Source organism: Gobio gobio (assembly GCF_949357685.1).
Source record: "Gobio gobio genome assembly, chromosome: 3".
Classification (NCBI taxonomy): domain Eukaryota; kingdom Metazoa; phylum Chordata; class Actinopteri; order Cypriniformes; family Gobionidae; genus Gobio; species Gobio gobio.
The window spans coordinates 35,567,938-35,640,026 of NC_137099.1; the positions used below are offsets into that span (position 1 = coordinate 35,567,938).

The following is a 72,089-nucleotide window of genomic DNA, read 5'->3' on the forward strand; positions in this document are numbered from 1 at the left end:
CGGCCGTTCTATGGCAGCCCTAGTGGCCACGGAGAGGCATTTATGGCTAAACCTTACAGATATTAAGGAAAGGGACAAGAGCTTTTTGCTTGATGCGCCGCTGTCTCCGGAGGGCCTGTTCGGTGACGCTGTCACCACGGTTACCGACAGGTTCCTGGAGGCGAAAAAACAGGCAGCGGCGCTCAAGCAGTTTCTTCCCCGTAAGCCCCAGGTCTCGTCTGCTGCTGGGCGGGAGCAGCAGATGCCGAGTACAAGCTCCTCGCACAGGGCGCAGCAAAAAGTGAGTGTCGCCACTCGTACACCCCCGCAGAAAGGGTCGTCGGGTGCGCGGCGCTCACAGGCGCAGCCTTCTAACCCCAGGGCTGATCTGAGGACAGTCATTGTGGCGAGGAAGGCTGCGTCAAAGAAGTCCTGACGCCTCTGGGCCCAGGACAGTGAGGGTGGTCCCCTCCGCGGGCGCACGGTGCTTACCGCTGTACACGGTACCCGTGCGTCCGCGGTACCCTCACGGGGTCAGTCCGCCAACCCCGCCCGAGTGCCGGGGCGCGGAGGGGCCCCGCGGGTCATTCGAGGATGGCCCGCACCCTCTTCGGAGGGAAATTATGCCGTCGAGTCAGTCGTTCCCTGCCGGTTCGCCGCTTCAGGGGCGCTGCACTCGCGGTGCAGAGTACATCAGAGACCAGCCTCGAGAGGCTGGTTCCCTTAGTAGATTTTGTGTCAGAGTGGGAAAATCTGCCTCACATATCTCGTTGGGTCCTGCGATGTGTAAAGTTGGGGTACGCGATTCAGTTCAGATGCCGTCCCCCCAACTTCAACGGGGTCCTCTCCACTGTGGTGGACCCGGTGCAGGCTCTGGTGATGACTCAAGAAGTACAGACTCTGCTGCAAAAGGGGGCTATAGAGAGGGTTCCCCCCCCGGACAGGGAGTCAGGCTTTTACAGCCGGTACTTCATAGTGCCAAAGAAGGATGGTGGGCTGCGCCCCATCTTGGATCTTCGCGTCCTGAACCGAGCCGTGGCAAAGCTCAAGTTCAGGATGCTGACACTCAAACAGATCGTGTCTCAGATCAGGTCCGAGGACTGGTTTGTCACGATAGATCTCAAAGATGCGTATTTCCATGTCTCCATTCTTCCGCAGCACAGGAAGTTCCTGAGGTTCGCTTTCAGGGGAGAAGCGTACCAATATCGGGTGCTTCCTTTCGGTTTAGCCCTTTCACCCGCACGTTCACGAAGTGTGTGGACGCTGCTCTGGTCCCCTTGCGTTTGCAGGGGATCCGCATCCTCAATTACATCGACGACTGGCTGATACTAGCACAGTCAGCGCGTCTCGCGGTTCAGCATCGAGATGTTGTTCTCGCGCATATGAGGAGGTTGGGGCTGAGGCTCAACTCCAAGAAGAGTGTTCTCTCTCCTGTGCAGAAGATCACTTATCTCGGGGTGAGTTGGGATTCGGTCGCTATGCAGGCTCGTCTGTCGGAGCCTCGCGTGGGGTCAATCCTCTCAGCCGTGAAAGGGGTGAAGCTAGACCAGCCGCTCACTGTAAAGCAGTTTCAGAGACTGTTGGGTCTGATGGCAGCCGCGTCCAATGTTATTCCTTCGGGCCTGCTGTTCATGAGGCCGCTACAGTGGTGGCTCAAGACCAGGGGTTTTTCCCCGAGGGGGGACCCCTTTCGCGTAATCAAGGCAACGCGGCGGTGTCTCCGCACCTTGGTTATGTGGAAGGACCCCAGGTTCCTGACCCAGGGCCCGTCGCTGGGGGCACCGTGTCAGCGTACTTCTCTGACCACGGATGCCTCCCTGACGGGCTGGGGGGCGACCATGAGTGGTCGCTCGGCCCAGGGTCTGTGGCAGGAGCACCAGCGTTCATGGCATATAAATTGCCTGGAAATGTTGGCGGTGTTTCAGGCTCTGAAGCACTTCCTGCCGCATCTCAGGGGCCATCATGTGCTTGTACGCACAGACAGCACATCGGTGGTCTCCTACATCAACCATCAGGGGGGCTTGAGGTCTCGTCGCTTATACAAGCTGGCGCGCCTTATCCTCCTCTGGGCTCAGGGAAAATTGCTGTCAGTCAGGGCTATGTACATTCCTGGGCGGTTGAACGTGGAAGCAGACATCCTGTCGAGGCAGGGGCCAAGGCCCGGGGAGTGGAGACTCCACACCGATGTGGTGGAGCTCCTTTGGGAGAAGTTTGGCAGGGCCCAAGTGGACCTGTTCGCCACTCCCGAGAACTCTCATTGTCATCTGTGGTTCTCCCTGTCGCCTCCAGCTCCTCTCGGACTGGATGCGATGGTACAGGAGTGGCCGAGGCTGCCCCTGTACGCTTTCCCCCCGATCGCTCTGCTTCCGGGAGTTCTAGAGAGAGTGCGCCGGGACGGGGCCCGTCTCCTTCTAGTAGCCCCGTTCTGGCCGGGCCGGGTATGGTTCTCGGATCTGGTGTCTCTCCTCGACGGCTCTCCCCTGGAGATTCCGTTCCGGAGGGACCTTCTCTCTCAGGCGGGCGGAGTTTTTGTTCACCCCCGCCCGGAGTTGTGGAAACTGTGGGCTTGGCCTCTGAGGGGGCCCAGCTCATAAGTTCCGGTCTCTCAACTGAGGTTGTTGAGACCATTCTACACTCCAGAGCTCCTTCTACGAGGAAACTTTACTACCTGAAGTGGAGACTCTTCACCTTATGGTGTCGAGATCGCCTGCGGGATCCAGTTAACTGCCCTGCGAGCGTGGTGCTGGAGTTCCTGCAGGAGAGATTCTCTGCTGGGTTAGCCCCCTCCACACTAAAGGTGTACGTGGCGGCCATAGCTGCTTACCACACTCCTTTGAGTGGTGTTTCATTAGGGCGACACCCTCTAGTAACTCGTTTCCTCCGTGGAACCTTGAGGCTGAGACCTGTGACACGCACCAGCGTGCCGGCCTGGGACTTATCCATCGTCCTTCGAGGCCTTTCCGAGGCTCCCTTCGAGCCGCTCGAGGAAGTTCCTGAGAAATTTCTCACTTTCAAAACTATTTTTCTTCTTGCTATTTCTTCTCTTAAAAGAATTGGGGACTTGCAAGCCCTCTCTGTCGCACCCTCGTGCTTGGAGTTTGCCCCGGGTATGGCTAAGGCCTTTCTCTCTCCGAGGCCCGGGTATATTCCTAAGGTCCTCACTAATCCTGTGAGACCTATTGTGCTCCAGGCCTTCTGTCCTCCTCCCTTTGTGACGTCAGACCAGGAAAAGTTAAATCTGCTTTGTCCAGTTCGCGCCTTAGACGCCTATATCCACAGAGCTGCCCTGTGGAGAAAAACTGATCAGTTGTTTGTTTGCTACGGACCTCCATCCCGTGGGGGTCCGGTGTCAAAGCAGAGGATGAGCAAGTGGGTAGTCGAGGCTATCTCACTGGCTTATGTGGCGGCCGGACAGCCCTCTCCTTTGGCTGTTCGGTCCCATTCCACTAGGACTATGGCTGCTTCTCAAGCTCTCTTGGCAGGGGCCTCCCTGCAGGAAGTGTGTGATGCGGCGGGGTGGTCCTCGCCGCATACATTTGTCAGGTTCTATGAACTAGATGTTTCTGCTACTCCGGGGTCTCGGGTGCTCGCCTCGTAGCTGTTACAGGCGGGCATCCAGACTCGCATGGGGACGTGGGTATTCTCGTTCCCAAAGCGGTGACGCAGCTCGAGTTCCCTTGAAGGGGAACGTCTCGGTTACGACTGTAACCTTAGTTCCCTGATGGGAACGAGACGCTGCGTCACCCGGCCATACTCCTCGCATGCCCGCAAGCGCCTTGTTTCAGGCCTTCTTCAGAAGCTAACGGCGTGTTTGCCGGTGTGCTTTATAGCTTCCGGGTCTATGACGTCACCCGCCTATGACGTTCCGTCTCTCTATTGGACTGATGACATACGTGCTTCACGACGCAATCACGCAGGGGCGTTCCCAAAGCGGTGACGCAGCGTCTCGTTCCCATCAGGGAACTAAGGTTACAGTCGTAACCGAGACGTTTTCCCAGTCCTGCCTGGAGTAATTCCAGCTCTTCAGATGGTGAGGAGTCAGTGATTTTGTTTAAACGATAAATATGTAAATGGCTTCCAAGATGTTACTTTGGATTGTATTTTTTTAAACGTGGAAACCCAGGAAATGCTCTATACAACAATGAAACGGTGTTACTTGTAATGTTAAACGTGCAAAAGATAGACCAATAGAAGAGTTTAATTGTTAGGAGAGGGTGCTGATAACCTGGTCATATCCTGCTCTATTCTTGGTGGACAAATAGCAGGAGAAGGCTGCTGCTGCTGACCCTGAGCTGTCTGAATCTGACCAAGGCTTTTGGTCAGAAGATTAATCAAATTCTGTGCCGCCGTAGCAACATCTGGGTTCTCTCTCTGCTAAAATGTGTACTAGCAAAATAATAATGAGATTACCAAAAAATAATCATACATTAACAGTGAGCATCGTATAAACTTAACCGCTGTCTAATGCAGAATTACAAAAAGAGGATATGTGCACGTTTGTTTAAATCAGTTTACTTTTTATTTATCGCTATAACATATATTTTGCATACTTTGTAGTGTAAGAGTATCATAATCAATAAAAGTAAACGAATAATTTATCAACCGTATAAAAGCATGCATATTGAGAGAACTGACTAGCAGATGCGAACTTTTTCCAACACGTTCACGTTCTTAAACTTTGGCAATCTGATAATATACATAAAATATACATTTACAATGGCATTGATGAATACAAATAAACAAGCCCTTACGAAAATCAACTATGGTTTTATTATAGTAAAAATGTAGTAACCATGGTTTTTTGGCTAATTGATTACCATTTATATAACCACAGTTTTACCACAAATACCATGGTTAAACTATGGTTAGAATAGCAAAATCATGGTTAATTTGTGGTTACCATGGTTTAACTATAACAATGTTTTTGTTTTTTTTTGTAGTAAAACCATGGTTCATTTTCGTAAGGCACGTACGTAGTAGTTAAATATACAAATAATAATAAAAGAAAATGACATGAAGGGGTCTCTTCTCTTCTAAGAGACCAAGGTCTCTTATTGTTTCAACAAAACATTTCTGGGCCTTTTTAATTTTCAAACAATCCAATGATGGAAAGTAATTACAAATAGCCTCTTTTGAATACAGAAAAACTTTTTCGTCTTTCAGTATTCGATTTCGGACGCAGCTGTACGCTCAGAAAGTAATCGGATCAGGTCGTTTACATGGTGGAATTTTTCGTTTGATCGGTTCATGAAAAGGTTTATCCCTTCCCTCTTAAACCGATAACAATTTCATTCAGTTTGGGCATTTTTATTCCAATTGAGATGTTTATATAGGGCATTTTCATTCGGATTGGACTTTTAAACCGATTACAGTGCTCCATGTAAACGCACATAGTGTGTGCATGTCACAAAATGATTCCAGTTGAAAGCGGCAGCACATGTAAACACCAGATCGGTTTAGATAACGTCTCATGTAAACAGTCCACTAAATCGGAATCTTTCAATCGGAATGACAAAAAAGTGTGCATGTAAACGTGGCTAATGATCAAATGCTTTCTTAACTGCTCTTTTCTGATTGCTGTGTGTTCATTTTGTTATTGAGAGGTAAGCTCACAGCACATATTAACATATCTAAAAGCCTCTCACAGTAGGACGGGTGGCATCGGGATGTTCGCTAACAGTGTATCTGCAAAGGTATTTCGAACATATTTTTTACCCCCGAGTGAAAAACAAAAAAGAAAGGAAAACTTTCATGCAGCCAAATTTTGTCTCACAAGATCTAAGGTCATTTGTGGCAAGAGTGTTGAGTGTGCAGCCAGATTCTCTGTCCTGAGTTCTGTATTCCTCCTAGTTTGGAGATGCATCATCCTGATTTAACAGTGTCAGGTCAAGGATTTTGTGAAGCTGTAATTACTACCTTTATGCTCGTAAGCTTTGATCTAGCCTGCAACCGGTAACGACTCAATACCATAATGCCTCTTACAGGCTTTGGGTTTTTGTAGTATTTTTGGTATCCAATATGTTTTGCTTATTTTTGTGACTAATCAGATTGCAATGGTTTGCCAGCCTTTAGAGGCTCTCCACGCGCTCAACATCATGTTCATTACACTAATCTCATCACATTTAAAAATGCGCTGGATCAGGAAATAAAAAAGTTGTTTTGCCTAATTTTTGAAGAGCCAGATGTGATATTTATTGAAATTAGGCTGTACTTCATAGCTCAATGTATTTATCATTGTTTCTGGAATATTTATCACGTTTGCTAATCAGATAATGATAGTCATTTAAACAAATCAACTCTATGATCTTTTGATCCGTAACTAATGTTTACCATTTTATACAGTATCACACATCATTTCATAACTTGCAGCATATCTACTAAACTGCATCACTTATATGTGAACAGATACAGCATTTTAAAGATATAGCCAAAAGAGCAGATGGCATTACCCAGGGGAGCCTTAAAAGCGATTGAAGCATGGGGCTCCTCAAACCGAAAAAGATTTAGGTCTATGTCAAAATAGACAAGTTCAATCATTCTGATTTTCCGGGTGCTTTTGCAAAGGGCAGAGATCAATCAATTGCATTATGGGAGGTCTGCTTGGCTTAAATGATCAAAGGCACAAGAAGAAAACACGAACTCTGCTTAAGGATAGGTTTCAAAAACCTATGGAACTTTATATGTAATGACTTTTTGGGAGTTGGAAAAACTCTGGCACTTTCAATATTGCTTTATTTGTTACAGCAGCTCACTCATTTAGTAAGTTTGGGTCGTGACTCACCTGAAACCTGTTTGAAAACAGGCAGACTGCAGATTTGTATTATATTTTCCTTGTGAAAAAGAATTCATTCTTTTAAAAAGAATCTGAAAATAATGTACTTTTTACATTATTTTTACATTTTTAAGAATATTCTTATGCAAACTGAATGTAATGTTTTTTTAACACAATTGCATATTATACTCAATCAAATAAAAATGTATCAAAGTGTTAATTTATTTGAAATGCAATTGTTTGAACTTAAAGCCCCCCTGAAATCAATTTTTTTTTTTTTTTTTAGTATGAATATGTTAGCCTTGATGGTTAGGTCATGAATAAGCTGGGGTGTTCCAAAACAATGACACAATTCGTATTTAGGAGATATAAGCATTCAAAACTTAGTCTCTCCCTTCAGCTAAAATGGATCACAGATTTTTATGACATCATCGACTTCAGCTTCTCATCACATCTTCTGTCCAATCAAATGCTCTCGAGAATCTGAAGCCCCACCCCCTAAATAGACGCTGCAGCTGAAATCGGTCAGTTGTTCACACATTTACTATTTTCTATTTACTATTTGCATATGTAAAATAACACGATCATCAACATTAAACAGCATTTAAATCAAAACTGCCTAATTTTACTGAATGAAATGTCAACCCAGGACGAGCTATAGGACTGTGCAAGTTTTGGGGGTGTTGATGGACTCAATCTACTCCATAAATGATTTGATCATTGTTCTGAATCCCATACAGACGTGGTCTTTAACAAAAACGTGATTTTCTCAGCTTTTTGCTCAAAATTGTGCTTTTTTTAATTAAACTTACTCTTATTCAAGTGTTGATAAAAAAAGAACACATGAAGCTAGAATAGAAAATTTTTATTAAGGCACAATATGTAAGATTTTTGGATTTAAAATATCTAAAAAACACTAGAACAATGTTATATATTTTGTTGACTTGTGTACTTACCCCAAAATATCCCTTTTATCAATCAATATCAATTTTAACGGACCGTGTCCATGCGAATATCAATGACATCATAAACCTCAATGTTACCCTCAATTTCTGGTTTTATTTTGTAGAAAACATGGAAACACCAAAGACGTTTTAATATATTATATGTTTTATTAGGCATGTGAGTAACTGTTTGGATACATTCATCAACAGAAAACGAATCATTGTTATATAGCTCAACACAGTTAATCTTATTGTTTAAATCTCATTTTCTTGATTTACTGCGAGTACCATGTTTTACCATGCCAAATATCGATCTAGCTCATTGCAGTGTGTAACAAGTGTCTCATAGTAGCTGCTGAGCGAACGCACAGAGTAGCATTCATAACTTTCACACTCAAAAAAAGAAAGTTAAGAGTGCTTGTTGACCCACTTAAGTAAGACATCTTTATTTGCAATTTTTATAATTACTTATATTGCCTATATTCTATTGCCTTTTATTGAATATAAATATATTCTTGTGCAAAGTGATTGAAATGTTTTTGAACATAATTGCATGTTATGTTCAATTAAATGAAAAATGTAGTATAGTTTAAATTTATATGAAATCCAATTACTGGAATTTCAGTGACCTCTCATTCCTTACAGTTGTGTTTCCGCTATACACTGCCAATGTTTATGACTCAGACAGCCAGATTAACTGTTTATCTGAGCAATGAAGCAGATATAATCAACTCTGTCCTCTGTTTTGACGTTAGCTGCTGTTAATTTGAGTCAGGGTTTGGCAAGGCTCCTATGTTTTTATGTGTTTTTCCTGTAACCACTTTCACCCTCTGGCAATTTAGCCAAAAATTATCATTAACGCGATGTTGCCTGACATGGCCAATCCCCATGTGGACCATAAAGAGTTGCCTTATTCACTGCATCTGGCACCACACAGCCTTTACCGTGCATTCTAGGGTACGTTGTTGTGACACGGGGCCACTGATATACAGACATTAGAAGAATGTTAATGAGGAAAAACAGGTAAAAGTATTGCTCATTGCAAGGTGACAGATGTAATACCATACTGGGTTTGACATTCACAGCAGAGCAGAATAAAATGTACAATCTTGAAACAGCCACATTTAAAACCTTAGTGAGGCCTTTAGACTTGAAAAAGCCCATATGCAAAGTAAATACAAAGTGTATTATTGGAGAGATATTAAAAAGGGAGAGTGTCTGGTATGGACTCATGTTTTAACAATAGATTCTTGTGACAGATTGCAGTTTTACTGTTTTGATTTCTGTTTTTGTCTCTCTGTCCAGCTGTCTGACTTGCTCTGATCATTTCTTTCAGCAGATGTGATTCAAATTGTAATTGAGCATAAACTTTGATCTAATTGGCCATCTTTAAGCACCAGTGTTCGGTGTTACTAGTAACTTAGTAATTAGTTACTGTAATTTAACTTTTCCCAGGAAAAAGTAAGTAAGGGATTACTCTTATTTTTTTCTGTAATTTTATTACAGTTACTTCTGTATGTAATTAACTAAATGTAATTGAACTAAATACTGTGTATAGACTGTAGGAACAATTATATATAATACAATAGTGGAATTAACATAAACAAGTCTAACTCACATTTGTAATACTTTGGTCAGTTAAAGCTGCACTATGTAACTTTCCCATCCACTAGAGGTCGCCTGTTCAAAACAAAGGCGTAGTTTGATGACGCCACGTTTGAGCGCAGAATCTTGGGACATGTGGTCTTCACCTCACAGCCGGTGGAAAAGAATCGGGATAGGACTCATACAGAGCAGAAATCATGTTCATGGATGCAATTATTACAGTTTTTCTCCATTGGTTTGGCTCATTTCTTGAAACAGAAATTACATTCTCAAAATTGTAAGATCATTTGGCAAAACAGTCTTACAGTTCAGCACAACACTATAAATCACTTGCAAAAGCTAACATCTCTCCCAAAACTGTTCACTCATGCTTCAGAACTAAATTCCTTTCCCATATAAATAGTCAGTGCCACGAAAATGGCTAAGATCCTTCTCAATCCTTCTCCTTGAAACAGACCGGACACTTTCTCAACACTCTTGGTGCTTTTGCCAAAATAATGTGGATGGTTCGGCACAACACCATGGTTCACCTGCAAAACCTCATACCTCTCCCAAAACGGTTCACCCATGTGTCAAAACTAAATTTCCTTCTCATTTAAACTGTCAGTGCCCCCAAAATGCTTCGTCCCTTTGGCATTGTGTAAGCACTGCAAGTCAAAATGTTTAGATGTTTTGTCACTATGGCAGAGGATCATTGAAATATCCCTCATGTCCACCTTTCAGTCTAAGCCCAGTCCTTCATTTTTGTCTAGCTAACAGAATACAATTGTTTATTAATCTGAAAAAAAGAAATAGGATTTTAGGGTAAGAGTAGCCTCCAAGGTTTGACATCACACATTGCACTCATACTGCCAAGGAAATTGTAACCATTATCATTCACACACATAAAGTAACTTCCATACATCAGAGTAAAAAGAAAATGTATACAGCATAATATACTGTAATATAGCACACAAACAAAAAAACAACGAAAATTACCGTCCTCACCCTCCTGGCCATCCACACGCTGCTGTTCTCAATCTTACTGTAAACACTTGTAAAATTTCTACTTTTCTAATGATATAATCTGGGTATGATTTTTTTTCAGAGATATTGTTAGAGTAAAGTATATGAATATATTGACCAAACAGAACACACAAGACCAGTACTGCATATTGATGAAAATATTTATTTCTCTCCACACTTGTAAAATCATTCGATTCATTCATGCATTTTCAAAGGTTTGTTTTTTATATCTGCTGAGGTTTGGGTGAAGTCTCTGTCCAGCCTCTCTCAATGACAACCCAAGGGTACTCAGTAGAATCGCATCTGATAAATTTGGTCCCCGTCTTCTTTGGCAACATCCTACCTCTTCCTACCCCCCTCTTCCCCTTCCCCTCTCCTCTCTTCCCCTCTCTCCTCCTCTCTACCCCTTCCCCTCTCTACCCCTCTCTCCTCCTCTCTACCCCTTCCCCTCTCTACCCCTCTCTACTCCTCTCTACCCATTCCCCTCTCTTCCTCCCTCTTCCCCTCTCTACTCCTCTACCCCTTCCCCTCTCTACTCCTCTCTACCTCTTCCCCTCTCTACTCCTTCCCCTCTCTTCCCCCCTCTACCCCTTCCCCTCTCTTCCCCTTCCCCTCTCTACCCCTCTCTCCTCCTCTCTACCCCTTCCCCTCTCTACTCCTCTCTACCCATTCCCCTCTCTTCCCCTCTCTACTCCTCTACCCCTTCCCCTCTCTACTCCTCTCTACCTCTTCCCCTCTCTACCCCTTCCCCTCTCTTCCCCCCTCTACCCCTTCCCCTCTCTTCCCCTTCCCCTCTCTACCCCTCTCTATTCCTCTCTACCCCTTCCCCTCTCTACCCCTCTCTACCCCCTTCTCTTCCCCTCTCATCCCCCCCTTCCCCTCTCTTCCCCTTCCCCTCTCTACCCCTCTCTATTCCTCTCTACCCCTTCCCCTCTCTCCTCCTCTCTACCCCTTCCCCTCTCTACCCCTCTCTCCTCCTCTCTACCCCTTCCCCTCTCTACCCCTCTCTCCTCCTCTCTACCCCTTCCCCTCTCTACCCCTCTCTACTCCTCTCTACCCATTCCCCTCTCTTCCCCCCTCTTCCCCTCTCTACTCCTCTACCCCTTCCCCTCTCTACTCCTCTCTACCTCTTCCCCTCTCTACCCCTTCCCCTCTCTTCCCCCCTCTACCCCTTCCCCTCTCTTCCCCTTCCCCTCTCTACCCCTCTCTATTCCTCTCTACCCCTTCCCCTCTCTACCCCTCTCTACCCCCTTCCCTTCTCTTCCCCTCTCATCCCCCCCTTCCCCTCTCTTCCACTCTCTACCCCTCATCCCCCCTTCCCCTCTCTACCCATCTTCCTCCACGGGCTCCCCCTCTCATCCTCACTCTTCCTCTTCCTCGAGCAGGCAGTTGCCCTTGTTCATTTACTTGGCCAGGTGCCTCCATGTTCAGAAATTGTACTGGTTCTGCATGGTCAAGCTCTTTACATATATGTTTGGCAGCATTCACAGTCATGGACAGCACCTGTCAGGTAACTAAACATACTGTTTGATTGGTCATCTGAGATGTGAGAAAGTCCTCCTTCATTAGTCAAGTTCTAGTTTCACTTGACTGTCAATTGCTGTAGTAAATTTATCAAATGTTCCAAGGGATTCATATATGGTATTCATGGTATTATGTCCTTGACTAATTTTGACAATTGAACAGACTATTGTGCATGTGATGACTTATACAATGAAATGACGCTGATATGTTTTGGAGCGAACGACCATTAGACTGAGAATAAAACAATCGGTTTAGATCAACAAGATCTATTCACTTGGAAATTGTGCTAAATATAGGCTACCTGTGCTTAATCATTTGCACAGATTTACTAAGACATTGAGACATGTACGTAGACATTTGCAATTTGATGAAATGAATGAGAAATGCTATTCTGTTGTGAACAATTGCCAAGTGGTTTGGAGATTTGTCCATGTTGTTTTGAGAATGTAATTTCAAACCAATGGAGAAAAACTGTAATGTTACTGTAGTATGAAGCAGAGCAGCACCGAGTGTTGTGGAGCTGAGCAAGGCCGCTGGAGCGATTGTTAATGAGAAGAGCGGCGAGACTTTTATTATGACAGTCTCCGGCGGGACTTTTATTACGACACAGTCGCCGGCGCCACTTCCGTTTTTCCGGTCATGAGTATGAGGTAACGCAGCTCTGTTTATCATATTAGATACATCTGAGTGCGTTGAAAATTATGTTATGACGTTACTCTGTGCGTTCGCTCGGCGGCTGCTGCTATGACACTTGTTGCACACCGCAGTAAGAGTAAAGCGTTTCTGCAAAATAAAACCGTAAACCGAGGGTAACGCATATATGACGCCATTGACAGGCAACTCCCTCACATGTCCCGTTTCCTTGGTTAAAATTGCAATTTTCTCACAATTTACAAATAGTTGGAAACATTTGGGATATTGTAAGTACTCAACTGAACAAAATATATAACACTGGCCAAGTGGTTTTTGGATATTTTACTCAAAAATGTTTACATAGTGCACCTTTAATAAGAATAATTGATGTAGTTTTATATTATTTATTTGAATGAATTAAAAGAGCCTTTTCATGTCTATCTTTGAATCACTTAACTAGTTGAGGTTGATATAGGATTAAGAAAGTAATACACTTCCGTCACAGGGCACTTTCGTCACAGAATCCCCAGGCTCGAATTGTCTGAAAGAAGCTGCGCAGGCATGCCTAAAGTGTGGCAAAGCAACACAGCGTCTTATTCCCCTCATAAGTAAAGACACCCTTTGAAAGCCCCAAAGAAAATCTGGCACACAATGTCGAGGTGTGCCCAGATGCCACCTGGAAGGGGATGTTCTTAGGGATTTTGGATAGTTTCTTGGAAGATGCTACACCCTGGGTGGAGTGAGCTCTTACACCTAGAGGTGAAGCCATTCTGCGTACCTTATAGGCCAGAGAAATTGCATTTGTTATCCAAGGCAAAATGCACTAATAGGTGACCACAAACCCTTTGCTGTGACCACCAAGCAGATCAATAGTTGAGAGGATTTACGTCAATGGCCTGAGCGGTGGACGTAAATCCTCAGAGTCAGAATAGGTGAAGCATTTCTTGCTCCGGTGATTCATGTGGTGGAGGAAAAAGGCCTGAAGTATGACCGGAGGAGAAGTTCGCAAAAGGCTGAAACCGCATCAGGTGTGACCAAGTCTAACTCCTCTGAGCCAGATGTGGACAGCTCTGGATCCTTGATAGGATTGGAAGAATTCACAGAGCGAGCTTCCAAATCCCAAAAGGGATCATTGTAGTTGATGGATGTAGCAAGAAAATGGGGGACACCCATCTGAAGCTGATCTAAGCCGTTGTGCTGCCTCAGCAGATGCGGAATCAGCAAAACGACTCCCATTCCTCAAGAAGAGAGCCAGGTGGGAACGGTTAGCCTTATGGAGAAATGGTCACAATAAACTCAGTCAGCCCCATTAAAGACTGACCAAGCATGTTTTTTTAATGTAGTCCGGTCTGGGGTGCAAAATCCAAGCAGGAGGCTATTCTGAAAGGGCCTGCTCTTTAAAACAAAGTCAATGCTAAATAGAAGACCCACTTAAATCTGAAGACAATAAACACACGACAGTGACAATATATAGTTTATTTACGTTCTTGAAGCAATCCCGGGTGTTTTATGTACGTATATACAGAATAATGTATATTTATTATGCAATGAAAAACATTTTTTATAATTTTTTATACAGCAGATTAGCTGTACACACGAAAACGCAAGGATGTTGTTTTCAGTTTTATCCACTCTGGGACCTGGTTTAAAAAAATAGCGATTTAAGGCTCCCAAAGCGCTGGATCCCCCTGGACGAAACACCTATATGATTTTTAACATTTTTACATTTATAGCTAAACACATTTGAATACGTTTATTGCAGATCTGTTTTTTATTGGTTGTTTCCCTCCCTCTTCCCACCCTCTACACTCCCACTTTTCCACAGCTTTACATGCCCATTTTTTGTCTTTTTCAAAGCTGAGGTGTGAACAACCAGGCTAAACCAGGGTGGTTTCATGACATTTACGGCTAGCAGGCACTCTAGGATGAACTCCAGCACTGTATCAACTGGGCAGTGGACATTTCCTAATGTAGCATTTTTGCTGCTCATATACTGTCTAAAACCAACACGATCACATGAGAATGCGTATCAATAGTACGAGTGTGCAATGTCGTGGAATGTATATGGATGCATATGGTACGCAGTTTTTCACGTGCATATGATACGCACTTTATGGTGTGTATGCTCTTGGGTAGGATGGGGGTGGGGGTTTGTGCGTATAATACGGCATAAAGTGTGTACCATATGCACGCCAAAACTCACTTTGGCATATACATTCCATGACATTGCACACTCTTATTATTTATATGCATTTTCGTGTGATCGGGCTCTCTAAACCACAGAGTGAGACAAAAATATGATGAACGATATCACACAAACAGAAACAAACAAGCGGTTTCCTGAAGACAAAGAAGCTGGGGTTTCGGTGACGTAGGTCCCCTTTTATTGTCTTGCTGATGCTATGCTACGTCACCTGAACTCATGTCAGCCAATCAAGATTGGTGTGTATTCACACGTGCTTCAGACACTGTTCACTCAGAAACGTTCCCATAGCATTAACACCCAAGACGCAGCGGCAAGTTCCATTCAAAAGGGAACTCATCTACTCACTTTCATAGCCACGTTGTTTATAATTGTGCTTTTTCAAACTATTATAGCTAAAAATTTGGAAAATGTTTTTGTAAGATGTAAGAATCATAAACTTTTGTGCACAGAACTGTGATTTCTCCAACCATGCTTCAATATAGCAATTTCATCAATATATTTCATCCAAATGCGCTGACGATACATAAACCAACTAAAACCGTTTAAATTATCCCTGAGTCAGGGGTTTCTCCTTAGAGGGTCTTAGTGAGGGGTTAGATTCACTTTGTAACAAATCTATGTGAAGGCATTCTAATTACATTATTAAAGCAGCCATTCAAAGACAGGTCCCGCAAGAGTTTAATTGGACAAATTAATTCACACACACTTAGACAAAGTGCATTGCGATGCCATATGATTTAACATAACTTTCATTTTACATTCACAACCATTCACTCTATTGATTAGTTCAAACATGCTGGTTCATATGGTTATATATGGTGGTCTTATTATAAACTTCACATGTTAAATAAAAAATAACAAAAATCTATAAATTAGCCTCATCCTTACTGTATATCTGCTTAAATAGAGAAGATAAAAACATTTCCTGTACATTTCTGCACTGTACAAAAGTACACCATACATGCGAGATATTTAAAATCACAGAGACAGTCTTTTCATAAGATTTGCCTGCTGTTCATAGATCAACCCATATGAACATGTGCATCATTTAAAGACTGATGTAAATGTCCCATGCTGCCACGGAGCTATACACTGAATAATAAATTTTTATCAAGCTAATGGTGCTCCACTTATAACATTCCTCTTGCTTCTAATGAAGACCAATTACTATTGATGTATTTTCACATAAGCGGTTCTTATCAATGTCAATAAAATTGCTGTTTAATTGCAAAAAATGACTATTTATTTCATATGATTTTATAACTCGCATGAGCAGTTTATTCAGTGTGTGAGCACCAGTTCTCTGTTTCTCTCTACCATAAATACCCACAAGCCTTTACTAATCCCCAAACCTTCCCCAGGGAGACTTTATTCTCACAGACAGAAAAATGATCATAACGCTCTCACAGAATCAAGTGCAAGTAAACCGATAGTTCTGAGAGGTGAGGAGAGTCATGGAGTTCAAACGATCTCTACTGTGGCTTTACTTCAAAGGCTTGCGTTCTCCATGGTTGTCCTCAAGGACCAACAGAAACGCTGCATTGATTTATGCAGCAAGTGTAGGCAAAAGGGTGACTTGTTGGTTTTGGGATTGACTGAGGATTTAAAGGCCATTATGAACAGATTCCAACAAGAGTTTCAGAAATATTTAAACAATTTAGTCCTTCTGTAGTGCCCTCATGGCTTTTTACTAAGAGTTGTTTTAAAGCTGTGCAATTGTCTTAAAAATAGTGTCAATATGCCACATTTTAGACATTCGAGGTGTTGAAGTGATTTTCTAGAAATGAGAAAATCAGTTATTGCATCCATCCATCTTTCTTTAAAAAGTGCACAGCATCCTGGTATCCCTCTTGGTCCAGTGCCTTGAGTCTGGGTAATGAGGGAGGAAACAGGGCTTGGTTCAGCCTTATGATGTTGTCCTTTGAGAACTAAGGGTGGAAACAGTTGACATTTCAAAACTCGTCAGGTTATGACACAACAGTTTGGAAGGAGATTTATATTTTAAATGTTTACTGAATTAAGTAGTACTGTACAACTATGAACTGAAAGTAATAAGTAAGGCTAATGCTAAACACTTACCACAACGCTCATGTTGGCCAATCTGAGGTGAAGCTTACTTATGCCCTTATGTGCTGGGGAAATATCCTGGGGGCCGCTAAATGGTGACACTGTTATTGTGCGTCCCACAGGAAGAAGAGGAAGACTGTCTGTGAATCCACCATCTATCCATTTCTGAGGAAATCAACATTCTTAAATAACACATACAGATAGTTGAAGACATTACATTTTTGTCATGCCTTTGAAATGAGCAAATCTCTGAATAGATATATTGCAAAAAATGGCTTTAGTAAATGGACTGCATTTATATGGCGCTTTCAACAGACCCATGGCCATCCAAAGCGTTTTACATATTGCCTCACATTCATACACCAACGAAGGTGTCAGCCATGCACACCGTATATAGTAGTATAATAGTATGAATATAGTAGTCTATATTTCTATTTCATTAAACATAAGACTATCAATGGTCATGAACCTTCAGTAATGAATTTTACAAATGATTTACTGAATTTTACAAATAATCTGCCATGTAGCTTTTATTACAGTATTTTATTTAATACGTTCATAACAATTGTAGGTTAATGGGTTTCATTAAATCCGTGTATCATTCTTTTTGAAATGTTGTTTGTAATAAATGGCACAATATATAGACTATTTTTATATATGTAACCGGGTAAGGTACAGCCCCGGTATGATTGGCTGATGTCCCTCAAGCCTGTGAACCAATCAGTGTTTTACTACACGTATTGGTTAGTCATGAACCTATGGGTGCCCATATTGGGAGTATAAAAGGGGAAGTGTTTGGTTGCTTGGGATGCATCATCCTTGGGACTGGCCCTTTTATTCACTTTCAGCATTATGAGAGAGGAATGGCGGTCGGAACATCCTTCCGTTCATTGTGTGCTGGCTGCTTGGCAGCTCTCAGTTATTGGCATGCAAGTAGCTGTAATCCTGCGTGGCGAGTGACCAGGTGTATTTTAGCATGATGACTCCCTCTTTGTCTCGGTTTAACTGAACGTCCAGGGGTTTCCAGTACTTTTAATTGGAGCCAAATGTACATCAAGTGACTTGACTGCACTGCTGTTTTGTTTTCTTGTCCTGTTCGTTTTAACTTCCAGTTTTGCCTGGATCTCACCTGGGCATGTTTGTGGTGTTAATCACTGACACAGCATTGTGCTAGTGAGTTAGCTCGGAGACTAACATTGAGTAATCTGGCCATTGTTGGCCATTTTGTTTCTTTCCCTCAGTGCCTGTGACTGTTTGTTTTGTTTCTTTGTTTTTTATTTTCCAAATGAATTGGTATTGAATCAGTTTTATTTGTATGGATCTTTACTTTTGTTTATTTTGATTGATTGTGTGATTTTGCTTTCTTTTAAGTAACAGTGTATTTTTCTTTTTGTTGGCATTCTTGAATAAGTGAATTTTTCTGAAACTTGTTAACTTGATTTGTTGTAATCTTGTTTTATCATCTTGTGTTAAAGCGGAGAAACCATAACGTGAGGGGAGGGCCGCAGTTAGTTGGTGTCCATATGGAGTGCTGTGTTTAACGTTTTGTATTGCTTTCACAAGTGTGCGTGGTGTAGGTATTGAGTGTGTGTGGTAAAGCTGAGGACCTCTGCTGGCCGTCCCCTCTCCTTATTTCTTCACTTTCTTTTTTTTTGTATTTTGATTTGAGTTTTATATTGATTGGATGTTTTTGTTTATTAATTTTTGTATGTTTAAATAAAGTGATTTGCCTTTTATACTCTGTCCACGTCTCCATGCTCATCCTGCCCTTAAGCAGCGAACCTGTGTGCCCTTGCGTAGGGGTGTTATTTCCTGGTGTAGTCCAGGTGGCGTAATCGATCATCAGTTAAAGTTGCCTTTGCTAACCTGCAGCTCTTTTGTAACCTGACCGCTCCGCCACATATAGGCTAGGCCTCTATGTATATTTTTACCTAGCTACTTATATTTTTCATTCTTGTTGTTTTCTGAATACCATTCATTTAAGGATTTATCATACAGTGAGGGGAAGTAAAATACACATAGCTTGTTAGTTTATCATTTTAATGTTGTATTTTATTTACTGGTATTTTACTTCTGAATGTAGGCTAATAATAAAATGCAGATTTTACTAGAATGCAATGTTCGCGTTGCGTGTTTCTCTCTCAACATGACCCTTCATGCGAATTACACTCGGTGCAACTTTTCTGGCAAATACGGTCAATTATAAAATGTGCTTTATTACAAAATGCATAGGATGCATTATAGGCTATACACTGTGTTAATTATTCCCACCCACATTAGGGCTTAATCATAATGTCCTGTTCGCATTTGCCCTTTTGTTTTTTTAAGTGGATGCAAACATGGCAAGTTATTACAGGCTTTAATGAAAATCTTTTGAGATCAATTTTAATAAAACACAAAGCATAAATCATAAAAAAAGAGCATGCATATGCATATCTCTGTTGTTCTCTGGTTTTCTGGTTGCAACGCATTATTCTTTCCTTTTTGTATTAGTGTTTTATATATATATACTTTTTAAAAATCTTTTTACTTAACCAAGGTAGGCTATGACAGCCGTCATATACTGCCAGCTGATGCAAAGAGGCCCTATAGGCTCTGATGAGAAAAATATGAAATGTAGTTGCAATGTAGTTAAGAATCGGTACAGCTGTACAGGACATTTATTCTGCTGTGCGGAACTGAGGAAGAATTGATGATGGAAAATAGTTTGATCTTCGGCTGACCAATCATCAGAAAGGGGCATATAATTCCCGCTCACGTGTAGAAATCGAATATTCAAACGGTTTATTCATTTTTCTACCTCTTATTTTTCTACTTTCAATATTAAATCAAATATCGAATGAACTAATGATACATGGATTTAATCAACACATTTATTAATTACACTGTAAATGTACATGTACAAATTGCCATTGCCTTACATTACAATCTTTAGTGTCCCCTTCAATGGACAGCTGTGTAACTTTCTAAATTCATGTTTTTTTTCTGAAGATAAAAATGCAAAAATAAATTAAAAATGGGAATGATTTCTTTAAAAACTTTGAATGCTTCAAAAATGAGTTCAATCTTACTAGACTTGTCGTAATCCTAGATAGATTTTATTAAAAATATATTACTAATGTATAATTATAAGTACATTTTCCCAAAATAATTAATGTAAATGGAGTAATTAGGACTAGCACTTAAATTGATTTTAAGTGTAGTCAGAAAAAGTAAACCAAATATAGGCAAGGCAAGGCAAGGCAAGGCAAGTTTATTTGTATAGCACATTTCATACACAGTGGCAATTCAAAGTGCTTTACACAGAAATGAAATAAAAATATTACAGTTATAATAGGAATTAAAAGAAATAAAAAATAAAGAAAATATTGAAAGATAAAAATAAAGAGTATAATTAAAAATAAAAATAAAAACAGGGTTAAATTTAAGCATATAAATTAAAATGCAAGCAGTTCGGACAAAGCACGTACAGTGGCACAGTGCTCATTCAGTAAATGCACAGCTAAACAGATGTGTTTTGAGTCTGGATTTGAAAGTGGCTACTGTTGGAGCACATCTGATCTGTTCAGGAAGCTGGTTCCAGCTACGGCTGGCATAATAGCTAAAAGCAGACTCTCCTTGCTTTGAGTGAACCCTTGGTATTTCTAATTGACTTGATCCTGATGATCTGAGTGATCTGTTGGGTTTGTATTTAATCAGCATATCTGCAATGTATTGAGGTCCTAGGTCATTGAGTGATTTATATACAAGTAATAGCACTTTAAAATCGATCCTAAATGTAACTGGAAGCCAGTGTAAAGATCTGAGGACTGGTGTGATATGGTCATATTTTCTGGTTCTGGTCAGGATCCTGGCAGCAGCGTTCTGTATGAGCTGCAGCTGTCTAATGGTCTTTTTGGGAAGGCCGGTGAGGAGACCATTACAATAGTCCACCCTACTGGTAATAAAAGCATGAACGAGTTTCTCTAAGTCTTGCCTGGAAACAAAGCATCTAATTCTTGAAATATTTTTGAGATGATAGTAAGCGGATTTAGTTATTGCTTTGACATGACTATTGAAACTCAGGTCTGACTCCAAAATCACACCAAGATTCCTGACTTGATTTTTTGATTTCAGGCCTTTAGCCTCAAGATATGCATTCACCTTGAGAATTTCATCTTTGTTTCCAAATGTAGTAATTTCAGTTTTGTCTTTGTTTAACTGAAGAAAGTTTTGGCACATCCAACTGTTAACTTCATCAATACATTTACATAGAGAGTCAATGGGGCTGTAGTCATTAGGTGATAGGGCTAAGTAGATCTGGGTGTCGTCAGCATAGCTGTGGTAAGCCATTTTGTTATTTTTCATTATTTGGCTCAGTGGCAGCATGTACAGGTTGAATAGGAGTGGTGCAAGAATTGACCCTTGTGGGACTCCGCATGTCATGGATGTCCACTCAGACTTATGGTCACCTATACTCACATAATAACCTCTCCCTTCTAAGTGTGACCTGAACCATTTGAGGACCATTCCAGAAAGCCCAACCCAATTTTCTAGCCTGTCAAGAAGTATTTTGTGGTCAACAGTGTCGAATGCAGCACTGAGGTCCAGTAGTACCAAAATTGATGTTTTGCCTGTATCTGTATTGAGGCGAATATCATTTATTATCTTAATGAGGGCCGTCTCTGTGCTGTGATGCGGTCAGAAACCAGATTGAAAATTGTCAAAGTATCCGTTTGAGCTTAAGAATTTGTTCAGCTGACTGAAAACAACTTTTTCAATGATCTTGCCTATGAGATTTGAGATTGGTCTGTAGTTGCTCAATATGGAGTTATCCAGATTTCTCTTTTTCAGGAGAGGCTTAACTACTGCGGTTTTTAGGGAGTTTGGAAAAGTCCCAAGATATACAGAAAAATATACAGAAATGTATTGTAAGCGCATTACTTAAAAGTGTGCTAAGAACGCTTTACATAAAATGTTAGTGAATCTTTATACTGTCACAGTCACGTTTGGTTTGTCTTAGTTTTCAAGGACTAGTTTGTTTTCATTCATAACGTGTTCCTTTGCTTAGATTCCTGCCACTCATCCATTACCATAGACACTAATCATCACAGCTGTATGTCTTTCAGTTCATCACCATTGTGTACTTAAGTCCCTCCTGTTCACTCAGTGAATATTAAACATTCTGACTCCCTCCAAACACCCCGCAACATATACTATCACAGTTCTATTTAATGGCTTTTCATGAAAAACACAGTAGAAAGGTATTAATTACAAGTAAAACAACATTAACATACTTAAAGCCACAATACAATTTTTTTTGCCGCTAGAGGTCACTTTCTCAAAACAAAGGCGTAGCTTGATGCTGCCTGGATTTCGCAGAGCTATGACTGTTTCCTGTCATGCATACTCAGCGCTGTTTTATCATATTAGATACATTATTTGAGTGTGTTGAAAGTTATGTTATAATACTTTTATGTGCGTTCACTCGGCGGATACTATGAGACACTTGTACTCGCGGTAAATCATGAAAATAAGACTCAAACAATAAGACTAACTGTGTTGAGCTATATAACAATTCATTTTCGGTTAATGAATGTATCCAAACAGTTGCTCACCTGTCTTATAAAACATAATATATTTAAGTGTGTTTGGTGTTGCATGGTTTCTACAAAATAAAACCAGAAATCGAGGATAACACGGGTATGATGTCAATGGTAGGCGACGCACGGACACGGTCCGTGTCCTGGTTAAAATTGCCTATTTCTCTGGATTTAAACATTCTTGGAAACATCTGGTATAATGTAAGTACACAAGTCAACAAAATATATAACATTGTTCTAGTGGTTTTTGGATATTTTAATCCAAAAATATTACATAATGTGCTTTTAACTACATAATTTAAAGGTTATAATAATAGTTAGACTACAATACATTTGAAATGAATTATTTAATGTATAAAAATATGTTAGCAATACATTATAAATACACTCTAAAAATGCTGGGTTAAAAAGAACCCAAGTTGGGTTGAATATGGACTAACCCAGCAATTGGGTTGTTTTAACCCAGTGAATGGGTTGTTGTAACCCAGCGTTTGGGTTGAATGTTTGCTTTAAACAACCAAACCGCTGGGTTAAAACAACCCAATCACCTGGCTAACACACTTTAAGCTTTGTTTAAATTGTACTAAACATGTTAAATCGCAGCATTACAAAACACCAATATACAATTTATGTGTGCCACTTCAAAGATTTGAATTTCTGTCTAGAGAGTAAGTTAACATATATAGTAATACAACTTAGTTGTAATAGTTTTCCCATGACTACACACTTGCACTTCACCAATGCAACTTCACAATTGCTTTGGCTAAAAATACCACATTTGGCTGCTAATGTAGTTTTATCAGACCTCTGTCAGAGTAGGGGGCAAGCAGAAGCAAAGATGCTCATTCATCTAAATGAATCCAAACAGCCCAAAACTAAACAGCATCTCTCAGCAGAGTCACAGACAGTACTGGAGCCAAGAGAGCTGGTCGTATACGACACCATTACCTGCCCTTGGAACTCCACTGGCTTCACTCCAGCATAGACAGGCACAAAGCAGCTGGCCAAGAGCACCTTTAAAAACAATACAGTCATAATACATCAGTACAATGGACAAAGGACTAGAAGGTTATAAGTGTAAATGATTTATAAGACTACCGTGATAAAGAAAAGAAAAATCGTTAGTTTCACATCCATGGGAATTACAATGTAATATTGACAATTTAATATTTTAAGTTAATATATTTTAAAGGTGGGGTAGGTAAGTATGATCTAAAACACTTTTGTCCAAATTTGTTTAAACTGTCTTTATATGTCAATACATAATTAAAATTTAAGTACTCTGAAAAAGAGAGTATAAAAATCGAGTGACTCTAGACTTTTTAATCTGCAATAAACACCGCTCATTATTTTCGTTCGGGCCAAATCAAGTGATTGGCTTGGGCGCCTGTCACTCTCTCTCGCTACCATGGCTACCACCGCTTTTGCTACAGGATCTGCCCACATGCGCACACCCCACTGTTGCCAAGTCGGGCTACTTCAAACACTGTTGCCGCGGCTGTTTTTCATGTCCGCGGGTTGAAGCGACCCCAATTATGTGATGTTTTTCCCCGGGATTTGCGAACTTTAGCAGGCAGCCCTGCCAAAAAGACACATATTTTACCCCCCAAACGCGATTTTTACCGGAGAAACACGATTGGGCTTGTTTTGGGCTAGTTTTGAGTAGCAATTGGGCGGATTTTGTTGTGAAAACCTGGCAACCCTGGCGCACCCGTTTGAGTTCAAGAGGCTGTATTTCTGCTGGACAGGTAATCTTTCATTTTGATTATACATTTTTTTGGTTTATGTTTTCATGAAGCATGTCTCACTAGCACACGTAGCTGCCTAATATAGCTAACATAACATTACTTAGCATAAAGTTACAATGTTATACACCGAGCGAGCCCTTAGTAGAGATGATAAATTCTCAATATGCTTAGCTCAAGTTGATCGCTGTCGTGTTGAATTTCGCAAAATGTAACTTTAGATAACAAAATGCATGTGTAAAAGCTAGTACACCACATCAGGGAACTTTTTTCAGAACTAAGTTAGCTTTAGCTACTACCCTCTGTCTAAACTCTTTTACCATGTTCACCGGGAACTTTACCTGCACGTTTATTTCGGCCCTTGGTTTGTTTTTATATACTCTACCAATGTTTTTATCTTGTATCTGTGTGTGTCGTAGACACTGTGTTGTGTGTGTATTTTGAACTTTACCAGTATCTTTATTCTAGCTTGAGAGTGAGTACTAAAAGACATCTTATTTGTTTATATTCATAATGATAAAGTTCCATTTTTTATTACATGTGATTCTGACATGATGTCACTACATGCACTCCGCTCCTTCTTCTCTGCTCGTCTCAGTTAAATAATGCGTCAGCTGAGCGGTTGGCGTGCCGCGTTCATGTGTTTTGGGGGCGTGGCTTTGGAAAGAGCCCAGAAGGGAGAAGGTGGAGTGAATGGAAACAATGAGCTGTCTTTAAAACAGTCGTGAGAGGTCTAAAGACACTGAATTTTCATACTTTCTTTTTCAGACTACTTACATGTTAATTATGTATTGATATATAAAGAAAGTTTAAACAAATTTGAAAAAAAAGTTTTTTAACCAAATCCTACCTACCCTACCTTTAATATAATTTATTCCTGTGATGTCAAAGCTGAATTTTCAGCAGCCATTTCCCCAATCTTTAGTCACATGATCCAACACAAATCTTTATATGCTGATTTATATTTATTAGGCCTATTATAAACAGCTGTGGTGCTTAATAGTTTTGTGAAAACCATGGTCAAATTTTTTTTTTCTTTAGAATTCATTGATGAATAGTTCAAATTCACCAGAATTAATAGATTTTTTTTTTTTTAACAAACACTCTACAACAATTCGTAAATATAGGGCAAAATCTACTGTATTAAAGGGATAGTTCACCCAAAAATGTAAATTAGCCCATGATTTACTCACCATTCTTCTTTCAGACGAATACAATCAGAGTTATATTAAAAAATGTCCTGGCTCTTCCAAGCTTTATAATGGCAGTGAATGGCTGTTTCTGTTTTGATGTCCATAAAAGTGCATCTATCCATCATAAAAGTACTCCACATGTCTCCGGGGGGTTAATAAAGGCCTTCTGAAGTGAAGCAATGTGTTTATGTGTAGCGAATTAGCTCAGAGGGGAAATATTAATAATTATTCATAACTCATTATGATTAATTATGAATATTTGAATCAGTTAATGAGATTAACTTGATATAGCTAATTAACATTACAATCAATCAATCAATCAATCAGTTCATCCTGTGAACGCTCAGTATTGATTATCAATTAATTCTAAGAAAAGGATATTTTTCATGGCCACAGAAAAATAATTCTTCCTTTGCATTTAAAGCACTTAGAGGGCATACGATCGATCATTTAAGTGACAATTTGTTTGCAGGCAGGGAGACAGGACCAAACATATATTGTGCACAAACTTTATTAACTAAATCACAAACACAACTACACTAATATAAACGCATACACACAAAATAAAAACATACATGGGTAATATGTAGAGGTAAAGTGGTTGAAGAACCGGGTCAGGACAGAGAAATGAAACTATGAAAACACCTGGGAGAACCCTCAGTGACTACAAGCTCCTTTGTCAGAAAAGTTTACAGCTTTTACTAACTACAGATTCAGATTATTTTATTTAATGCCATGTGAGCATTCAAAGCTATTTTCATGGCAACAATTCAACTACAAAAATTCAAATATCATATAAATGCAATAAAAAACAAAACAGCAAGTCATATTATACAAGATGTTTTAAATTAACATATGATAAAAAATCCAAAACCTTTTCAGGCATAATCTCATTAAATACGTCCTTAAGTGAAGTAACTTCATAAAAGAGCATTCTGCTTGTAATAATTCCAGGACAATCCAATAAAATATGTTTAACAGATAAAGGAATTTTACAAAACATGCATAAAATTGGGTCTTCATCCTTAAGCAAAAAAGCATGGGTCAAACTTGTGTGACCCATACGGCATCTGGTATAAACCACTTGATCAAGTCTAGTTTAAAAATTTTGAAAAAATCTGTTTGTAATTTCTGGATGAATTCCATACAATTTATTAGTCTTGTACATATTCCACTCTTCTTGCCACTTATTTAAAATATATCGATTAATAATCGGTCTGATGTCTGAAGGAGGAATTTGACATTCATTAACCTCCTGATTAAGAGCATCCTTAGCAGCTGCATCAGCTCGTTCATTTCCTGAAAGTCCCACATGTCCTGGAACCCAGCAAAAGATGATACTGAAGAACTGATTTAATAGATAATACACTTTTGTTAAGATGCAGTCCACTAAAGGATGATCAGTTTTTAAAGTGTCCAATGCTTGAAGACAAGATTTCGAGTCTGTAAAAATTATAGAATTTTTTTGTTGTGTATTTTCAATATGTTCCAAAGCCAAAAGTAAAGCACGTGCTTCAGCAGAAAAAATTGAGCATTGTTTTGGAATACGTATTCCATAGTGTTGATGTCCAGTCACCATTGCTGCTGTTACACTATTTTCCACCTTCGAACCATCTGTGAATATAGGTATATAAAAGGGGAATTGGTTTCTTATGTCCAAATATTGCTGTCTATATACATTTGGATGAGTCACTCCTTTCCTCTGATGAGCCAAATCCAAATTGATATTAGGCTTCTTTAATTTCCAGGGAGATATAGAATTAAATTGTATTTGACTTAAAATGTTCAAATTTGTATTCAAGTTCTCCAAGTGTGGTTTAATACGTATACCAAAGGATCTGATGCTTTTAGGTTTGCTCTCATACAAAGGAGTAAATTGTGGGTTGAAGACTGTAGAATAGGCAGGATTGGTTTTATTTGCCTTTATTTTGACAGCATATTGGAGTGAGAGCTTCAATCGTCTATTTTGAAGGGAAGGTTCATTGGCTTCAATGTACAAACTTTGCACTGGCGAAGTTCTAAATGCTCCCAAGGCAAGTCGTAAGCCCTGATGATGTACTGAATCAAGCATCTGCTTATATGATTTTCTGGCAGAGTCATATATTATGCTTCCATAGTCCAGACGGGAACGAATTAGTGTTCTATAGAGTCTCAAAAGAACAATGTAATCTGCTCCCCATTTTGTTTTTGCCAATACTTTCATTATATTCATAGCTTTAAGACACTTGTTTTTTAGTAATTTCAAATGAGGGATGAAAGTCATTTTGTTGTCAAATAGAAGACCCAAGTACTTGATTTCCTTAACAACATTAATCGGTTCTCTATTAATGAAGAGTTCTGGATCATGATGAAGGGATCGCTGGATACAGAAGTGGGTACAAACAGTTTTTGATTTAGAGAACTTGAATCCATTTTCAACTGACCACTGATATATTTTCTCGATACATAACTGCAGTTGCCTTTCAATTGTACTCATGTTCTTCCCTCTATAACAGATACAGAGATCATCCACATATAGGCTGCAGAATATATTAGATCCGATGATACTCTCAATGCTGTTTATTTTAATGCTAAAAAGAGTGACAGAGAGAATGCTTCCCTGAGGAACTCCAAGTTCTTGTTTGTGGATATCCGACAAGGTGTTTCCTACTTGGACTTTAAAATATCTGCTAGCCAAAAAATTTGAAATGAAGATGGGTAATCGTCCTCGAAAACCCATGTGGTAAAGATCTTTCAAGATTCCATATCTCCATGTTGTATCATATGCTTTTTCCAAGTCAAAAAAGACAGCGACAACATGTTCTTTTCTAATGAAACCATCTCTGATATAAGTTTCCAGTCGGATTAATTGATCCAAAGTGCACTTTCCACGTCTAAAGCCACATTAATAATCACTTATTTGTTTCTTCGATTCCAGTGTCCAAACAAGTCGATTATTTACCATTATCTCCATTGTTTTACAGAGGCAACTGGTAAGAGCAATTGGACGATAGTTATTTGGATCTGTATGGTCTTTTCCTGGTTTAGGTATTGGGATTACGGTTGCTTCTTTCCAAGAGGACGGTATTTGTCCAGAAGACCAGACAAGATTGAAGTTATCCAAAAGAAGAGATAATATACTTTGGGGTAAGTGCTTTAAAAATTGATAATGAATTTTGTCTGGACCAACAGCAGTGTCATGTGAGCATTTTAAGGAGTGTATTAATTCTTCTATCTTAAAAAGTTGATTATATACTTCTTTGTTATCTGAACAGAAGTTCAATTTTTTCCTTTCCTGCTGTGTTCGTATTAACTGGAATTCAGGGAGGCAGTTTTCTATTGACGAATTCTTTTCAAAAGATTCTGCTAATGTATTTGCTATATCCATTTCCTTTGTCTGAAGAATATCCCGTTTTTTTATATGTTGTATATGAGATCCATTTCCAATGCCCTTCATTTTGCGAATCATGTTCCAGATCCTCTTCATGGGAGTATAACATGTTAAACTTGATACAAATTGTCTCCAGCTTTGTTTTTTTGCTTCATTTATAGTTATGTGAGCTTGAGCTCTACAAATTTTAAAAAGTGTAAAATTAGTCGTTGATGGCTGTCTATTAAAAAATCTTTCCGCCTTTTTCCGTGCCCCGATAGCTTTTTTACACTGCTCATTAAACCAAGGGTTAGTCTTACAGTGTGATTTAGAGGACGTCTTTAGAATTGTTTCATTTGCAATATCAATTAACTGTTCAGCTAAAGTTTCTATAGAGTTCTGATTATCTTGAGTTGCTGAAATAAATTTTTCATAACACATGATTTAAAAAGAAGGCCAATCTGCTTTCTTAAGTAGCCATCTTGAAGGTCTTTGTTGGACATCCGATTTTGTAAATGAAGTAATAAGTGGAAAGTGGTCACTCCCACATAGATAATCCCAGACCCTCCATGTACAATCTAAAAACATTTCAGCACTGCAAATAGTCAAATCAATTGCAGAGTAAGTGCCATGACCTGGATGAAGGTAGGTTTTTGTTCCATCATTTAGTAAACACAAATCATTATTATGTATAAAATCTTCCACTCTCTTTCCTTTAACATCACATCGATCTTCTCCCCATAAAGGATTATGACTGTTAAAATCACCCATAAGTATAAATGGAGTCGGCAATTGTGCTACAAGTTTATCCAATTCTTGCGTTGTAATAGCTTTACTGGGAGGTATGTAGAGAGAGCATAATGTAATGACTCTATGAAGGGTGATTCGTACTGCTATTGCTTGTATTTGGGTATCCAGTACAATATGACTGTGGATTATATCCTTTTTAACCAAAACGGCTGATCCACCAGAAGGTCTTTGTACATTTGGTCCATATACACTAAACATCTTAAAATTTTTAACAGTCAAGGGATCATTTGGAGATAAATGTGTCTCTTGAATACAATAAGCAAGGGGATTTAAAGCAGCTGTTAAACGTTGTAACTCCGCAAAGTTAGCTTTTAAACCCTGACAATTCCATTGAATTATATGGTTACTTATCTTCAAGTGGGGAAGATAGGTACAGGTCCTTTATTCTTGCACTTTGGAGAAAGGCTACGACTTCGACTAGTCATAGGTTCTGACATTTCAACATCTTTTGGATTATCATGTTTTTTTGTTCTATTTTTGTCTTGATTTGATTGTCGAGTTACTGTGCTTTGAGATTTCTTTTTCTCTCTGGATTCTCTTTGTTCCAAATGGGTGTCTTGAGTCGGATTAGTTTGGATATATACATTTTTGCTTTTTTGTGAAGACAAGTTCTTATTACTGCTTACAACTTGAGGTTTGTCTGTAGATATCCAAGTCAGTTCTGTCTGAGTACTAATTTCCCGTATGTTTGGTTTAACCACATCAGAATAGGATTTATTCAATGTGAAGGCAGGGAAACCTTCAACAAGTTTGCGAGCTTCAGGATAGCTCACCTTCTTTGTGTGTTTAATTTTTTGTATTTCCTTTTCTTTAATCCAGGCAGGGCATTTCTTTGATGAAGCTGCATGATCACCAAGACAGTTTTTACATTTAGCGAGATTAGTACAGTTTGTTTCATGATCATCCTTACCACAATTGTGGCAAACAGCCTTATTTTTGCATCCAGCAGAACCATGTCCAAATTTCTGACATTTATAACATCTCAACGGGTTCGGTATGTAGATATCCACAGTGACACTTAGATATCCTATTTGAATTCTCTCTGGCGGATGAGGTCTGTTAAAAGTCAGAATGTATGTTCCTGTTGGAATTATTTGTCCATCTTTTTTGATGCTTATTCTTTTGACATCAATCACACCCATATGATTTAGTTCTGAGGTTATATCAGCTTCGTCCATGTCTTGCAATTCTCTGGTGCGGATCACTCCTTTGCTGTTATTCAGAGAAGGGTGACAGAATGCTTTCATAGTGACTCCTGCCAGATTTGTTGCTCGTAATAAGTTCTCTGAGTTTGCTTTCCGAACACATTCCACCAAAATTTGTCCCGATCGCAGCTTTTTGATATCTTTGACTGTTCCTGCTATTCCTGTGATTCCTTTCTGAATAGCAAAAGGAGACAGTTTAGTGAGGGGGCTATCAATTGATAGAGACTCAAGTAATATAAATCTTTGCCAATTTTCATTTTTTGAAGTAAAGATAAGATTAGTGGTTAGTTCAACTTCCAAGTCTTGATCCAGTATCCGTTTTTTGGTGTTTTGTTTATTTGCCATGTTAGAAAGAATTGGTTCATCATCTCTGCTCCTCACCCACCTCGGAGTCCTACAAGGGGATGTACAGTGCCGCGGAAATCCACCAGATGTACACCAAGGATACAGTAATGATATACTTGAGCATATAAACACAAGATTTATACTACTCAATTGACCCTACGCCAGTGCCTTCTGGAAGTGGTGATAACTACATAGTTGAGTGTGATTCAAAGCCAAATCCAGGGCAAATCCTGACATGCCGATTGGTTAGAATGGGCCATTCCAACCTCTCGTCTAAATGAAGCAGGAGCCAAAGTGATGTGTTGGAAATATGGCGGCCGCAGCAAGCCAAAATCCTCAAGCACCAGGATCTCTTCCTCCACTGACACGAGTCGCAACCCACGGCACACAAGCTGCCCCATTTGTCGCCTCTTACGATCAACAAGGGGGTGCTAGGGACCTATTCTACCCCGGGTCCCCACGGGGGTTTACTAACTACACAGCGATTTGTATATCGTACATTACTTGCATTTAGCCTGAGCTGTTGAAGAGCATCCGATGTAAAATCACAGGGGAAAGTCTTGATAGTTCTGTCCAATGGTGTTGAAGTTGCAATCGATTTCTTCTGTGTTGTCTGAAAAAGATATGATGCACTTGCAGTTATTTTGACCGTGTGGTTGGATTGGGCTTCTTGTCCCACACATGCACAGCAACCAGGAGAGGCAGGAAGAGCGCTGATGGTTTCTCAGTTCGGTGACGGCGAAGTTGCAATTTCCTTCCGAGTTGGAGTGAGGAAATTTCAGTCTGACTCTTTTGGAAGAGTCCTCTCTCCTGGGTGGAGAGTGAAGACATAACAGGCTGTGGTTGAGGCCTGCCGGTGCCCATGGGCCCCAGTGGGGTCCCCCCACGCCGATCAACCAGACAAGAGCAGCAGTAGAAAGAAGAAGAGAGAAAAGGCACATCTGTGGGTCTCTCTTGAAGGTCTGCGAGAAGCCACACCCCCTAGGGTCGACTTGACCAATGGGATTGTTGGATTTCCCAGTGTGAAATTTCTCTGTTGGAGATTTTATGGCTCTTTGTTTCAAGTATGATTAAACTGGGTCTGTGCCCATCATTTAATACAACAAACACACACTGCCTCCTCTGAGGAAGTGACATAAACAAAAGGGTAAGCCGTGAAACGAGCAGTAATTTGATAGGATACACAACATACAGTGAGGAAAATAAGTATTTGAACACCCTGCTATTTTGCAAGTTCTCCCACTTAGAAATCATAGAGGGGTCTGAAATTGTCATCGTAGGTGCATGTCCACTGTGAGAGACATAATCTAAAAAAAAAAATCCAGAAATCACAATGTATGATTTTTTAACTATTTATTTGTATGATACAGCTGCAAATAAGTATTTGAACACCTGTCTATCAGCTAGAATTCTGACCCTCAAATACCTGTTAGTCTGCCTTTAAAATGTCCACCTCCATCATAAATTAGATGCACCTGTTTGAGGTCGTTAGCTGCATAAAGACACCTGTCTACCCCATACAATCAGTAAGAATCCAACTACTAACATGGCCAAGACCAAAGAGCTGTCCAAAGACACTAGAGACAAAATTGTACACCTCCACAATGCTGGAAAGGGCTACGGGGAAATTGCCAAGCAGCTTCGTGAAAAAAGGTCCACTGTTGGAGCAATTATTAGAAAATGGAAGAAGCTAAACATGACTGTCAATCTCCCTCGGACTGGGGCTCCATGCAAGATCTCACCTCGTGGGGTCTCAATGATCCTAAGAAAGGTGAGAAATCAGCCCAGAACTACACGGGAGGAGCTGGTCAATGACCTGAAAAGAGCTGGGACCACCATTTCCAAGGTTACTGTTGGTAATACACTAAGACGTCATGGTTTGAAATCATGCATGGCACGGAAGGTTCCCCTGCTTAAACCAGCACATGTCCAGGCCCGTCTTAAGTTTGCCAATGACCATTTGGATGATCCAGAGGAGTCATGGGAGAAAGTCATGTGGTCAGATGTGAATTCCACTAAACATGTTTGGAGGAAGAAAAATGACGAGTCCCATCCCAAGAACACCATCCCTACTGTGAAGCATGGGGGTGGTAGCATCATGCTTTGGGGGTGTTTTTCTGCACATGGGACAGGGGCGACTGCACTGTATTAAAGAGAGGATGACCGGGGCCATGTATTGCGAGATTTTGGGGAACAACCTCCTTCCCTCAGTTAGAGCATTGAAGATGGGTCGAGGCTGGGTCTTCCAACATGATAATGACCCGAAGCACACAGCCAGGATAACCAAGGAGTGGCTCTGTAAGAAGCATATCAAGGTTCTGGCGTGGCCTAGCCAGTCTCCAGACCTAAACCCAATAGAGAATTTTTGGAGGGAGCTCAAACTCTGTGTTTCTCAGCGACCGGCCAGAAACCTGACTGATCTAGAGAAGATCTGTGTGGAGGAGTGGGCCAAAATCCCTCCTGCAGTGTGTGCAAACCTGGGTCCTCATTTATCAACAGTGCGTAGAAAAGGTTCTATATTTTGTCCTACGAATGAAATTTAGAATGTGCCTAAGTACAAGAAATTCCGTATTTATCAAATGTGCGTACACAGTTCATACGCACCTGAGTAAGCAATCATTGTTGATAAATACCACATATGCGCAAGTACCATGCTCGTTCACATTCATGGTCATTAGCATTCGGAAACGCCTCCAATTAACCATATATGGTGACAACACTTCCCTTTAAAAATTACGTGATTGTTTTTTTTCCTCACTGCAATAATGGCAAAGAGAGCAAAGAAGAGGAACTTCACAAACACAGAATTAGAGATACTTGTAAATGAAGTTGAATCCAACCAACAGATATTGTTTAGTTCATTCACTGCAGGAGGAATTACAAATAAAAGAAAAAATGCTGCATGGGAGAATGTCACCAATGCAGTTAATTCCGTTGGGTCTGAGGAGAGAACTGTCCCAGAAATAAAAAAAAAATGGTTTGATATTAAAGTATTGGCTAAAAAACGTGTCACAGCACACAGACGAGAAATGTCCGCAACTGGAGGAGGACAGACAACAACGGAACTTTCCCCATTGGACAACCGTGTCATCGGAGACACGGCTCTGTCCGGGATTATTAAGGACGGTGACACTGATGCTCTTGCGACAGAACAAACCGGGCCATCTAACACCCAAAGTGAAGGTAAAATAAACCAACTGGAATAGGATAGTGTTTGCATACATTTTATTTCAATTTGTAAACTTTTAATGAAATCATTCATAGGATAAACTCAATTAAATTAATGTGAACATGTGTTTCCTTAAAAGCGACACCCGTTGTGCCTGAGGAGCTTGAGGAGCCGGGCCCATCCATTGCCCCTTCCATGCGCCGTGCGCCAAGAGTGCTGAGTGAGGCGGTGCTACAAAATCAAGAGGAAACAACAAAATCCATTAATGACCTAAAGGATCAACTGAGCAACATAACGAATGTATTGATTCAAATCAACGAGTCTCTGAAACAGATTGCCTCTTGCGCAAATACAATTGCTAATAAACCATAAACCGCTGACTAATGTAATTTAAGTTATTTGTTTCCACGAAGCTGCAAAACACAAAATGAAATCGCTGTAATGTTTCTGCACTCGACCAATGGCCAGACTTGCCTAAAATGTCTGTATGATCCTCTGTCTTGTCTGAATGCCAGCGGCATTAGGAGGTGGCAGGGGCACTGCATCGAGCATAGGGCCGTCTGGTCTTGGGGATTCCTGCAGAGGGATGCCCTGTCTGATGGCCAAGTTGTGTAGCACACTGCAAGCCATGATGATTTTGCATGCTTTTTCTGGCTGATACTGCAGTGTCCCTCCCGTGCTTGACAGACACAGCCATCGTCCTTTCAGCAGGCCTATTGCGCGCTCAACTGTGCTCCTTGAGCGCGCATGGGCACGGTTGTACGCCTGTTCCTGCTCGGTCCTCGGGTTGGTTAGGGGGGTCATTAGCCATGGCTTTAGCGGGTAACCTTGATCACCTAATGATGAAATAGTTTAAGTAATTGTACATAGCCCTACAATAGCATTTTAAACATGTTGTAGCCTTAAATTCACCAATGAGCCAGCCATCCTCAACAGCGCCTTCTTGGAGACGCACACCCACAGAGCTATTCTGCAGAACGAACGAGTCGTGTGTTCCTCCAGGCCACCGCGCAACGACGTTTAATAACAACAAATTTGCATCACAAATTATTTGCACGTTAACAGAATGAAACCCTTTTCTATTTACATAATTAAATTCGTTGGTTGATGGTGCTTTTATGGCGATGTGGGTGCAGTCTATAGCTCCAATTATGTTTGGGAATCTAGCAATGGCATGAAAGTCCCGTTTTATTGCGGCTTGTTGAGGATTTCGATAAGGGAACTGGATGTAGGTTGGGGCCAAGGAAATAATTGCATCCAACACTGCCGGCATGATCCTACTCACTGATGGCTGGGATATACCACATATGGCTACAACCTCACGCTGAAATGTGCCAGTAGCTAAAAATCCAAGGGTGGACAGGAGTTGGGTGTGCACGGGAATGGCTTTCGTGCGATTTGTTTCTCTCTCCAACACTGGTCCTAAATCACGACACAAATCCAGCAGTACATTTTTGGGAAAGCGGTACCTACTTAGAAGCCACTCTGTGCTCTCGCCAAGCAGATCAGCGCGATCTTGGAAAACGCGCTCTCTGCGGAGCGCATTGTTTGCCAAGTCTTCCAATAACGCAAGATAAGCCATTGCACTGAGACAAATATATTTCACATCTGTCTTTTATAGGGTTTGACACCAATTAAGCATCGTGTTTAAAACTAGACAAATTATAAATTGAGTGTTTTAAAGGAAACACAGGACATATGTGGATTGCTTAATGCTTACTGTGACACTCTTAAATGCTTTTTATGTGTAGTGTCGCTATTCTACCACTAGATTATCTGCGTAAGCATGCTCAGAGGTGTGCTTATATTTACACACATTTCTACGTATAAGTACAACTTGGTGAATCCCACACTTTGCGTGAAATTGTTCTTACGCACTCACTACGCACAAATCTGTCCGTACGCACCATTGATAAATGAGGGCCCTGGTGAAAAACTACAGGAAACGTTTGACCTCTGTAATTGCAAACAAAGGTTACTGTACCAAATATTAACATTGATTTTCTCAGGTGTTCAAATTAGGGCTGCACGATTAATCGGAAAATAACCGAAACCGACATTCAGAACCACTAACCGACATATTTTTCCCATGTCGGTTATTTCGGTTTTCACGTGACTCCGCCCCGTCAGTCACATCAAGTGCAGTTTGCAGGCACACACAGAGATGCAGGAGCAGTTATCTGTGTTTATAGATGCCCAGAATCACTATAGTAGCTGCATGTTTTACACAGTTTATACAGGTCAGTTAATTGCTGTTCTTATAGCCTACGCGCTGACACACACACACACACACACACACAGAAGGCGCGCGCAAGCCCCGAAGCCGCTTTCACTTTCGTCCTCATAAAGTTTGTCAAGTATGCGTTTAAAGGCTTGCCAGTTTCAACATTTAAAGTGCACTATTCAAAAACAACAATACAGAAAACTTATCCGTTCAGTGCTCAGCTTTTTTCTGTGACACAGAGCCGTGCCGTGTCGCGTCTCTGACAGCGCGCGCCCTGAAGGCAGACCTCTTTCACCTCCGTCCTCACAAAGCTTTGTCATTTGTATGTGGTTTAAGCCCTGCCAGTTTGAACATTAAAGCGAGTTTCGACCATCAGATGTGTATTATGTTGAACTAATGCCTGATATATTGTGACAAACGAACACTCAGACAGAAGCTCACACATCACGTTAAGATCGCGCGCAGAAACGCAGTCTCAACGCTGTCCTGTGACTAAAGTAAAGTCACTAAAGTAGCTTAGAAACTCAACCGTTATATGCATACATTTTAATACCTTTGCAGTAAGTACAAACCACAGCTTCATAATGAATAGAGACGGTACGAGTAATACACACACACAATCACTCTCTCATTGATGCATTCAGATAAATGTTATGCAGGCCTATTTGTTAATTTATCTGTATCTGATGTACAACAAGCAGAAATCTGCCCCATAGACAATAACTGCTGAAAGTGAACCGTTTCCTTCAAGTATTTTAAAATCACAAAGAAATGCACTTTTTCATAAAAAAAAAAAAAATTCCACCTTTAATTGTAGAAAATATTTACAGTACAAACCTTATCAGTTAACAAAAAAAAAAAAAAAAAGAAAAAAGAAAAAAAGAAAAATAATCGTTCATTTATCGTAATCGAAGTCAAATGTTAAATTAATCGAGGTTTTTATTTTTGGTCAAATCGTTACAACCCTAGTTCAAATAATTATTTGCAGCTGTATCATACAAATAAATAGTTAAAAAATCATACATTGTGATTTCTGGATTTTTTTTTTAGATTATGTCTCTCACAGTGGACATGCACCTGCGATGACAATTTCAGACCCCTCCATGATTTCTAAGTGGGAGAACTTGCAAAATAGCAGGGTGTTCAAATACTTATTTTCCTCACTGTATATGAGGTTACATGAACTAGTAGTTTGCTCATAAGATATGCATAAAACGAAATACCATAGAAGAGACACTTTACAAGTTATATGTTTAAATACAATGTCCTTGGGTGCATGTTCATTTATAGAACAGTTTTTATATAAATTAATGCAGGAAAGTCTGTTTAAGGGCATTGGGTCTGTGTTGGTTGGCGTTGGTTGGGGATTGTTTTCTCCCAACTGAAAGTGTTCAATCTGCGTTTGTTGGGTCGTGAATGTCTGAGCTGTGTGGTATAATTTTCAAACAAACAACAACAAACTCTGATGTAATCTGACCTGGACACAAATCAGAAGACAGTTCTAGAGAAAGAGCAAGGAGATATTTGCGAGGGAACACTGGACAAAGTTTGAGCGCGCACACGTAAGATCTGAGCGAGAGCAGAGCCATTTGAAGGCGCACGTCCGGTCAAGTTTTGTGCTAGAGTGCAAGAAATCCGGCTGCGAGTGGAGAGATTCGTTGCATGGATGCACTCTCGCATTACAATAATGCGCTTTCGACATTTAACGCCATAGAAACGGCCTTAAATTAACTATAAAACGTGTCTGAAATCTTTTATTTTTATTGGTTAAAATGAATGGAGAATATCTTGTGTTTTTCCGTGGGTGCTGGAGTTTGTGGGTGTCTGTTGGGTCCACATTCGTCACCGGAACTTACACTACGCCTGCATCATACGCTGGAACGCCAGTCTCTCATGAACGCATGTGACAGTTAGATATTACAGTTTGTAAAGTTTTAAATATGGATATACAAACGCATCGCTTCGCTTCAGAAGGCCTTTATTAACCCCCCGGAGCCATGTGGAGCAGTTATATGATGGATAAATGCACTTTTATGGACTTCAAAAAAGCCATTCACAGCCATTATAAAGCTTGGATTAGCCAGGACACACACCTAGGATGACTTGAGGGCTAATTTTCATTTGAGCGAACTATCCCTTTAATTTGACGGAATTTTCTTCATTGCGATGTGTTTTAGGGTTAACGGAAATGTTCGTAAAATTACTGGACAATGTAATTGAAAAATTACTTGGTAATTTTCCACCAGTATATTTTTTTTTTTACAGTAAAGTTAAAGTCTTCATTGTCACTTATGAGCTATATATTGCACCTTGCTGAATAAAATTATAATAAAAAAAATGAAATTTCTAATAACTAATAAAGACACGCCTTACTGTATCACCTTGACATTTTTGACAATGCGCCCTAAAAAAGATCAAAATGAATTTGCTTCAGAAATAATAATAATTTAAAAATTAATCATAAAAGAGGTTTATTCAAGTAATTGTATTAATTCACTGCATTTTTTGTTTTGTTTTTCTAAATAAATTAATAGTGCCAAAAAAAAAATGAAAACAAAAAGGATGCCAAAAAGACAGTTTATATCATTATGTAAGATGGACTACAGAAGCACCAGCGCAATTTGTTTTTTATTTCAGATGGGAATGAATTAATGAACTCAGCAGCAATTTTCCACAGCAGTAACTCTGTCAAGTGATGGCACTTATGATGTGTCTAATTGAATAGGCGAGTTCCCTTTGGGTTATGGGTATCACTCGGGTAGTTGAAAAATAAATCATTGTCCATTGACCTCAGGCTTGAATACCTTAATGAGATCTTCCCTTGAGGTGAAGCTGGACACCATGCTGTTCTTGTATGTCTTTGAGTGTGTTATTGAAACATGGAGGCGTTCATTGGCTAACTGGTGGGCATTGGGTGGGAGAATCTCTTCAATGCCCTCCCTAGAGGAAAACCAAAGGACAGATGCTCGTTTGTTGTGTTTGCATAATTAACAACATCAGTGAAATCCATTTTTCCCTCAACATCATATCGTAATTACACAATCTGTTAGCCGAACCACTGAGGTAACGCAGGAGAAATAAGGAAAGAAAAATCCATTCAACGTTCCATTCCAAGGATATTTAATCAAAATGAAGCCTGCTATCCGCTCCAAGCAGTGTGTCAAGATTATCAGAAGCCCTCAGTTTTGTGCACATCACAGATATTATTTTCTTCAACAGAAAGAGAAAAAAAAAAAAATCCACCTTTTCATATGGCAGCAGTATCTGCGATTTCAAAAGTAGCACTGAGGTGACACTTTTTCTGAAGATCTCCAGAGCTGTGCGAGGCCGAAAAAAATAAAATAATTTCAAGTAAGTGTGAAACAAACGTGTTTTTGGAAAGCAAGGTCAAGGTGTTTCTTCAGCTCTCTCAGTGTCTATCACATGAATTTACACCTCCATACAAAAACACTTTTTCTCTTTGAAGAGCACTGTTAAGCTTATTGGAAATAATGTTTAATACTCACAGAGACCAATCAAACAAAAACGCAGCCACTTACATCTGAAACTCTTAAGAAAATTACTACAAACAAGGAAATTATCAATGGAGCTTGTGCTTCAAAGAATAGGCTTGTTAAAAAGAAATTGTACTCACTGATTATTGAACATTTTGTTCACAGTGGTCTTGGAACATGTTTAGGTTTGGCACCATCCTTTTTATTCGCAGTTTTCTGGAATGTATGTTAATTTCTAATTGTATTACCTGATTAAAATGGTCTGTGGTACAACATTCATGACTGCAACTTTTAAATGTTAAATGGTATTACTCTTTTCTCTCTAAACACTGGATGCTTTTTGCTGGTTGTCATGTAGTGAATTCCAATGTGAACATACTGGAAGCCCCACTGGAATGCGATTTCAGCCAAAATATTCCAGCTGAGAAATATAAATGCCCCAAGTCATATGTTCTGCTGCCAAGCCTGACCACATTTCATTCCAAACACATACTAATGCTTTCCTTCTGTAGAACATAAAAAGCCATGCAATTAATGGAGACTGGCCAGCAAGTGCCCCTCAAAGTGGACTTCACAGGGTATTCTGCTATCTTAAAGTGTCATGAACCCCCCCCCCCCCCTCCCACCCACACTTAATAAAATAAGTGCACATACACGGTGCTGGTTCATGTTTAGAGCACTAGAGTATATGAAATATGATCATATATGATTACTTAAAAAAAAAAAAATCCACTTATGAATAAACTTAATTCATGAGTTGCTTTAGTGTTTTCATGATGTGCAGTCTACTACACATCTCAAAAAATGTGTTTTGGGGTTTCATGACCTTTAAAGAGAGATACCACTCCGAAGGTTGCATATATACCCTATGGAAAAAAGTACTGGGACATGCCTCTTAATTATTGAATTCAGGTTTTTCAATCAGACCCATTGCCACCGGTGTATAAAGCACCTACCTATGCAGACTGCATTTACAAACATTTGTGAAAAACAAAAAGTCGTTCTGAAGAGCTCAGTAAATTCTAGCGTGGGACTGTGATAGGATAGCCTGACAAGCCAGACCCACATCAAGATGTTGGGTCTGAGAACTCACCATTGGCAGGGCTCAATCCGAGGGGCGGGATAAACGGTTGTCTTTCAAATTCCCTCTGCACGTAATAGGATAGCGCTACAACCAACCAGAGCAACGAAGAAGGTGAAGCGGAGCTAGTTGATAGATTGAACTTTCACTGTATCCGGTCGTCAAAACTCTGAAACACATCTTCCTTTCTTAAGAATGACTTCAGTGTTGTTCTTTGTTCTTTTCCCAAAGAAAAGCTTAACTCCAAGTCTTCCAGAGTCGCGGCCACAGCCGATTCGAAAGACAGCTGTTCGCCAGCTTCTTTGTTTACAAGTAGCACGCGGAAGTCATTATGTTAAGCCCGTCCACCGACTCTATACACGATGTGATTGGCCTGACCAGAGTTCGGTCTTTCCAGCTCCCAAGCCAATGGAGAGTTGCTAGACTACCTTGGCTGCAAATTCGATCTTCTGCCGCTAGGATGTGTCTAGATTTCTAAGCTAGTGATAGGATGCTACCTTTGCAATAAGTCAGTTTGTGAAATTTCATCCTTGCTAGGTATTCAAGTAGTGGAAAGTAGAAGCATTTAGGAACATCAGCAAATCAGCCATGAAGCGGAGGACAATGTAAAGTCACAGGGACTATTCCAGCATGATCGTGCCCCAGTACACAAAGCAAGGTCCATAAAGATAATAAAAATGAGTTTGTTGTCGAAGAACTTGACTGTCACTCACAAACTCAACCCCAAACACCTTTGGGATGAACTGGAATGGAGATTGCGAGCCATGCAAAGGTTTTCATCAGTGCCTGACCTCACAAATGATCTACAGGATGAGTGAGAAAAAAAAAATCCCACTGAAACACTCCAAAATCTTATGGAATGCCTTCCCAGAAAATTGGAAGCTGTTGTATATGTATTAAGAATGCAATGTTATTACAGATCCTGTTGGTGTAATGGTCAAGTGTCCCAATACTTTAGTCCAAATAGTGTATGTTTAGTTCGAAGGACACAGCAAACAGCAAAGGGAATCTCGCTGCAACACTTCATTGGAAGTGACAAGAGAAATTTACCAACCTGTCATCGTGCATCAGTACTGCAAGACATTTGACTAAAACAGGCTGCGTCTGAAATTGCATACTCTCCTCTACTTATTTTGAATAAGTAATTACTTCACGACTGCTAAAAAAAAAGGTGTATGTTCAATATAGTATGAATGTGTGTAGTATGAGTCTAATCTGGACGTACTACATTAGCCATGTTGTCATTATCACGTGACCTACCAGTGTAGGTTAGGTCGTGTCACTGCCATACATAAATCTCATGAATCTCGTGGCCTCATGGGATAGTATTATTGTCCATCGTATGCACACTTCAGAATGTTGCCGGAAGAAGTAGATCATCCGGGTACCTTTTGCCTACTCTTTTATGAGTGCTGTGAATTCGGACATACTTCTTTTGTCACATCCTGTTTTTCTATAAAAGTAGGGAAGTTTGCGATTTCGGATGCATATTAGTCCTAGGTGTGATTTGTATGTGGTTGTTTGTGGAAATAAAGATCAAGAGACAACAGATACAATGCTACAAAACTATCATTAATACGGTTAAATTTATTTTCATATTGAAACAGACATGTATCATTCAGTTTAGGGCTTTAAAATATGACAATTTATATTAATTAAATTAATTCATTTATATAAATACACATGAATATTAAATGAAAGTATGGTAATTTATACTTCATTTATTTACAGGAGGATTTTATATTATCATGTCTCAATTATCAAGTATCATAACAGTGTCCATATGTCTTCAGAGCTATAATCCAAGTCTTTGATATAGCTTTGTGTATGAAATAGACCATATTTTCTTTCTACACATTCTTAGTTATCTGTTTTTATATGAGATTGACATTTATCATTTACCGGCATTTATTAGATTAAATCAATGTCTATAATAATAAGACAAAAGAACATCCACTTTTTTCAGCAATAAAGGCTCTTGATTTGATCTGCTTCCATTATAAAAACAATATTTTCAGTTGATGTTTCACAGCAACTAAAAAAAGTCTCCACAATGTCAATTTGAAGAAATTGGACACCCTTTACAAATGCATTTTATTTAAAACACTGCAAAGGTATCAGAGAAAAGCATAAAAGCATATACAACAGTATCAAATAAAGGAGACCTTCAGCCATTTGCAAATAACTTCAGGATTAAAAAAAATAAAAATAAGGAGTTTCAGTGCAGGGTAATTTTGATCCAGCCTCAGTAATATCTATCGCAATATTCTAACACCATTTTGAAATTTAATTCAATTTGAAATGAGGTGAATATAAGTTGTGTGAAAGAAACAGCGGAGTAGGATATCTTACCAAGACAGCCTTTTTGATTAAAATTCTGCATGCAGGAAAAAAGGTTGCAAAAAAACCCTCTAGGGTTAATTTCAACCTAGTGAATCATTTTCATTCGATCAAAAAATGATGTCTGAGAGCGGCATTTACCTCAGTTCAAGCATGAAGTCATATCCTGGCGTCACAGCTCCAAATCTCTGACTTCTCACATTACTGGCAAACCTGTAGGTGAATTCCTTACAATGCTGTAAGAAAACACAAAGCCAGAACATATAGGTAAAGAACTCGTTCAGTTATATGCTTGAACCTTGGTGATGCAACTGTGAGAAATCTGTAGTTTCTATAGATCGGTTTGCTTGACAGGGAACACATCAATCTCTTTCAAGTCTAAACAGGTCAGTCTGTTTTCCCAAGCAAGCACAAAGAGGGACATTGCTGTCATGCAGTACCTTTTGAGCTCTGTAACTCAAAATAAAAAACAATGGATATGTCTTATAGCCCTATTCGGACGGGATTAGTTTTACAAGGGTAGATGGAGTAACGTAATTTTACCACAGGACGTCTGTAATATTACTGGCCAATTTGCACAGGATAAGAAATCTCAGTAAAACTAGCAGAAGTGGGAGGGGTAACTTGATTTACGCACCACCGTCACCTCCCTGTCATCACTTGAGTATAAAGTTGCTTCCTAATATCATGTGCGTAAACACATATAATCTGTATATAAATCTGTATATAACCTATAACAGATAGGTCCAGTCAAACAATTTATTAATTCAATTGTGATTGGATTCTGCTGGTAATAGGCACTTACCTAAAGCTAAAAGAAGTTTTGTGCCTCTGACAAGTGCTTTCAACCTTTTTTTTTTATCTGAATGTTAAGCAGAAAACATTTAAGGTTTGCCACCATATTTGAAGCACCTCCATATTTGAAAAACAGCAGAAAACTACTTTTAAACAGGAAATGGCGAATATTTATATTCTAGAATATTCTATTCGCACGGGATTAGTATTACCTGAGGTAATATTTCCGGACCTTTTTACAGAAGGTAAAAGTCACAGTAATCTTTACTGACATTGTACGTAATGATTACTGAGATGACGCATTCGGACGGGACTAAAATCACTGAGAAGCTCTGGTAATAATTACTTTACCCCAATAGGGTAAATAGTCTGAAAAGGGATAACGTTGTAGTTTCTTGAAAGGGTAGAGCAGACATTCAGAAATATACTTGAATATATCGTGTATTGAATATGCTTGAAATATATAGTGAAGCTCAGGCATTTAAACCTCATTAAATATAGCTTAATTATGGACCATGCTATGACATTTTTATCGTGATTGTAATTTTTATACAATTAATTAATAAAAATCTACTGCCATTACTTCTTTGTGCCATTGCTAATTTAAGTGTTTTTGTGTTCCTCGACTACAATAATGTCACTTCTGTTTTTTTGAATCTCAAAGTGATGGCACCCATTGACTTCCATTATATGAATCATAGAGGACGGTTTTAGCTAAAAAAAACTGTTTTACTGAAGAAAAACTGAAGTCCAACAACTTGGATGGACTGTGGGTGAGTAAATTAACAGCAAATTTTCATTTTTGGGTGAACTAACCATTTAAAGGGATAGTGGGCTATAAAAGGAAAGTAAGGGCACCTAACACAGAAAAAAAAAGTTTTAATTAATAATAAATTGAAATCAATAACAATTAAAACAACATAATATTATATATATATATATATATATATATATATATATATATATATATATATATATATATATATATATATATATATATATACAGACAAATAGGCAACATTTGAACGTTTAAATGGACGTTGGCACTTCATTTTTTAGAGCTTTTATTACTTTGGTTGACCAGAAAACCGTTAACATGTTCTGGGATGTAGCTGCATAGCTTTACCTGTAGTTTATCAGGAGCAGTGATCATCACAGTGGCCACTAAAGCACCAGCTGAAGCTCCAGCGCAGGCTTTTAAAGAGGACAGCAGCTTATCTCCGTGTCTCAGTAACGCCTCTGTTACCCCGAGATGATATGCTCCTAGAAACCCAGCCGCAGCAAATGATAAATTCACCATCGTCATACCCGTGTCCTGAAGACAGAGATATTATCATTTTAAAGATTAATATTCAAATCTGTGTGTTGTTTGGTTTGGAGAGTCCTGATAGAGATAACGTTACACATTTCAGTCCTTGTGTGCCCTTCATTTAGTTTGTGCAACAACCAACATAAGGCTACAGTTGTTTAAAACTACCTGTCAGATTAGATAAACTAAATTATTTCAGTAAGGTTTCAAAATACGCACGTAACAAATTCTCTGTCTACTTCAATCGTTCAACTTACTTTACGTATTGGACGGTAGTTTGTACTTTCAGAGGGTGGGTATTGTTTGACAACAACATGTGCACACAGCTTCCGCGTTTATACATTTCAAAATAAAAGCATTCGTTAAGTAACGTATAATGTACAGTCAGTCAGCCGGCATTTTAGTTATGAGTATGTTCGTACGAAGTTTCTTAGGCTTAATAAGGTTTAGTTAGTTTTTTATAAATTATTTGTATAAAAATATATAAAATAAATTGTAGCTTACTATATTAAATATATCTAAATAATACAGAAGGCAGGAACTTGTCTCTAAAATTACTCAAAATAAACATATGGGTCAATGACATGACATGTTTTTTTTGTGTCCAAATTCATTATTTTCCTAATATAGATATAGATATATAGATACATGTCACATATCAAATTGATCTACACTATTTCCTTTATAAGATACTCTTTTAATTTTTATGAAATTCAATTGACTTTTTGAGTTGTGGTGTTTCAAAGAACTAAAAAAAATGTCAGGTGGTGCAACCAGCAAATTTACATTTAAAAGTATAAATTCCCACTGTAAGAATTAAATAACAGTAAGAAATATGACTGTAAACTGTAATGTATACAAATAATAAAAAATAAAAACATAAAAACTCCTTATGGAAAATTGTGTTCTGAACACATAGAAAAGTGTCCGTTTTTATGAATTGGACTAAAAGGGCAATACATAGAAAAGGGAAAGGGAATTTACCATGTGATATGCATTTTTTTACAATGATTCATATGTATATTGTATTATTTTAAATGAATATATGGTCACACCACCTGACATTTTCTGAGTGGTAAAATCAGAAATCTTGTTTAATAATGAATTAATGCTGTCTTAAAAGCTGTAAATCCAATATGAATCAACACCATACATTGTTTGAACATAAGAATGCATTTTAAAGCACTTTTGCTTAAAATTATTGTTTGTTTATCTTACAAAAAATTATAATTTTTCTTATTTGTCATTGACCCATTTACAGATTTTTTTTTATTTAATTATGTTTTTTTGAAAGAAATCTCTTAAAGGGATAATTCACCCAAAAAAATTAATTCTGTCATCATTTACTCACCGTCAAGTTGTTCCAAACATGTATGAGTTTCTTTGTTCTGCTGAACACAAAAGATGATATTTTGAATAATTTTTGTAACAAAGCAGATAGAGCAACCATTGACTACCATAGTAGGGGGAAAATTATTCAATGGTTGCTGTCATGATTCCAGCCAGTGTTTCCCTGTCTTGTGTGGACTCTTTTGTTATTTCCTGTCTTGTGCTATGTTTTGTAGTCATTTGTAGTTTTTCATGTTGATTATTTCTCCCAGGTGTTTACCATTTAGCCCCGCCCTCTTGTTATCTTGTTAACCTTGTTTCCCTGTGTCCCTCCAGAAAAACGCGATTATGCGATCGCATGATTTAATGCATAATCAGCCAAAGTCTGCATATTTATGCGGGGGACGCATTTTTTCAAATATGCCGCACTTTCGCCGCATAAATTGCCTATTTCCGTGTGCAAAATATGCGGGGCTAGCATGATTTCATAATCCCCACATTTTCGTTGCAAAAAAGTCATAAATATTAGCAGAAAGTTGTAAAATGTTCGTTTACTTCACACAAGAGCCGCCATTTCCCCCTATTGCCATGGGAACATTTTGAAGTGACATAATTAGCCGACGCGAACGTCATCGAAAAGCTGCAAACCCTGTGGTGAAACCATAGATATCGGTGAAACCATGATGAAGCACGCAAATTCCCATTTGCCAACAAAAATAACAGCAAAAGACCGCGCAAAGCAGTTTCCCGGTGTGTTGACCGATTTCAAAACACTGCATCATGAAGCTTCGAAGCGTTATGAATCAGTGAGTCGATTCAGCGGTTTGGATCGCCAAAGTCACGTATTTCAGCAGTTTGACACGCGATCCAAATCATGATTCGACTCGCTGATTCATAACGCTTTGAAGCTTCATGTTTTGAAATCGGTCATCACTATATAAGTTGTTATTAAGGGGGTTTTTTGCGCACAAAAACTATTCTCGTGGCTTCATAGAGTTATTGTAGACCCACTGTAGTGAGATGGACTTTGTAACGACGTCTTTAGTGCCTTTTATGGGTCTTGAGAGTGTGCAGTGCATTGTGTCAATGGAGGCCTTTCTGAGCCATCGGATTTCAACTAAAATATCTTAATTTGTGTTCTGAAGATGAACGGAGGTCTTACGGGTGTCCAACGACATGAGGGGAAGTCCTTAATGACAGAATTTTCATTTTTGGCTCAACTAACCCTTTAAGAGATTGCACTTTGTGCATTGGACACACTCAAATGTCTGTTTTGTGTAGCTACCTCTGTAAAACAGGAAGTTATTTATTAATTTTTTCAGAAGTTGTAGCATATTCCTTTTGTTAAGCTTCAGAACTTGTTTGACTCAATGTTTTGTAAATTTGAGCCATGTGTTTATTAAGGTCTTCAATAAAACTAGAACTTAAATATTCCCAGCACTTTCTGTGACGTAGTGCTTTTTTTCTCTTTTTCATCAAACCACAGTTTTTGCAAGTTCCCGCAATTTCATCGCATAAAATTGCATAAATATCCCACATTTTCCATCGCATTTTTTAAGAAAACGTGCCGCATAATCAAGAATTTTTGCCCGCAACAATCACCAAAAAAGCCGCAATTTTTCTGGAAGGACTGATATACCCCAGTACTTCAGTTGTTGTTTGTCGGTCGTTGCTCCTGTATATGTGTTCCTGTCGTTGTGCTCCTACCTGTCCATTGTGGATTTACTTTCGTTTTTAGACTTTCCCTGTTTTTGTCTTCAATAAATGTTTTTGTTGCATTTAGATTCCAACTCAGCCTCATCCCTGCTCACACGTTACACTTGCTCTATCTGCCTGCGTTTACGTTGTGTTTTATGTACGTTTTGTTATGTGTGTGCACGGCAGTCGTCCGTGAGGGGCTGCTGTTTTTACTTTCATTTTGTATTTATTTTTTAAAGTCTTTAAATATAGAAAAAAAAAATCCTGGTCCGGTTACCTGACACCCTGCTGCTCGGTCCTCAGCCAGCCAAGAGGCTTTTCCTCGCGGTGCCATGCTATGGTACTGGACGCTCGGTGGACGGCTCGATCCTCCTCCGCCCCTGGCGGCCGGCGACGGCTCCTCCCCGTCATGGTGGATGGTAGCATGCTTCGGCCCACGGCAAACGCCGGCGACTCCTCCGCTCCCTCTAGGACGGCAGCCACCCCACCTCGACCCAGGGGCACGGCAGCGAGCTCTCCGTCCCACCGGGTCTTCACTCACTCCAGCACCACCTCCTCGGGCAGCCCTCCGACAGCATGTCTCTCCTTTCTCCCGGGCTTCAGCACCAATGTAATTAAGTTCATTGATATGGGAAGAAGGAGGCCGGAACCGGCGAACATTTTAAGACTTATATAAATAAGTCTCTAAATAAAAAAAGCGGTACAGACGACTGCCGCGTACACACATAACAAAATGTAAATAAAATACAACGTAAATCCAGGCCTGGTCCTCTCTCGTCCTTCACTGGTGTCGCCCCGTCCTTATATGCTTCCGGGTTTCCTCATGAGAGGACTCAATACCGGTGTGCCTCGCAGGCGACGCTCATTCTCAATCACGCACCGGTCTCGCTCGCTCCTCCCACGTCTCTCGCTCACCCACCTCGCCACATACATATCATTATATTAAAACCCCCCACTCCCCATTCCTGTCCCACCCACTTTTTAAAACTGGGGTCATGTCAACCTAGGACTATAATGGATAAGAAACATAATGGATAAAATGTCATGCAGACATGTGAGACCTAAACAGCATTCACCAACATTAGAGCAGAGGATGTTTAGACTGAGTGACTTGCATTAATTAATGACTTCAAATTACTCCAGTGTCTCTACCAGCCTTGCTTTAAACAGATGTAGTGGTGTATTATAGTGCCACCCCTGAGATAAAGACATATCATTAGTTATTAAGAAGTATAACCTTGGCTGGGATTGAGAGGGCCTTTGTGGTTTAATTGTTCTTGCCCTGACTTGATTACCTCTTCATTGCTCAAAATCACAAGCAAGCCAGGTGAGAGTGTGTGTGTTGGTACGTTCATTGTCAGCCCATGTTTGAAATATCCTATAGGCCTTGTCCCAAATGCCACACTTAATGTGGACAAGGCCACAGGGTGTCTCATCATTTTAGATCTTAGAATGCTGATCGTGGGCTGTGTTGGGGAAGCTGCTTTAAAAATGTAGCTTGCAAAGCTAAAGCTGTAATCAGAAAAGTAGTTAAAACAAGTTACTTAAGGGGGAAAATGTTTTAATAAAGAAAACGTATAGCCTATAACCTTCTAGTAGTATAATTTATCATTTAATTTAAGTAATATAATGCAATGGCACAAAACACAATGTTAGTGATCTTTTAGGTCCATTACAAAAGCGTGGCGGGAGAGATTAACCCATGCGGGTCAACATTTGAATAAGAAATAGACATTTGATATGGAGTGCAATAAAGCAGGACAATTAATCAGTTTTAAAAGGCTATTATTCACCTGAATGTGATTGAAGTCTTCGATGCAGACAGCGTTTTAATCTTTTTTTTTTCCTCACATAAATTACACACAAAATGTAACCTTACTTGTCGATTCATGTAAAATATCAATCCACACCTATACGTCCTTTACATAATCATTAGGCGATCTCTTCTCAGTGAACTGTAAAACCGCAAGATGTGTGATATAACCAGTGTTGGGGAAAGTTACTTTGAAAAGTAATGCATTACAATATTGCGTTACTCCCTTAAAAAGTAACTAATTGAGTTACTTAGTTACTTTTTAAGAAAAGTAATGCGTTACGTTACTTTTGCATTACTTTTTCTCACCTGGGCTGGGCTTGGTTTTTTTTGTTTTTTTTTGTTTTTTTTTATAACAAAAAAAGTTATATTTTTGTGCAACGGTAAAGACCTCTTCACACCACAATTGAAATAATAAGCCCCAGGCTGAGGTAAAAATGCGAATTCACGCATGAACAGTAGAGGGCGCAGCTCTGCTGTGCTGCCATTATGGATAATGGTAGAATAGGATGCAGGAGAAAAAATTTTTTTACCAATAAAAAAAAAAAAATCTAGTAATTTTCATCATCAAAGGTCAGCAGCAAGACATTGGTAAATTAAATATAAAGGTAGATTATGCATAAAAATAGTTGTTTTATTTAACATTTAATTATTGGAGGTTTGCATAGTATTCTGATTTTGCATTTGACTGATTTTATTCATTTTGAGGAGTACAGAATCTTTATTGTGCAAGTGAGATAAATAAATGCTCACATTTAGTCTAGAATTACAATAACCATCATGTTTACACACAACGCCTCTGCACTTATTTTTCTCAACATGGGGGCAGGAGAGCTGTCAGTCTAATTAATTTGAAAAAGTAACTCAGATATTTTGTTGTACATTTGAAAAGTAATGCGTTACTTTACTAGTTACTTGGAAAAAGTAATATTATTACGTAACTCAAGTTACTTGTAATGCGTTACCCCCAACACTGGATATAACAATGGGTTTAATGCACAAATTTAGTTTGTGATCTAATAAGAAGACGCTGCGCTGCTCAATGTATTGCAGGTTTGTCAAAACGTGCTACGCCACTTCTTGCTGGAAAAAGTATTTAGCTATAGTGGAAAAGCTACACTGTTTTAAAAGCAATTGAGCTACTGTCAAGATACTGAAAAATGTAATGTCGCTACTTGTAGTTAGCTACTCCCCAACACTATAAATACATTAATTTGTAGGGAGACAAACTAGTGAATCAGTTTTTGGAAATGAATTTACATGAACCATCCGTACGAGCCGATTTACTACTGAATAAGACTTTCATGAGGGAAACGACCACTTGGGTTGAATATCCGTCTTTCCAATGCTACATAATATAGGCCAAAGGACAATCTGATTTCTAATGAGTGAGAGGACCGTTTTAATTGAATCACTAGAATATATTGGATAACCCAATTATGCAGAGACCAGAGATGAAGTGATTCAATAGAATCAGAGGGGCTGTCAAAATACCCTCACTTGCGGTCTGGGCCACTTGAGACCACATACACGCAACAGGAAGTACATTTTTTTTTACATGACTGTCGAAATAGCTTTACGTTTTAGCAATTTGAGAGCATACCACTGGGAAACTGTTAGTTGCTATTTGATTGTTTGCTAAATATAGACACTATTACTACTATTGCTTTTCTTAGTCTGTTTCACAAATCTGTCTGTAATGATACCTTTCACATCTTTTAACACTATCTTTTTTTTCCATGTTCTTTCTTTCCTTTTTTTTTTTTTGATAAATGCTTATGGGCATTCCCCCATATGTAGTCAGATTTCTTTTTGTCTTTCATGTTGAATTCCTGGAGTGTAATTCCTCCAGTAGATTCTTAAGTCAGCACTTATTTCTCACATACCCAAAACAATGCTCATTCTGCTGTATCTGCTTATTGGGGTGTCAGCACAAATTTCTTGCACCTTTACTTCTCTTTATGGTTACATGTAATGTGCTGAAGACAAGTTATGGCTCAGGAGAGAACAATAAAACTAGCAAGTGTGTGTTTGTGTGTGCCTGTTAATAGGTCTCTGTGTATGTTTTCCAGGTATAAAGCACAGATGAGCATGGATGTTGTAAGAGGCGATCTCTGAACCCTCTGCCTGGCCTGCCACGGCCTACCCTGTCACTGCCACTAGAGCTGTCACTGAACTCTCTGTGCTCTCTCTTTCGGCTCCACCATGGTTTTCTGCTTGGCCGTGGTGGTCTCCTGCACCTTCTGCTCCCCCTTGGTGGAGTCATTCTCTCTCCTGCTTTGCCTGCTCCACCTTGGTTTTCGCATTCTATAACCAAACTCACCTGTACATTTTCAGGACTCACAACCGCATTCTTGAAAAACCTGTACTGTGTGTACTATATATACCGTATATATATATATATATATATATATATATATATATATATATATATATATATATATATATATATATATATATATATATATATATATATATATATATATATATATATATATATATATATATATTATTATTATTATTTTTTTTTTTTTTTTGGCAGAATCAAGTTAAGGACAAATTATTAATCATGAAAAGCTTCACACTTCACAGAGATATGTCTGCAGAAAATAAGCTGTCTCTGCCTGTGCCGAAATAAACATTGTAGTTTTTTAATACTCACTGTCGTGCTTAATCACAGCTAATTAAACTTTCCTAGCTAATACCTAGCATAGGGGGATTAATTATCATCAGCAGATGGATAAACTGGGCTTTAAGGTGCTTGTTTTCACACAATTACTGACAAAGTCAGGGCAAGGTCACATACTGTAGATAGTGAAAATCTGCCCCTAAGATCAAATGACCCCTTTAGATGGAGCCGAAAGCCTACTCAAGGGGCAGGGATGAAAGGAAATATGCAGGGGGGGGGGGGGGGGGGGGGTCTGATGGGCCTCCGCAGAGAAGAAAAAAGAAGAGATGACACTATATAACAGAAACACGATGATGAGAAGGTGATGCATTGAGTGTAATATTTGAAAAGTGTATGAACAGGGCTGATATACACTGATCTGTTCACAGTGAGCAGCAGAAAAGATGTAGGCGAGTACCTTATTAATTTCATGCATTTTGACACATTTTGGAATAAGCAGTGTCTTAATACACTTTTTTGACATTCTTAAGCAAATACAGTACTTTTGTAGCACAATTGTATTTTTACTTCTCACAACCAGTTCATGCATTTTCTGGAGAGACAAATTCAGAACTGAATTGAGAATTTAAATTCCAAATGCAATTCCTGAATTTGGAATGCATTTGAATTGAGATAGCAAACAGAGAAAATTATGGATGGATGGATGGATGGATGGATAGATAGATATGTCTTAAAAAATACCTGAAATACCACATATAGAAAATTGTATTTCAGTTGTATATTTCATCATATTTCATAAATTATCTTTAGTAGAGTTTATTTGTGCTAAGTGTAAATAGCAAAAAACAAAACAAACAAAAAAACAAAGAAGTGTGGAAGATATTTGCACCTTAGTGTATTGCAGTGTATTGTAAGTATCTTTCCAACCATATAAATATGATTCAGCACATAATTGCATCAATACCTAAGGGGGAATTTCATCCAAATGAAATTCAGATCAGTGACCGATCGATTGGTGAGCTTCTAATAGGTGTAATAATTAATCTCTACTTTTGAGCACTCAAAAATTCACCACATAGTACATACTCATAGAAATCATGTCCGCCTTCAGTCAGACAACACACAAGATTTAATTGATTTCTCTTTTGTAGCTTATTGCTTTAATAACTTACAACACAAACCATGCCATCTGTTGGACTGCATTCCAACAAGTTTCTCTCCACTGCTCTCTAATGTCAGTAATTTAATTCAGTCTTGCTCACTAAAAGTGACACCGATATAACTAATATTGCTAACTATAACTGATATAACTAGCTAAAATAATATCCTATACAATATAGCTAGATATTAAATTCCATTCAATTCAAATTTATTTGTATAGCGCTTTTCACAATAAATATCGTTTCAAAGCAGCTCATCTGGTCGAGCTGAAATATATAACTGAGTTAGCCTAGAAATCTAGACGCACCCTAGCGGCAGAACATTTTTCCGCGAGTGTAGTCTAGCAACTGTCGGTAGACCTGAGAGCTGGAAAAACCAAACTCTGGTCAGGCCAATCACAGCGTGTGTAGAGTCGGTGAGCGGGCTTAACATAATGACGGCACGTCACGGCAGAGTTGCAAAGGTTCCGCGTGCTACTCGTAAACAAAGAAGCTGACGAGCAGCGGTCTTTTGAATCGGCTTTGGCCGCGACTCTGGAAGACTCGGAGTTAAGCTTTTCTTTGAGAAAAGAACAAAGAACGGCACTGAAGTCATTCTTAAGAAAATGTATGTTCGAAGTTTTGCTTACCGGATACGGCGAAAGTCTATCAACTAACGTTAGCTCGGCTTCACCTTCTTCTTTGCTTTGGTTGGCTGTGGCGCTCATGGCACTATCCAATTGCGTGCAGAGGCAATTTGAAAGACAGCCCCTCGGATTGAGCCCTGTCAATGGTGAGTTTCCAGACCCAACGTCTTGATGTGGGTCTGGCTTGTCAGGCTATAACTGAGTATCATCAGCATAACAGTGGAAACTAATTCCATCTTTTCAAATAATATTACCAAGTGGCAGCATATACTGTATATTGAGAATAGCAGAGGGCCTAACACAGATCCTTGTGGCACTCCATAATTTACCGACGTTATCTTAGATTGTTCCCTGTTTAAATAGACAAATTGGTAACGCTCTGATAGATAAGATCTAAACCACTTTAATGCCTGTCCCTGAATACCAGTATAATTTTGTAGACGATCTAAGAGTATTTTATGATCTATGGTGTCGAATGCAGCACTAAGATCAAGTAAAACTAGAATTGAGATCATTGAAGTCATTTGTGATTTTAACGTGCGCAGTTTCTGTGCTATGATGGGCTCTGAATCCAGACTGATATTTTCATAGATATCGTTTTCTTGTAAGTAAGAGCATAATTGAGCAGACATCATTTTTTCTAGTATTTTAGACAGAAATGGAAGTTTTGAAATAGGTCTGTAATTTGCTAGTTCATTTGGATCTAATTGTGGTTTCTTAATGAGAGGTTTAATAACTGCCATCTTGAATGGTCTTGGGACATGACCTAGAGTTAAAGATTAATTCATAATATTGAGAAGAGGCTCTTCTGCTACAGGTAACAACTCTTTCAGTAGTTTAGTGGGTATTGGATCTAATAAAAATGTTGTTGGTTTAGAAGCAATGATAAGTTTATTTAGCTCTTCCTGTCCTATAGTTGTAAAGCACTGCAGTTGTTCTTCAGGGGTGATAATTGAAGCTGAATCGTAAAACGCTTTCAAAGGTTGTATATTTATAATTGTATTTCTGATGTTTTCAATTTTTTTAGTGAAGAAATTCATGAAGTCATTACTACTCAACTGTACTGGAATATTTTGTTCTGGAGATGTGTGTTTATTTGCTAATCTGGCCACTATACTAAATAAAACCCTGGGGTTGTTTTGGTTATTTTCTATCAGTTTATGGTAATGCTCAGCCCTGGCTGCTTTTAGAGCCTTTTTATAATGGGAAGTGCTGTTTTTCCACGCGATTCTAAATACCTCAAATGTGTTTGTTTCCATTTGTGCTCTAGATTATCTCTTGATAGCGTAAGTAATATTGTTGTAAATGGTGGATCATTTATATGATTGTTCTATATTGTCTTATTGCCCAGCCTTAAATCTGGTTAAAGCATTAAAGGTGCATTATGTAACGTTTTTTTCAGTAAAATATTCAAAAACCACTAGGCCAGTGTTATATATTTTGTTCAGTTGAGTACGTACAATATCCCAAATGTTTCCAACTATTGCTATTTTTACCAAGGAACCGGGACGTGTGAGGGAGTCACCTGTCAATTGTGTCATATCTATGTTACCCTCAGTTTTATTTTGTAAAAACGCTTTACTCTCACTGCAGTGTGCAACAAGTGTCATAGCAGCCACAGAGCGAACGCACAGAGTAATGTCATAAAATAATTTTCAACACACTCAGATGTATCTAATATGATAAACAGAGCTGCGTTACCTTAGTCATGACCGGAAAAGCGCAAATGGCCCAGGTAACTGTGGCATAATAAAAGTCCCGCTACTCGCGAGGCGTGTGTTGCGTTCATCTTATTAGCAATCGCTCCAGCGGCTTTGTTCAGCTCCCACACTACTCGGGTACTCTGTGCATGTATTATATAGACAAAAGCACTATACAAATAAATTTGACTTGACTTGAATGGGCCACGTGAATGGACCATTCCAACGGTTTCTTAAATTGGATAATAAGAACAACATAATATAAAATGTCTGCATTCACTAGTACTCAGTCTCTAAATTAGCTTCGGTGTCCTAAAATCACACAATTTATTGCATTGGTGATGTCGTATTTCCATTCTCTATATTCAGAGTATATGTTTATATTAAAATCAAGCAGGGCTTGACACCCGCCAACTCACCAAATGTGGGTGGATTTCAGCAGTGGTGTGTAACGCAGTCACTCCTACTAGCCACTTTGATGGGTTGAAATTTATATATAATTATATGAAGAGTTCAGATGCAAAAGCCTCTAAAAGCCACTTCGGTCAAAAATGAGCGATACTGAGTGAATGCTCTCCACATATAGTATACGTTCATAAAATAATTTCACTTCAAACCCACTAAATCCCAGCCTCAGCCCATTCAGAAGTACCGGTACTTAAGTAGAAACCTTTACATAGAAGCCTGACAAAAATTCTTATTTAAAAAAAAAAAAAGTCGACGGACTGAAATATCTGAAATACTTTTTTCCCACAGAACAGATATCAGCTGCGCTTTCTTGCTCTCTCATCTCTCCGACAGTGAGTTGATACAAACCCACCTCCCCTCATTCACTTTTTTCAATTGCTCCGGATGAATATTGTTGGCATGGGATTGTGCGTATTGCACATAATTTTTGCACATATTGTTGAATATTGTTGGCATGGGATTGTGTGTATTGCACATAAAAGCCTCAGTACTAAATTTAGTTATTTTTCGCTGCTTATTGCGTTTAAAAAGTCAAATACACACAAAATAATGTCAAAATGTTGGTCTTGGTGAGTATTCCTGTAAACCTAGACAGTTATGTTTTAAGATAATAAAAAATTTTTTTAACGTAAACAGTAAAAAAACGCATGCGTAACAGAATATTGGATCTGCGTGTCAGGTCTTATAGTGACAGCAGCCTTGTGTACCTGCTGCAAAATTATGAGATCATATTAAAAATATCTACATGTCAGTTTTCCCCAAATGGTATTGATTGTGGCCAGTAAAAATGCTGAGTGGCTAGTAAATTTGGAAAACCACTAGCCGCCATGGCTGGTGAGCAAAAAAGGTAATGTTGAGCCCAGAAAACAAGCATTTTACATTTTCCTCATTTTTATTTTAAATACACTATATTGCCAAAAGTTTTGGGACGCCTGCTTTTACATGCACATGAACTGTAATGACATCCCATTCTTAATCTGTAGGGTTTAATATAGAGTTGGCCCACAATTTGTAGCTATAACAGATTCAGCTTTTCTGGGAAGGCTTTCCACAAGGTTTAGGAGTGTGTTTATGGGAATGTTTGACCATTCTTCTAGAAGCACATTTGTGAGGTCAAGCACTGATGTTGGACGAGAAGGCCTGGCTTGCAGTCTCCGCTCTAATTCATCCCAAAGTTTTCCTATTCCTATTGAGGTCAGGACTCTGTGCAGGCAAGTCAAGTTCCTCCACAACAAACTCACTCATCCATGTCTTTATGGACCCTGCTTAACTCATCCATCGGATTGCCAGACAGAGAAGCATGATTTGTCACTCTAGAGAACACGTCTCCACTGCTCTATAGTCCACACAACTGCATCCAGCGCTTTGCATTGCACTTGGTGATGTAAGGCTTGGATGCAGCTGCCCAGCTATGGAAACCCATTCCATGAAGCTCTCAGCATGCGCTGACCCCGCTCTGTGATTTTATGTGGCCTACCACTTTGTGGATGAGTTGCTGTTGTTCCCAATTGCTTCCACTTTGATATAATACCACTAACAGTTGACCGTGGAATATTTAGTAGTGAGTACATTTCACGAATGGACTTATTGCACAGGTGGCAACCTATCACGGTACCATGCTTGAATTCACTGAGCTCCTGAGAGCGACCCATTATTTCACAAATGTTTGTAGACACAGTCCACGGAATCCACCATAATCTCCACACCACTGCCGCTGTTAACCAGATGGGTTCTTTAATTTTGTCTGGCTCATCCGGACAATGGTCTTTGCAAACAAGACGGGCTATTTTCACTGATCAACATTTGTGGACTAGGGTACTTTCCTAGAATGCAAAAAAATATTACAATTCACTAAATTCCTCTTCCTCATTACAATTCCAACTTCTTCAATTCTGAATATTGCCCAAGATCCCCTTTTTCTATCTTTTGAGGTACAGTAATAATTATCTATAGAATAACAGTGTCATTGTGACAGATAGCATCCCACCAAAAAAACAGTCAATATAATATATAATAGCATCACACCAGTATGATTAGAATCACAAGGTATTGTTTGGTGTGTTATAGCTTCTAGCTGCATGTACATCAACCATAGAGGTATGGCAGGGCTCTGAAAGTCTCTGAGATCGCTGTGTGTCCCAGAAGATAAAGCGAGGAAGGGCCATTAAGGTGAGGAAAATTGGATATCTCCTAGAAGTGGGAAAGTAAGAAAGAGGAAGGGAGAGATTGTAATTGGGAGTCTCGTACCGGATGCAGTGGATTGTGGGGAGAAATCAGTATCAAATTTAAGCCTGGGTCAGGGCTAAACTCAATCTTTGTCTGGCAAGGGATAAACCAAAGAAAAATGGTTCTGCTTTCTTAGACTCTGAACAGCAGGGATAGAGAAGGGCAGACTTTCAAAACCAAATTTATATATAACGATTCAAAGAAAGAAATGCATCAACCAACATCAGACAGGAACATTTAAGCCAAGTATAGAATAAGCAGGTGGTTTAGCCAATGTAGAGCAACATTGGGCACTTATGTGTCACACATTCACTAGCAGTTGTTAGAACCTATTTCTAATATGAAGAATGGTATGAAGGTTATGAAGGTTTTTTAGAAGAAATATATTTTATCTTACCTTTCAAGCAATGTGGAAGCAAAATAACTAAAATTATAGAACCATGTTATATTTGCAAGCACAGACTGTTATTTAGTTGAATCAGTCTTTCTTTTTATTAATTAGCATCAAACAAACAATATAGTTCTTATGGGTTGACTAAACATACTCCCGGAAGCGTTTTTGGAACCAGCACACCTCGAGTAAGCAAGGTTTGAGTTAATCAACTGAGAGTTCAGGGTATGTTTGACGGGAAGATAACCTTGCTTTCTGGAATATCCCCCTGATGTAACGGATCATCTGTTTGTGTTTTGGGTGAGTTGTGCAATTGTTTAGTTCAGTTTCCTGTGTTTCAGTTTGATCCCATGGTTTTTCATTGATTGTTTAAGTTGTCACACAATGATTGTGAAAAAAAGTTGTTGTTTATTTCAATGATTAGTTTGCCTGGTCATTTAAGCCATGTGTTTCTTTCCGTTCATTGTCGGATTTTGCTGTTAGGTTGTTCTGTTCGAGTTTTTCTAGTTCTAGTATTCAGAGTATTTTGTAGTTTTGAGTTTGTGTTAATACATGAATTGCTGCACTTAAATCCTGTCCTTTTTTTCATCACTGCTGCAACCACATGCTGACACCAGAATTTGATGGTTTCCATATTTTCACTGCAAGACTCTTTCAACCATCTAAATGATGCTAATATATTTATACTTTCAGTGAATATATAAAAAAAACATAATCTGAAAATACAACAGCTGACATAACTGTGAGCCATCTTTGTCCAACCATAATTACAGTACAAAAATTAGGATGTGTTGAAAGTATCCTTACAACAAAAGCTACTGATTTGTTATCAGTAACGGTCCACTGCAGAAGCCATGAATGAATGAGCCTGTCGATTGTTTTATGTACTGTGCATTGAGGGCTACAAATGATGACATTCATCTACAGCAGTGTTTGAATTACTCATTCATTCAGTTTATCAGTGACGATTCAACAAGGCTTTCTCAAAATGGAAATCATCATTTCAAATGAACATGAAGTTGGAACAGAACAGCTGGTAATCCATTCCTATGCACAGTAGAAGCAAAAAAGTTATATTCCCCTGTGCGTCTGTTATCGAGCAGAAATTTTTGAACTTGCATGTCTCACATGTGCAGCACGACCACAAGGTCGGCCACAAGGCCACACAAAACAATTATGTGCGATTGTTCCAGCTTTTCTTTTTTATTTATTCAGTAAAGGTTCTCATTCTTCCAGCTTATTTTTTCAGGTCAGGTCAAGAGCTGGACAGCATACGCAGCCATGAAGCTGAACAGTAAATGGACATTTATTGCTCGCAGCTGCGCGTTATTTTTTTCACCCTCTGACCTCGTGTTCTGTGCTGTGCCATGTGAAAATATAACTGCTTAGACTGACTCTGGCTGTGGGTGTATTACATTGAGAAGTGATGCTTATGCTCTATTCTTTTGAAGGCTGTATGAAAGTTGTTCTTCAGTATACACTTTTCATCATCTGTCCAAGACCCAGCTGAAATTTTTGAAAGGTTTTTTTTATTGTTAAATGTATTTATTTTTTCAAATAATTTGTTATTTATAGTAATATTAGTTAAATTAATCAAATATTTTATATATATTTTATTAAATAAAAAACACAATTTTGTATGCTTCTTGAATATAGTGTTGTTCTATCAACTCCTCTGTTCTAGTAACAGATTAAACAAATGTTCAGCATAATAACACGAGCAAAAACAGTTACAAAAACATCAAAAAGCCAGGTGAAGGTTTTTATGAAGTTCATAACAATGACTTGTAAGTTCAATGTAAAGACTTTTACAAAGCCACACATCAAGGCTTTTCACAATTTTTGTTTACAGAACCAGAATGAATTTGCAGTAACAGTTGCAGTTAATTTGTTACACTTGGCAAACCATATGCAGATTTATGACAACTGAGGGTCATATAAATAGAAAGCAGTAGAATAGCAGTTTGTTTGCCTGATACGGGGGATTTCAGCAGCAGCCTGCTTGTGTGTGTGTTTTCTCTCTCCTCATTTGTCAGGTTAATTCAATGCCAATAACATTTTCTCAGTGCAAGTCAATGTCATCCAGACCACTGTTATAATTGATTGATTGATTGATTGACTGTTAATTTTTTTTATTTTAGCCACCAATTTCAGTCCTTTAAATTGGTACATTTAAACAAGCAACTTTTTCATGTAAAAATATTTATGGATGGGCAAGACAAAAAAAGAAGAAGATTTGAATAAAGCCCAATGGAGGATTAAGGATTATCTGATTATCTAATTAAGGATTATTATATATACACTCACCTAAAGGATTATTAGGAACACCATACTAATATTTGACCCCCTTTCGCCTTCAGAACTGCCTTAAATCTACGTGGCATTGATTCAACAAGGTGCTGAAAGCATTCTTTAGAAATGTTGGCCCATATTGATAGGATAGCATCTTGCAGTTGATGGAGATTTGTGGGATGCACATCCAGGGCACGAAGCTCCCGTTCCACCACATCCCAAAGATGCTCCATTGGGTTGAGATCTTTTGACTGTGGGGGCCATTTTAGTACAGTGAACTCATTGTCATGTTCAAGAAACCAATTTGAAATGATTCAAGCTTTGTGACATTGTGCATTATCCTGCTGGAAGTAGCCATCAGAGGATGGGTACATGGTGGTCATAAAGGGATGGGCATGGTCAGAAACAATGCTCAGGTAGGCCGTGGCATTTAAACGATGCCCAATTGGCACTAAGGGGCCTAAAGTGTGCCAAGAAAGCATCCCCCGAACCATTACACCACCACCAGCAGCCTGCACAGTGGTAACAAGGCATGATGGATCCATGTTCTCACTCTGTTTATGCCAAATTCTGACTCTACCATCTGAATGTCTGAACAGAAATCGAGACTCATCAGACCAGGCAACATTTTTCCAGTCTTCAACTGTCCAATTTTGGTGAGCTCGTGCAAATTGTATCCTCTTTTTCCTATTTGTAGTGGAGATGAGTGGTACCCGGTGGGGTCTTCTGCTGTTGTAGTCCATCCGCCTCAAGGTTGTGCGTGTTGTGGCTTCACAAATGCTTTGCTGCATACCTCGGTTGTAATGAGTAGTTATTTCAGTCAAAGTTGCTCTTCTATCAGCTTGAATCAGTCGGCCCATTCTCCTCTGACCTCTAGCATCAACAAGGCATTTTCGCCCACAGGACTGCCGCATACTGGATGTTTTTCCCTTTTCACACCATTCTTTGTAAACCCTAGAAATGGTTGTGCGTGAAAATCCCAGTAACTGAGCAGATTGTGAAATACTCAGACCGGCCCGTCTGGCACAAACAACCATGCCACGCTCAAAATAGCTTAAATCACCTTTCTTTCCCATTCTGACATTCAGTTTGGAGTTCAGGAGATTGTCTTGACCAGGACCACACCCCTAAATGCATTGAAGTAACTGCCATGATTAGATAATTGCATTAATGAGAAATTGAACAGGTGTTCCTAATAATCCTTTAGGTGAGTGTATATAACATTATGTGTTGGGAGAACACACAAGAACACAAAGATGAAGATTATACAGCAGTCTTTATTAAATCCACCGGTTGAAAATATAACACACATCCATACACAGACCTGACAATGACGAACAGAAACAAGGGAATTTAAATACAGGTGCAAATGAAGGTTAATGACACACAGCTGACAGTGATCAAGACTCAAATCAGAAACTATGACAACAAACAAGGCAGGGGAAAATGGTGAGAATCCAAACTGTAGCTGTGTCTCATTTTGATAGGCTGCATCCTCCAGAGGTCGCATTTGAAGGCTGCATGCGTCATCAAGGCTGTCACATTTCAGAAAAGTAAGTAGGAACGAATGCGACCTTCAAATGCGCCCTTCTTTCACAGGAATTCGGAGTGTGCATGAGGTGTATCCTTCTCTGCAGATAACCCACAATTCTTTGCGTCTGGCAGATATACATGCAAGCGAAGATGTGGTGTTTAAATTTAAGCTTGTTTTTGTTCTTAAGCTGCATTAGCCTATACTGTAGATAGTTGTGGTAAACAGGATTAAACAGGATTACAAGTGTTTAGTGTTTTTTAAACGTTTAGAACAGTACTTTGCTGTCAAACATTTCATAGTCATTTTTAAGTTATAAATAATTTTCATTCATATAACTGGTGTGAGAGCGCAACTGTGAACGTGTTGGCATAGCAACATAATACTTCCTGCCTGTGTGTCCTACGAAGGACATCTTGTTTAATTCAACTCCGTATACCGCATCCTTCACTGTCCTCCGGAGGACGCAGCCTTCGAAATGAAATGTGTGTGTGGGTGTGTGTGTGTGTGTGTGTGTGTGTGTGTTTAAAAGACAGCCTTCTGGAAAGAAGGCATCAAGAATTGTCTCGTGTTGTTTGTTTGCATAAGAGGATGTATTTGATTATTAAAGGTATAAGTGTATCTTTTGCTGCATATAACATATAAATAAATGAATTTATAAGTAAATTAATTTATTTATATATATATTTTTTAAATAACTTCTTTCTTTGTTTATTTCAACATATGATTATATTTCAAATGAAAAAGTAAAAAAAAAAAAAAAAACTTTTCATTTTATAGTTTTTATTGTTTTCATTGGTACTTTTTAGTTAATTTTGTTCTAATACATACACTTGACATTATAGTGCCTTAATGACTAACTTAAACTTTGCAGTTCTCTTTATTTAGCGTTAGTGCTGGGCGGTATGACCAAAAATGTATATCACAGTATTTTTCTAAATTATATCGGTTTCACGGATATGACGGTATTTTTTCCCCTATGCCTGACAGGGTGTTAATCACATTTTCTACTGATTGAGAGAGGAAATACTGCAGGAGATTGACTAGAATGCCATATTTTACTGTCATGATGAGGGAATATTGTAGAAAAATTCCACACTAGAGTCAATAGGTCTACAGGTTTACAAAATGATGCTGTGGAGAGACAACAACCAATAAAACACAGACATGCAACACGCTCAGAATCATACTTAAAGACACCTGAATATTAAAAGTTGAGTTGAGGGCACCTTAAGCATTTAAAAAATCTAATCCTATATAACAACAAACTGCCAAAACGAGGAGAAACGCGGATATTTGCAATACATAAGAGGACTCTTTGAACGAATGACACACATCAGTTTAACACAGAAAGAATAAAGCAGTTACTTTTTGGCCCATTCTTCTTTGAATTGTCATTGAATTTGAATTTATTAACTTACATCATTTTCTTTTGAATAATCCATCGTGTCAGCGCGTTCGTGATCAGACATAGGTTATCAGTGTAATCAGTGCATACATTTAATTTTAATAAGACGTGATGAAATATGCGCGCATACACGCTTCTGGTTCATGTCTAGAGCACTAGAGTTTATGAAATATGTCCATAAGAAATTTAAACGCGCTCGCTCCGGTCTATATCAGTGCTATATGATCCATGTGGTGAGCGTTGTTAAACTCATCGCAGCGCCGCATGTAGTTTGAATTCTCAACTATAATCAAGGGCTGAATCCGACATCGCTCCCATAACCTCAAATATAGCATTATTTGGAGGGGACAGCGCTTTGTAGTGGTGTCCGAAACCTTAGTGGACGTTATTGAGTGCACTCATTCTATCCCATTGCACCGCAATAACGAGTGTACAGCCGATGTACACACAACGGTTGTCCGACTTCACGCACATTTTCATTCACTCCTTCAAATAAAGTGATAACGTAGGGAATAGTGAATGAGAGTATAGGATTCAGCCATAGCTGTGCTGTAAAGCGATCTCAGCTGTGCTCTGACTGCTCTTACTACAGTGCATCAATTATATGGGTCCCCTCTCAAACAATGACGCGCTGCGCCGCGTTCCGAACGTTGTTTAAGCTACATATACCGGTATTGCGGTATCATCAAAATTCATATCATAAAAAAAAACAATACCGGTATTCGGTATGAACCGGTATACCGCCCAGCACTATTTAGCATATCTTATGACTTTAGGAAAATGAGCATCACACTGGGTACTGCAGGTGCACTTAGGACAGGGTGTCAATACATTAACTAGCTTGACGTCGTCATACTCAGATTCTAGTCAGAATATGAGTCTGATACTGCTCTATTGGGCTGTGATTATGAGGCATGTTCCAATCGAACCAGGAAAGAAAATGCCTCTGCACTCAATTGGAACCAACCAATCAGAGCAACGGTGTAAGTGACGTATGTTGAGCAACACATAGTTGTCAACAGAACTCAACTGCAGGATGCTGGAAGAGGAAGATGAGTGTAAACGATGTAAAAATAATTTAAGGATACACAGAGTACTTACCAACACGATCATTTTTGAGAGAAATAGTAAAGGTGAATGCATATACGAACAAGTTCTCCGTTTAGTAAACAAATTCAACCCAAGCGCTCTTTGATGACGTGGATGATTACGTCACTGTTGATCATCTTTCCATCATCGGATAAAGTCCAGACCGAATTTCCCAACCTCAAATGTTGTGGGCGGGGCTAAGTTTGGCTGGCATCCAGGCTAGGAGTTAACTAGTTAACTGAGGTTCGGGAGCGGGGCCACGCCTCAACCAATCACCTGACTTCTCAAAACCTTCTTATATCGGGCCACCCCTTACAGTACCATTTGTCTCGTTCTCTCAAACCCTCCCTTCCCCTCCCTCTCATATCCATTCAACCATCTTTACCATCCCCTGTTCTCTTCCCTTCCAGGTTGTATCGGGGGGGTCCTAATCAATCTGCCTACATTTAACTGAGATGATGCCCCCACTCTGAGTCTCCCGGCCGCCAACACCAGACGCCCAGATAAGCCTGACTACTATCCCTTTCTCCCTTCCTCTTCCTATTCATCCCTAACTTCTTCAATAAATAATTCTCCAACATTCATGGTTGTGGCATGTTCCTTGCTCGTGAATTTCACAATTAATGCTGCCAATGAGTCACAAGGAAATGCAACATGATGACATCAGTCATTACAGCATAGTATTTTTTTATTTTTATTTTTTATTTTTACTTTAGCAATTCTGGATACAGGTAAAGAAATATACGGTGGCCAAGTGAGCTGAACGCGCTGCAACTGAAGAAAACTCTTGCAAACAGAAAAAATCACCACCAAATTAAGAAAACATCTTCATCAGTTTTACAACACATGTGCTGCAAAAGTTTACAACACAACCAAATACAAAAACACGCTGCAAAAGTTTACAACACAACCAAATACAGAAACAAACTGCATACTCACAAACACAACCAAATACAGAAACACACTGCATACTCACAACACAACCAAATACCGAAACGCGCTGCAAAACCAGAAGACGATCTGAACGATGATGATGATGATGATGATGATGATGATGATTATTATTAGGCTACTTTTATAATTAAATTAATACTATTACAATTAATTTGCTCCGCAATAATTTCATAGCGCATCACCGCATAACCGACGCGAGCTAACTCCTCATTTTTAAAAAACTACTTAGCACGAAATAGCCTACATCTCTTCTATTTTTCCTCTCTCACTAGTAGAGTAATAGGCTGGCCACAATATAAATATTAAAAACATACTTTAAAGCCTATATCAGGACATATTCAGTTCTCATTGCTCAGTTTTTAGTTTCACTTTCTGCAGTGAATAATTGACTAGCATTTCAGACTTCTTCACCAGCATAACTATAGCACAAAGTTTGCACAATTGCTTGGGATATCCATTGATTCATGGTTTAAAATGCAAACATTTCCAATTGTAACGTGACATTTGTCTTTATCAACAATTGCTTGCAAAATTATCAACAATTCACAGCGCATGTCATATCCCGTGATAATAAAATCAAGTAAATTATTAAAGGGATACTTCAGTGATTTAGCATTAAGCTTTGTATCAGTAGAAACCCGGTAGTATATTCGAATTATGGTACTTTCCCCCCTCATATCCGCATGAGACGAGATAATTATGCATTTTATTTCTGGAAAAATGCTCCGATTATGCAAATATCATCATTTTGCATCATCTGAGGATTTTTGGCCAGAGGCTAGAGATTACAGGAGCTAGTTACGCATTTTTTCAACCCGCCCACAGGGGAGGGATCTCACTCACCGAATGTAAATTGGCATGGCCGCTGCCGCTTGGCTCGGTCATTCATAATGGAGCGATACAGAGCAAAGTGAGTGTTTCAACTTTTCAACAAGTTCCTATGAAAGTTTAGCTGATAACACACCAGACTGGACACGCGCCGAGAATGACAGCCTCGCTTACCTCAGCTCTGCTCAGATCTTCTCTCGTGATGAATGAAATCTGACTCCTGCTGCGTCTGTGACGTGACTTTCGTTCGGCTCACTCACACTTTATTGAAAAGACACGTTCAGTTTTTAATTGTAGTGTCTATTCTCTAACTGAACAAAATTATTTTATTACTATGAATATCAAAACGACGTTGGGGGCACAGTCTAGAAGGCACCAAATTCAAAAATAAAGTCACATTTCTACTACATAAATGACACAGTTTAAATACACATTCATCTTCCCAGCGCTGAAGTGCCCCTTTAAATAAATTATTAAATAAATTATAATTTATTAAAAATATAATACATTTTCATGCAAGCCCCCCTGAGAATTGTAAAATGGTTTATAAAATGGCTGGGACTGCTTATAACAATAACACAGTGTTTACTCTTCAGTGGTGTGGTTGATGACCTGAAAGGTGTTTTTTTTTACGTCCTGATCTTATCTGTACTGTTGCGTTGTGAGTATTTGCAGCACGTTTCTATATTTGGTTGCGTTGTGAACTTTTGCAGCGCATTTCTGTATTTGGTTGTGTTGTGAACTTTTGCAGCACGTGTTGTAAAACTGATGAAGATGTTTTCTTTATTTGCTGATGTTTTTTCTATTTGCATGTGTTTTCGTTGAGCTCTCTCGGCCACCATATCTGTGAAAGACTATTGTTAAATAGTCAGGGTTAGTCCTCACTATATTTACAGTATTTAAGGTTTTTATTAATTAATTTCATGAGACAGAACACACACCACATAATTTGAACATGTCTGTTTATTTTACACCCTTCCTTCTCATAAATGAGAGCTGGAAATAATGAATTATGCATAACCCAAACACTGAGCTCTGATGCATATTTCTGTTGTCTTGTCTGAAGTATTTGACCTGATCAAATATTAATCTTTGATTCCAAAAATAAACCAGAATGCATTTCAGAAATTCAGATGATCTGTTTTCGGCTGCGCTTGTCAGACAGAGCCCATCTGGTGAGAAGGGTGGGTAAAGCGTTGTCACGCTCATCCCTGCAAATTAGTCAAATAAACATGGATTAAAGCAGCTTCTTTCTCAAAGATTTCTAGAAGACCTTTTGTGCATTATTTCCACTAAGCAGGTCTTAGCTGTAAATTACTTCAGCAGTAAATATTTTCATACTGATATGCAGTGCGCTTTATGAACTCTAAGCCATCTTTTAAAAAAATGGGATTGAATGTGTCTCAGTTTAAGAAAGCAAATAAATCTGTTTCATTAAGATATAGCTTTGAGACACAGGGAACTTTGTGTATTAAATTTCAGAAAAAGCAAGGCAGAGTGTACAATTGTGCGTCCTTCCAAACTCATATGGCTTTTTATTCTTCTGCGGCACACACACACACACACACACACACACACACACACACACACACACACACACACACACACACACACACACACACACACACACACACACACACACACACACACACACACACACGCACGCAGCAGGCAGAAAACCCTGTGTAGCGCCGCTTGTACCCATTCCTGCAGTCAATGTTCCATTTGAGAGAATAGGTGTGGATGTTGTGGGACCTGTGGAAAAAAGTCAGAATGGGAAGAGATTTCTTTGTGTGATTTGTGATTACGCAACCAGATACCCTGAGGCTTATCCTATAAGGGAAGTCACTGCTAATCAGGTGGCTACCGCACTTCTGCATTTCTTCTCACATGTAGGGATACCTAAAGAAATACTGACTGATCAGGGCACCAATTTCATGAGTCATACTTTGCATTAGGTTTATCAATTGCTGGGTATTAAGAGAGAGTGTACTACTCCTAACCACCCCCAGACAGATGGTCTGGTAGAGAGATTTCAGACACCGAAAAGCATGTTGAACAAGTTTGTGTCCGAGACTGGCAAAGACTGGGATAAATGGTTGCCCTATCTCTTATTTGCCTATCGAGAAGTGCCTCAAGCAACTACTGGATTTTCGCCTTTCGAACTGCTGTTCACTCATCAAGTCAGAGGGCCAATGGATGTGTTGAGAGACAGTTGGGAAGACAACCACAAGTTGCGTAAACAGAACCTACTCTCATATGTGCTTAAAATGAGAGAGAAGTTACAGCAAACTACCACCATAGCTCAGGAGAATCTGCTACAGGCACAGATTAAACAGAAAGCTTGGTATGACAATAAGTCCAGAGCAAGAACATTTCAACCCGGAGAGCAAGTACTGTTGTTACTTCCAACATCGGACAACAAGCTGGCAAGGTCCATACCAGGTAATAAGGAAAGTTGGTTCCGTGACGTATGAGATTGAAATTCCATCGAAACATCAACCTTTGCAGATCTTCCACATTAACATGCTGAAAAAATGGCATGAACAAGTTTCCCAGCCAGAGACGACAGCAAATGCTGTAAAGGAGCTGCTGGTGAGGGTGGTTCAGGAGGAGGATGAAGTGGAGGAGCAGTACTTACCTGTACAGCAGGATGACTGTTTCCTGGATTTGCAACATTTGAATGCGGAGCAGAGGGGACAACTGCTGAAGAGCATCCCTCACCAACTATTCCTGAAAACACCAGGTAAAACAGATCTTGTCCAACATCACATTTACCTAAAAGACAGTAAACCAATACATCAATGTGTTTACAGAGTTCCAGAGAAATTAGTACTTACCATGAAGCAGGAGATTGAGGCAATGCTGAAAATGGAAATTATAGAACCATCTTCCAGCGAATGGAATAATCCCATCGTACTAGTTCCGAAGAAGGATGGAACACTGAGATTCTGCTTGGACTTCAGAAAACTCAATGCAGTGAGTAAATTTGACCCATACCCCATGCCCAGAGTTGATGACTTAATAGAAAAACTGGGTAGTGCAAAGTTTCTCACAACACTGGACTTATGCAAAGGCTATTGGCAGATACCGTTGAGCTCAAACAGCAGGGAGTTGACAGCCTTTAAAACACCTTTTGGACACTACCATTTCCGGGTCTTATCCTTCGGACTTCATGGGGCACCTGCTACATTCCAGAGAATGATTGATCAGACTCTCCGGGGAACTGAGAAGTTTGCAGCCGCGTACCTGGACGACATTGTCATTTAGAGTGAATCTTGGGAGGATCATCTACAGCATCTGACAGAGGTACTGGTGAGAATAAAATCAGCAGGACTTACCATTCGTCCGGACAAGTGTGCTATTGCCAAACAGGAAACTATGTACCTGGGATATAAACTAGGACATGGAGTTATTCGTCCTCAAGTCGGGAAGATTGAAGCCATCAAGCATTCCGAGCAACCTTCTTCAAAGAAGCAGGTGCGATCTTTCCTGGACCTAGTTGGATGGTACAGACGTTTCATCCCTCACTTCTCTGCAAGAGCTGTAGCTCTTACTAACCTTACAAAGAAGGATAAACCCAATAAGATTGTTTGGACTGCAGAATGTGAAAGTGCTTTCAAGGATTTGAAAGATGCATTGTGCAAAGAACCTGTTTTACGGAGCCCAAACTTTGATCAGGCATTTACAGTACAGACTGATGCTTCAGAGTTGTGAGCTGTACTTCTGCAAGGACAACCTGGTTAGTTGCAACCCATTGCCTACATTAGCAGGAAACTTCTTCCAAGAGAGTCAAGATACTCAACGTTAGAAAAAGAATGTTTAGCTGTGAAATGGGCTTTGGATTCCTTTAGATACTACCTATTGGGTAGCAAGTTCACCCTAGAGACTGATCATCGGGCTTTAACTTGTTTGGGCCGTATGAAGGACACTAATGCCCGTATTACACGCTGGTTTTTAGCTATACAACCTTTGACTTTGAGGTGTTATATCGGACTGGTCCTGAGAACTGTGCAGCTGATTTTCTCTCTAAAATACCACAGGGAGTGTCAAAGGGAAGGGGGAGGAAATGTCACGGAGTAATCCCGTGATCATGAATGGACTGCTTGCACGTACCCCATATCTAACACATACATAGGCCTATATTGTTGCAGCATTAACACAGTCTGGTTATTGATACTGATATCATACATACTCTGACTTGTGCAATGGTTTTGAATGTTTGAATGCATTGTGTTTCATGTGTTTAAGATATGTGGGGATACAATGTGCATTTGTTTGTAATGTGTGGTGGATACATGTGCAATGTGTTTGGGTAAAATTAGCCGCTAACATTGTTCATTCATTGTTATTATAAACAACCACAATACACATTTGCCTAATTTCAAGTCTTTATTTAATATGGTTTACACAGTATAACAAATATAACTTACAGGCTTTAAAACACCAGTAACCAAACCTGTAGTCTTTTTTTTCCCCAGTATTCCTGTAAAACAAGGTTTATCTTTGTTAAATAATTTGTTGTATTGTTATTTTGTGTTATAGTTTAACTTGATCATGGATAGATAGTT

General features: G+C 39.3%; 1 protein-coding gene across 3 annotated transcripts; it reads right to left on the reverse strand.

The window, feature by feature from the left end:
- Positions 1-15,324: 15,324 nt before the first annotated feature.
- pnpla4 (patatin-like phospholipase domain containing 4) lies at positions 15,325-45,715 on the reverse strand. Of its 3 annotated transcripts, none has more exons than XM_079811583.1 (7): positions 45,634-45,715; positions 45,194-45,330; positions 43,414-43,508; positions 39,162-39,297; positions 23,266-23,331; positions 16,748-16,900; positions 15,325-16,596 (listed from the first exon to the last, which is right to left on the reverse strand). In XM_079811583.1, the coding sequence occupies exons 2-7, from the start codon at positions 45,218-45,220 to the stop codon at positions 16,465-16,467; spliced, it is 609 nt and encodes a 202-aa protein (XP_079667709.1). In that variant the 5' UTR covers positions 45,221-45,330; positions 45,634-45,715; the 3' UTR covers positions 15,325-16,464. The 3 variants fall into 3 exon arrangements, with proteins under 3 accessions (XP_079667709.1, XP_079667707.1, XP_079667708.1); XM_079811581.1 differs by having other exon boundaries at positions 45,194-45,382; positions 45,634-45,694; XM_079811582.1 differs by having other exon boundaries at positions 45,194-45,382; positions 45,596-45,640.
- Positions 45,716-72,089: the final 26,374 nt, after the last annotated feature.

Excerpts from the sequence above, each read along its gene's own strand:
- pnpla4 (XM_079811581.1), bottom strand. The coding sequence starts at position 45,373 with ATGACGATGGTGAATTTATCATTTGCTGCGGCTGGGTTTCTAGGAGCA. Across the intron at positions 23,332-39,161 it reads CAAGGGAAGATCTCATTAAG|GTGCTCTTGGCCAGCTGCTT; the intron begins GTATTCAAGCCT and ends TTGTTTTTAAAG. Across the intron at positions 16,597-16,747 it reads TGGCCAACATGAGCGTTGTG|TTCTCAAAGGACAACATCAT; the intron begins GTAAGTGTTTAG and ends TTCCACCCTTAG.